Raw genomic sequence first — 72,089 nt, 5'->3', positions numbered from 1 at the left:
GAAAACATCTCCTTCAAAGGCAGTCTTAGACTTGAAAAAGATCCCAGTGTGTTGTTGAAGAGATTTATTTTTGGCAAGAAATTGAGTGTAATTTCTGAGTTCTGGAACATTGGGCAAATATCTGAAACTTTCTCTCTGTTCCTTTACAAAATAGGAATGTTAAAGGGCAGCCATGCACATTAAATACCATGTGAATAACAGATAGCTGAACATCTGGCAGCTAATGTTTGCCTCATATATACAGAGTCTCAACCTTACCTTGAAACCACAGTATTTCACAAGACTGACACATTCTTTCCATGAAGGTATTAGCTTAGAGCTTTTGAATTTCCCTTTTCTTCACCCATTTCCATCCTTCCTTCTCCCTCCCTTCATCCCTCCTCCCTTCCTAACATAAATTCCTTCAACAGAAATTGAAAGAATAATTCTTTCCATACTCAACCTCACATGTGAACCCACAACAGGTCTCATCTGATGAAATACTCTCTCTCAACCACAGTGAAGACCATGGCATCCAAGCTCCGCCTAAAGGCTCAGGAAAAGAGTTCTTCTCTTCCCTTTGGGCTTACAAGTCTGAAGGCATGTGCAGGCAGACAGTGGCCACATCATGGGGAAACTGCATCTGGGAGTGGAATCAGTATAGACTAAAGCTGTCCCAAAGGTAAAGAAAGCCAGATTATATCATTTTTATTTATATCAGTGTATATAAAATCTGCTTATAGAACTAAAAGGTTCCTGGATTTCCCAGGTTTCTGAGCTCAACTGTGCCTTGTAGTAGTTAAGGTCATGCTAACTTGGTTAGCAACAATTCAGAAATGGAGAAATGGGTTATTCAGATCTACCCTTCTTTTTTTTTTTCCTTCCTATCATTCACTTGGAAGGTTTGGATTGTGTTTTTATTTTTTCTGGAAATAGAAGGGTTTCCATAAAAAGACACACACCTAAAAGGCAGCAGACTATTGTAACCATTTACATTGATTGTCAACTTGACAAGTCTAGATTCACTTTGGAAACAGGAGTTTCTAGATTTGGTTAATTTGGGGTTTTAAGAAGCAGTTCAATGATTTTCATTAATAAACCTCAGTAACAATAAGACCTTAAAAATGAGGCCCATTTGAGGACTGTCTCAAAGACCCAGAGAATGTAGTTGATTAAGGCTTGATTCTAAGAGGCTTGTTTTCATTGGTTAGCTTAGTGGTGGTTAGAAAAGATCATGAACAGCATTCATGGACAGCAGGTGCTCAGTGCTGTCCACATAGTGTGTTGCTCTGCCAAGGATGTTACAGGCACCAGCCAAAGATGGACTGTAAAGGCCATCATGAGAAAGCCCATAAGGACGTAGTCTTCACATAGGATGCAGTGTTGGCAGGGGCAAATCCAGGGAATCTGCATGTCTGAATGTCCTGTGTTCATGCTTTGTTCATTTGTTTCATTTCAAGTGTGTTTGGTTGAGTTGTATTTTGAATGTGTTGTCTTGTTTATATTTAAATAACAGACCTGATTTTATAGGAGCTCTAAAAGAGTATGTAGTTTTACTCTTTTTTTATTTAAATTTTTTTTTTCATTTTACATACCAACCCCTGTTCCCTCTCCTCCCCTTTTCTTGCTTCCCTCAACCCCCGCATCCCACCCCATCCCCTCCTCATAGGGGGTAAGGCCTCCCATGGGAAGTCAACACAGGCTGGCATACCAAGTTGGGACAGGACCTAGCCCTTCCCACCTGTATCATGACTGAGTAAGGCATCTCACCATAGGGAATGGGCTCTAAAAAGCCAGTTCCTGTATCTGGGATAAATCCTGGTCCCATTGCTAGGGGACCCACAAACACATCAAGCCATGCAACTTTTACCCACATTCAGAGGGCCTAGTGCAGTCCCATGCAGGTTCCCCAGCTGTCAGTCCGGAGTCCATGAGCTCCCATTAGCTTGGGTCAGCTATTTCTGTGGTTTTTTCCATCATGATCCTGACCCTCCTTGCTCCTATAATCCTTCCTTCCTCTCTCAAACTGAACTCCAGGAGCTTAGCCAAGTGCTTGGCTGTGGGACTCTGCCTCGACTTCCATCAGTCACTGGTTGTAGATTCTATGATGACAATTAGGGTAGTCACTGATCTGAGTGCAGGGGAAAGCTAGTTCAAGCACCCTCTCCACCATTGCTGAGTCTTAGCTGGGGACATACTTTTGAGTTCCTGGGGATTTCCCTAGCTCCAGATTTCTCCCTAACCCCGTAATGGTTCACTCTGTCAAGGTATCTCTCCCATTGCTCTCCCGCTCCATCCTCCCTTCCCCAACTCAGTTATCTTGAACCCTCATGTTCCCCCCACACACCATTCCTTTCTCTCTCCTCTCCTCTCCCAGTTTACCCAGGAGATCTTAACCCTTTCCTCTTCCTAGGGCAATCCATGCGTGTCTCCCTAGGATCCTCCTCTTTACCCAGCTTCTCTGGGTTGTGGAATTGCAGCCTGGTTCTCCTTTGCTTTGCGTCTAATATCTACTTATGAGTGAGTACATACCCTGCTTGTCTTTCTGGGTCTGGGTTACCTCACTCAGGATGATTTTTTTTCTAGTTCCATCAATTTGCCTACAAATTTTATGGTGACTTTTTTTTTTTTTTTTAACCACTGTGAAATACTCCATTGTGTATATGTACCACATTTTCTTTATCCATTCTTCAGTTGAGGGACATCTAGGTTATTTCCAGGTTCTGACTATTATGAATAATGCTGCTATGAACATAGTTGAGCAAATGTCCTTGTGGTGTGGTTGAGCATCTTTTAGGTATATGCCCAAGAGTGGTATTGCTGGGTCTTGAGGTAGGTTGATCCCCAATTTTCTGAGATACCACCATACTGATATCCAGAGAGGCTGTACAAGATTGCATTCCCACCAGCAGTGGAGGAGGTGTAGTCTTACTCTTATGTTTAATATACATTATCATCAAAATTGGAATCTAGATCAAAACTGGAGACAGAAATAGTGCTTACTTCATGTGAAGTAGTTTTTAAAAAAATTCTGGGGCCTGGAGAGATGACTCAGCGGTTAAGAACACTGGAAGACCTGGGCTTGATTCCTAACACCCACATGGCAGCTCACAACTATCTGTAACTCCAGTGTCAGGGTATCAGACAACCTCTTCTAGTCTCCACAGGTACCAGGCACATAGCAGGGCATACTTGATATACAAATACACATGCAAACAAAATACCCATACACATAAAATAAGTACATACATCCATATGAGAATGTGCCCAACTTTCTGTGTCTACTTGTCAGTTTATAATGAAGATGTAGAAAGAAGCATATTAAAAGACATGGCTGTATGTGGCAAACTGTAGGGTTTTTTTTTTTAACAGATTAAAAAAAATGTAAAAAAGAAGTAGGCAGTGGATAATTGCAAACTTTTAAAAATGTAAGAAACATAGCAACCTTACATTTGGGTTTTACATTAAAAATTAAACATGAATTGAGAAAATAAAGTATAAGAAAATGAAGTATCTGGATAATAAATTAACCATAAAATTAATGATTCTAGGGATTATTGCTTTCAACATCCTTGCTTGATGTAATATTACTCTTTGGTTATGTTAAAAAAAAGGCTGCTGTTGCCTTTTGGGAGTATACATTGGAATATTTACAGATGATAAGAAATTTAGACTATCCTTAGGACAGCATTTAGAAAAGTAAATCTAACTATATTGTAATAAGAGGAAAAAATGTAAGACCTGGTTATACTATTCCTTCTAGGTTATATTATTGGGAAATGTGGACATTGGGTTATGTAAGATAAATATGATTTTCTTATCAGCTAAGAACATTAGAGGAAATTTCATTTTCTCTCCAAGCGCCCAATGTCTAGGCTGTTGTCAGAACAGGGACACAAATGTCAGGTTTAATTAATGACAACTGAAAACCTTGGAGAATATAAAGCCTTTTAATTTTTTTTAGATAAATCATTTTTTAAAAGCCAAAGACAAGATATCACTTTGTTCCAGTTGGGAGAACCCTGGTTTAGCTAATGTAGGCTAAATGGCTAATTCTTCCTAGATCAAGTGCCTCAGATGAAAGCTTGTTCCACCATCTGTTTTGGTATGGCCTAGCACTTAGAAATTTTTTTTTTTTCACTTTTAAATACTGAAAAAAATCTAAGGGGACAATAAAGTTTGTGACATTTGAAAATTGTAAGAAATACTAATTTTATTGTCTAAAATGCAGTTTTCCTGGCATTCTTTTGAACAAATTTATTTACTGTTTTTCCAAATAAAATTTTATAGGAGTCCTTCCAATTTGTCTATTGTCTATGTCTACTCAGTCTAGGATGGGAATGAGAAATCATGGCCAAGGTTGTGTGGCTTGCAAAAGTTACCCAAAGTCATTCTCTGACTCTTTTTTTTTCTTTTTTATTGAAAATAGGTTCTTTTCTCATACAATATATCCTGATTATAGTTTCCCCTCCCTTCGCTCCTCCTGGTTCCCTCTCTCTCCTCCTCTCCCGTCAAGATTTACTCCCTTTCTGTCTCTCATTAGAGAAAAACAGGCTTCTGAGATATAACAACCAAATACAACAAAATAACATATAATAAGATGAAGCAAAAATTATCGTATTGAAGTTGGACATGGCAACCCAACAGGAGGAAGAGAGTTCCAAGAGCAGGCACATGAGTCAGAGACCCACTTATTCTCACAGTCAAGAGGCCCATTAAAAAATACTAAGATAATAGCTATACTATATATGCAGAGGACCTGGTGTTGACCCATGAAATCCCTGTGCTTCCTGCTTCAGTCTCTTTTAGGTCATATGTACCTTGCTTAGTTGATTCAGAGGGCCTTGTTCTCCTGTGTCTTCCATCCCCTCTGGTTCTTACATTCTTTCTACCTCCTCTTCTGTGGGATTCTGTGAGCTCTGCGGGGAGGGATTTAATGGAGGCCTCCAATTTAGACTTTCTCTTTACAAAATGTCTGGCTGTGGGTCTCTGAATTTGTTCCTATCTGCTGCTGGAAGAAGCCTCTCTGATAATGACTGGACAAGGCACTGATCTATGAGTATAGCAGAATATCACCATTAGGAATTACTTTACTGATTTTTTTTTTTTGGTTTTTTTGAGACAGGGTTTCTCTGTGTAGTTTTGCGCCTTTCCTGGGACTCACTTGGTAGCCCAGGCTGGCCTCGAACTCACAGAGATCCACCTGGCTCTGCCTCCTGAGTGCTGGGATTAAAGGCGTGTGCCACCACCACCTGGCTTTTTTTTTTTTTCTGATTTTTTATTGTTGTTGTTTGGACCAGTAGTGTTTGGTTTTACCCTTGGTCTCTGGGATATCTAATCTCTGGTTCTCAGTTGCCCAAGCAATGTTAGGCATGGATTCCATCTCATGAAGTCAAATCAGACACTGGTTGGCTATTCCCACAAGTTCTGGGCCACCATTGCCCTAACATATTTTGCAGGCAGGACAGATTGTGGTCAAAGATTTTGTGGCTGGGTTGGTGTCCACGATTCTCTTTGAGTAGCCTGCAGAGGACCTGCCTTTGCCGAAGAGACTAGAATGTAGGAGTGAAGGCTACCACGTAGGCACCGGCTCAACTCCTCCATGCTCAGCGAGTGGGTATTGTCCTCGGAAGTGGGGCTCCACTGTCAGTTTGGGGAGAGCAACTCATTGTCTTAGCAAGAGCTTGAGTAGTTCAGGGATTTCCATGGGACCCCCTTGGCTAAGAATTCAATTAAATGCAACCCCAGTCTGGAAGCCTTACCTGGCTACAGAAATGGTCAGTTGACACTCAGTATCCCCCATTACTAGGAGTTCTCATTAAGATCACTTTTATAGATCCCAGGAAGTTTCTGCTGCATTAGGTTTCCACACCTCCTAAATGCCCCCCAATTCTAGCCATTTCTCTCCACATTCTCTTCCTCCACCCCATCTCCTCTCCCCAACTTGGTCTCCATGCTCCCGTCCCTACCTGCCCCCAGTTGGCCTATAAAATCTACCCTATTTCCCCACTTCCAGGGAGATCCATGTGTCCCCCTAGACCCCTCCTCTTCACCTAACCTCTCTATGTCTACCGATTGTGGCTTGGTTAATATTTACTTAATAGCTAATATCTACTTATAAGTGAATACATACCACATTTATCTTTCCGGGTCTGGGTTACCTCACTCAGGATGATTTTTTTCTAGTTCTATCCATTTGCCTGCAAATTTCATGGTGTCATTTTTTTAAACACCTGAGTAATACTTCATTGTGTGAATGCATAACATTTACTTTATCCATTCTTCTGTTGAGGGGGCATCTAAGTTGTTTTCAGTTTCTGGTTATTATACATAAAGTCTCAATGAACATAGTTGAGCAAGTGTCCTTGTGGTAGGATGGGAAGAATGTCCTTTGGGTATATATGGAATGGTATAGCTGGATCTTGAAGTAGATTGATTCCCAATTTTCTGAAGAACTGCCATATTGATCACCATGGTGGCTGTACAAGTTTGCACTCCCACCAGTAATAGAGGAGTGTTCTCCTTGCTCCACATCCTTGTTGGCATGAACTGTCACTTGTGTTATTGATCTTAGCCATTCTGACAGGTGTAAGATAGAATATCAAAAGTAGTTTTGATTTGCATTTCCCTGATGGCTAAGGATGCTGAACATTTTTTTTATTCATTCAATGTATTCATTCACTGACTCTTTACAGCAAATTTGCTGGCCTAGTCAAGCAAACTAGGGCATGGAGCTATGAAGTGTCTGATTTACACTCACATAGGTGTGTGTGTGTGTGTGTGTGTGTGTGTGTGTGTGTGTGCATTATTAGTTTTTTTGTTCCAATGATCATAAATATTCATAGCTCCTGTGTTAAATATTTATTTACTATTCCTTGGTTTAGTCTTAGTGAGTGTATATCCTTTAATCTTTGCCTTTTAAAAGTGGCTTTAATGTGTTTTTTTCTTGGACGATTGCATACATGTATATAGTACATTCTGATTACTCTCCATTCCTCTCCACTTCTCCACCAACCTGTTATCAGCTCCCCCCCCCCCCAATGTCTTTCCTACATTCATGTATTTTTGTCTTGTTTGTTTGTGATCTATTAAGTTTAATCAGGGCCATCCATGTGACTATGGGTTTGGAGCCCAGAGGCCTCATCAGTGGGGACAAAGTGGCCACTCCTCCCCCAGAACCCATCACAGCCTTTTGCCTTTTATATCCCCCTTTTTATCATTGTTAGTTTTTCTTCTCTTAAAAGTACTTTTATTAGTTCTTTGAGAATTCCATACAATATCAATACATTTTGATCATACTATTCCCAATTCTTTTCTCTAATTTCTCACAGATCTGCCACACCTCCCATGTCCCCCTTCCAACTTCATTCTCTCTCTCTCTCTCTCTCTCTCTCTCTCTCTCTCTCTCTCTCACACACACACACACACACACACACACACACACACACACAAACATGTTTCACTATGAAGCCCACTGTCCTGAAACTCACTATGTAGACCAGGGTGGCTTCAAACTCACAGAGCTCCCTGCCTGCCACTCTCTGCCTCCCAAGTGCTGAGACTAAAGGTGTGTGCCACCTTGTGAAGTTTCTTCCTCTCTTTTAAAATGACATATTGAGTTCAGTTTGTGCTGTCCATTTGTTACTGGGTTTGGGGATCATCTACTGGAGCATGGTTGACCTGCCAAGGGTCGCACCCTTGAAGAGAATGTCTCCCTTCACCAGTAGCCATCAGTTGTCCATAGCTCCTTAGTTAGGAGTCCCACACTAGACTGTTGGCTGATTTGATCTTTACAAGTCTTGGTCAGGCCATCACAGCTGCTTTGAGTTCATGAGTGCACTGGTCTCATCATTTCCCGAAGACACTGTTTTGCTCCTGTCTTCCTAAACCTCTTGCTCTTGAAATTTTTCTCTCCCTACATTCTGGATGGTTCCTAAGCTTGTGTGTGTGTGTGTGTGTGTGTGTGTGTGTGTGTGTGTTATAGATGTATCATTTGTTTCTGTTACTCTTACAGTCTTTCTGACCTCTCTTCTACAGTGCTCCCTGAGCCTAAAAATGGTAGTATTAATGTCCTTCTTATGAATTTTTTCAACATTTTTTTTGTCTCCTTAAAATAATAACTTCTAATTAGGATAATTTTTATTGTATTTCTGGCATTATTGTATATACTTATATTAACTCTAATCTTTTGTTTTTTTTTTTGAGACAGGGTTTCTCTGTGTAGTTTTGGTGCCTGTCCTGGATCTTGCTCTGTAGCCCAGGCTGGCCTTGAACTCACAGAGATCTGCCTGCCTCTGCCTCCCGAGTGCTGGGATTAAAGGCGTGCACCACTACTGCCCGGCTTAACTCTAATCTTAATAATGATAAATTATCCCCCACTTTGTACCTGGGGAAACTGAAGCATAGATTATTTGATTGATTTAACTGAAGCTCTAAGGGAAGAGCCAGACCAGGACCTAGACAGCCAGGTTGCTAGAGTCTTATATATTATATGTTACTTTCTTATGTATTGTATGTTAGATTCCTTTGTATTGTGTGTTAGATTCTTATGTATTGTATGTTAGATTCTTATGTATTGTGTGTTGGCTCTGTCTTCAGTGAGAAACATAGGGAGTGAATGTTGGTGGTTGGGGCTGGGTTCCAATGAAGCTTTATTTACACAGATAGAAGCCTGGGCTGGACTCATAGGCTACAGCTTTTCACTTCCCATCTTAATTCCCCCAAGTTAGAACACTTAGTGGATAGAAAAACATCATTTTCTAGTAAGATTTGTGAAGGAGAAACCACTGGGTAGTTTAGTGGTTCTCATCCTTCATTCTAACCTTGAGCCTCCAGAAAACAACCATCTAAAGTTGATCATCCTACTAACTTAAACCCCAAGTCAACTTGGATTAGTGAAATCAGTTCTTAGTCTCCCTCAAAATGAAAGATGGTGACATGATAGGATCAGAAATTCTTACATCAAAAATCTGTAGTCTGGAGGGTGATGCTCAGTGGTTAAGACCATGTTTGTACAAATGACCCAGGTTTGGTTCCCAGCACCTATGTGGCAGCTCACAACTGCCTGTAATTCTAGTTCCAGGAGATCTGATGCCTCTTCTGACATACAAGGGCTCCTCCACACATGTGGTGCACATATATACACTCAGGCACACACACACACACACACACACACACACACACACACACACTACAATACAATTTAAAGAGTCTATGCAATTTTTGTACGTTATTAAAAAAGATAAAAGCAAAGCTAACTGGGCAATGTCTTGCATTTGCTCTTGAACCTTGAAGTTTTTGTTTTGAATTTTCACTGTGTTACTGTGCCAAACCAGAAAGAAGCAGGAAGAGGCTCTAGGGACTTTGACTGTGGGGAGGAGCAGGAGGAGAGGCTGGTCTGCAGATGACCTTAGCAGTTGTGACTGTGCCTCCTGAGCAACCAAGCAAGTTCAGGAATGCTTGTTTTATATTGAGAGATTTATATCATGAAATTATGACAATAGTCTATACTACAAGCCTATCCTAAGTCATAATTCAGAAGCAAGCTCATATATGAAATTTCTATGATTACTGCCCACCCCCCACCTTTGAGACAGAGTCTCACTATACAGTTCTGGCTGGTCTGGAACATACCTTGTAGACCAGACCAGCCTTGAGCTCACAGGGATCCTCCTGTTTCTGCCTTCTAAGTGCTAAAATTAAAGGCGTGCACACTATGCCCAGCCAAAAGTATCTTTATTAAAAATAACTTCCCATATAACAATGCTCTAGGTTGAGCCTAGAATGTTTCCAAAGATCCTTATGCTCTGGACTTGATCCTCAGCTGGGGCACTTAGGAGACTGTTGAATTTTCTTCCTTTGCTTCCTTCCATGAGGGAGAACACAATCTCCACAAAATAAGCCTGCAAAGATGTTCTGTTCTTCTACAGGCTCCAATCAATGGGCCCAAGTGACCATGGATGGAAGCCCCTGAAACAGACAAAATAATCCCTTCCTCTTTTAACTTGATTTATCTCAAGTATTTTGTCATGGATATGGAAAGTTGACTAACACAAACAGTGAAATACTTACTGTTGAAAAGAATAAAACAAAAATTTTGGGTAATGGTACCATTCAGAAACATACTGTTACTGTGTTAATAGTTTTATGTACACATATATCCTTTCTGGATTGAATTTCTATATTTTTTGCATTCCTAAAGTGCCACGTGGTTCTTTTGGGTTTCAGTTGTGGAAATGGATTTCACTTGTGTTTCCTATTTGTTATTGTCTTGAGTGTGTTTTGAGTAACAAGTCCAGAAATGCACCATCATTCATAAGACAACAGAAGAGTTAGTAGGTATGGCTGGGAAAGGTTCATCTTATGTTATCAGGTTCAGGCAGAACATATTTAGAGTCTTTAGACACTTTATTCCTTACTTATTGTTGTCAAATTATCCTTTATTGAAGTCTTTCCTCCATGGCATCTGCCCCACCTTGCTGTGGATATTGCTCTATATAAATAAAATGCTGATTGGCCAGTAGCCAGGCAGGAAGTATAGGTGGGACAAGCAGAGAAGAGAATTCTGGGAACAGGAAGGCTGAGGCAGAGAGATGCTGCCAGCCACCGCCATGAGCACCAACATGTAAGATACTTTATAGAAATGGGTTGATTTAAGATAGAAGAACCAGACAGCAAGGAGCCTGCCACAGCCATACAGTTTGTAAGCAATATAAGTCTCTGTGTGTTTACTGGGTTCAGTCTGAGTGGCTGTGGGACTGGTGGGTGAGAGAGATTTGTCCTGACCGTGGGCCAGGCAGGACTGGAGAAAACTTCAGCTACACCACCTCTCTCTTGAAGTCATCTTTGACGTCTAGAAGATGGAGCCATTGGCATTACAGCCCATGCTCTCTGAAGCCTCCAGGATTACTTTTGTGACTCTGGGACAGAGAGATGATGCATCTGTCAGGTACTATTTACATGATCATGGAAGGAGATGATTTCCATGTATTTAATGTGAACTATCACTTTAAGGAAGATGCTATCTCAGTCTGTTTTTTCCCATCCCTAACTGTCAGCCTCACTGGAATCCAGAGGTTAGCAGTTACTGATAACATTAGCAACATCAGTGTCACCAGCAGCCTTTCTAGAGGCAGACCTAGGGAGCTGGTGTGGGAATCAATAAAGATATGGTATTGCATTAGTTTTCATTGTTTTGGCAAAGGAGTTAAGAAAGTCAGCTTATAAAACTGAAAGATTAATTTGGTCTCATGGTTTCAGAGGTGGTAACCCATACTGACTTGGTCCTGTTGCCTTCGGGACTGCGGAGAGGCAATTTATCATGAAGCATGTGATGCAGAAAACTTCTCACATTACTATATATAGGAGGCAAAGAGAGAGAAGAGGAGGGGTTGGAACACTGATAATCTCCTTTAAGGGCACACCTCTGTCACCTAAAGTCTTCATTGAGACCCCACCCCTGAAAGTTTCCACTACCTATCCAAGTCATACTGTGGGTAGCAGAGCAAGCCTTCAATGCATGGACCTTTGGATGACATTTAAAATTCAAGACACAACAACTATTCACTTCCCAGTGCATAAAAGATGGACCACTTCTATTCCTGAGACTAAATGTGTGCATCATGATAATTACAATCTAATGTCATGTGAACCTGGAATGCTGGACCATTAAACAGCCTGTGATTGAAGGATTACATGGTAAGAATATATTTAGTTTAGTAAGAAATCATCAAATTGCATTCCAAAGTTCCTTTACCATTTTGTATTCCCACTAGAAGTGAAGAAGTATCATTCTTCTACATAAGTACTTTACCATTTGTTTTGGGATGTGGACCATGGGGATAGATGCACAGTGATGCACCATTGTTGAAGTCTGCGGCTCTCTAATGACATAAGAGATGATCATCTTTCATAGGTTTACTTGTTTACCTTTGCTGATGATACATCTGTTCAGAACTCTTGTCTTCCCTTTCTGGACTTGGTTGTTTTCCTATTGTTCAGTTTTAAGATTTCCTTGAATACTTTGAATTCCCATGTGCATTTTGTAAATATTTTCTTTCAGTTTGTGGCTTGCCTTGCATTCTGTTAATATTATTTGTATTTAACTATCTAACCTTAACATCATGGTTCAGTTATTTTTAAATACCCAAGACATCCAAATTTACAATTGTAAAAAAAAAAGTTTGAAGGATCGTCATGTTCCCTGTTCACCATTGACCCCTGTTGTGAATGTCTGCATTTGTAGAATGGATCAAGTCATCAAGCTCAGGCCCGGCTCAACCTCAAACCTCGCCTTCTTAATGGGATCATCACAACTACGATCCAAGAGTCAGCTAGTGGCCTGTCCAAATTGGCTGGGTCTAGCTGAGCTGACATTTTTGCTGACTAGAGTCATGCTATCTTTGCCAGTTTGCTGGAATAGACACAGACACGGATTGGGTCACCACGAAGACATTCCTGTCTTGTGAAGCAAGTCTGTTTATTTTAGGTTTGCCAGGACTAATGAATTAAAACATTTGGACTCTCTACAACTCGCTGTTTATCAATGCTTCTGACAGGAGGAGGGTTTTTCTTTTGCTCTTGCTTTTTCTAGAAACATGACAACATCCTGGCTGTTGGAGTGGCGAGGGAAGGAGAGAGGGGCTGTGCAAGGAAGCGGAACAGGGAGGTCCCGTGGGCTGGGACGCCGGGGTCTGGGGCAGAGCAGGTAGTAGTATGTAGCGTGGACAGCTGTCTCTGCGCCTCAGAGTGTCAGCGGCTGCTATGCAGCAGGTGCAGACTGGTCTCTCGCTGAGTCTTGACTCCACACGCGCAACAACTGGCCAAGGCAGTGGCTGGCCCTGGATTACACAAGCGCGCAGCCTCTCAACCCACTGAGGTAAGGGCAGCAGGTGTGAGACTCAACTGACCGCTCTGAGCACCGGCAACTTCACTAAGGCTCTGTCACAGTGGCCAGGAGAAGGGACCAGCAGCCCGTTTCCCCGGGGAGGTGTGATGAAAAGGCAAGTTCTTAGACGCAGTTATCGACAGGACCTCAGCATCATTCTTTCTGCAGGAGACAGATATTTCCTGTTGTGCTGTCGTCGTCCTTAGCTGTGGCGTTCATCGATTTTATTCCACCAGCTTAAAAGCAGAGCAGAGGTCCGTTGAGTAAACCCCAGGGGTAGATTTCCACCTCACGCGCTTCATTTCTTGACGCAGGAAAGTGTGAAGGGATGCACCTGAAGAGGAGAGAGCTTCCCATCCCTAGAAGTCACGCTCAGGTGGACTGGGTGCTGTAGGATGTCCAGAAGAAAGACTTCTCCTTTCAGCTACAACTTTGGGGGCTTTGGTTGGTTTTATTCAGTTTGAGACGATCTGTGCTATTTCTTCAGAAACAGGTGGCTAAGAGAATAAACTTGATACTAAGCAGAGGAATCTGCACAGAAGTATGCCGGAGGGTTGTTTTTGTAAAAGCAGAAGTCCTGTGTTAAGTCATGGCAAATTCAGGATACCATCCTTCTGTAACTTATAATTCCATGCCATGGTGTGTAGAATGTCTGGTGCTCATAGCTATTTGTAGGGTTAACTTCATGGGCTTAACAGAATTTTAAGTGCCTCATAAATGGTCACTGTGTTTTTAAGCTTCACTGGATGGTTAATATAAGCCTTTTCTCTTTAATATAAGCATATGGTGCCTAGAATGGTTCAAAACGTATGTCTATCTGAATGCACTTGTACAAATGTATGCCTTGAACTTGCCCACATAAGTAATTGTAAAAACAACACTCAGTGTTCTGGAGACTGTTTTTAGACACAGAAAAGCCATGGGAAAGAGTAAAAAAACCTGACCATGAGAAAATGTTCTGCTACAGCGGTTCCCAGGATCCTGCCAAGGATGGCTAAAGACATTATTTATGTTTTGCCATTTTTGGAGACATTTTCCTTAAAATATCATGCAGGTTTTTTGCTTTTCTGCCAACATGAGATGGAGAGGAGAGAGTTTAGGAGAGGCATGACCAAAAATAGAAATGTTAAATATATGTATTTAAATAATAACCATATCATGGGTTTATTATAACATGTTTTTCTAGTCCCACTGAACATGAAATTATCAAATACCTTCCTCAAAGTATAATTGTATTAAATTTTCTTAAGAACAGTTTTTGCTCTTCCATCTTATGCAAAGGATGTTTTCCACTAATTATCTCTAAGTTTACTAACTAGGTAATAATTTAATAGGTAGAGCTAAACACTCATAGGATGTTTTGGGGTTTTTTTGTTTTGTTTTAAAGACAGGGCTTCATGTAGCCCAAGTGGTTTCAAACTCACTATTTAGTAAATATTGCCTTGGATCAGCTGATCCTCCCTCCTCACGCCCCAAGTGTTGGTGATTCTAGGTGTGTGCCCCGTAGACAAGTTTTGTTTTGGTTGTAGCCTGCTGTTAAGAGGTGAAACCTTAGGCATAAATGTTTGATAGATTTCTAGGTCATTAGATAGTTAAGAATGCCATGTTTATACTACAATTGTAAGACGGTTAAAAATGGTTTGGGGCTTACTTTAAATGATTCCATCATATTGATCCTTTACTACTTCCCAAACAAAGCATTGTATTTAATTTAGGCATTATGTGTATGTGTGTTGTGTGTCTACACAGGTGTGCAGGTGTACACATGCATGTAGAAGTCACAGGTCAACCTTTGGAGTCGTTCCTCAGGATCTGTCTTCCTTGTTCTGTGAGATCTGGTCTCTCACTAGTACATGGGGCTTGCAGGCTAGTGGCCCTGGGGGCCCCGAGATCTGCTTGTCTCTGTCTCTCCGTTACTGAGGTCGCCAGTGTGTACCACCATGCCTCTCCGTTTTATACAAGGATTGAAATCTGGTCCTTCTGCTTGCGTGGTAGGCACTTCACCAGTGGATTCATCTCCCCATCCCCTAACTCAACTTTTAAGCATGGAAAAGTAGCTAAGTCTGAAGCTATCTGAAAGTCTATTAAAACTGTATCTTTTTTTTAAAAAAAAGTATTTATTTTTATTTTATGCACATTGGTGTTTTGCTATGGGTGTTGGGTCCCCTGGCACTGGAATTACACACAGTTGTGAGCTGCCATATGGGTGCTAGGAATTGAACCCAGGTCCTCTGGAAGAGCAGTCAGTACTCTTAATCCCTGAGCCATCTTTCCAGCCCCCAACACTGTATCTTTTTTATATTGTCCTCATTAAAAAAAAAAAAAAAAGCAATATAGGTGACCCTCAAAGCCAGGATTAAACTGATCAATGGGAAGGGATATTGAAAAATACCAAGCAGAGATTTTTAAAACCATATTTCATTCATCCTCAATGACTATTACCAAAGTAATTTTTGTAGAAGCCAGAAAAAAAAATTAAAAACGGACTAGGTATTTACAACATGGGAAAAGGCAACTTACTAGCTTTCCCTTCTAATTACTGAGGGTCTCTGGGGTGTGGAAGTACGATGCCGGGTAAAGTGACAATGGCTGTCTCTTGTCCTTACAGCTGGAAGACCCAGGAGAAGGCCGGGCCTCAGGTGCCCACATGATCAGCACAGCCAGGGTGCCTGCAGATAAGCCGGTGCGCATCGCGTTCAGCCTCAGTGATGCCCCAGGTACACTTGGCTTCAGAGGAAAGAAGGGCTGCTTCCCACACTTGCAGAACCTTCACTGTGTTTCGTGATTCCCGCGGAGAGTGTTTCCAATTGCATGTTTGCACGACCCGATGATGAGAAGCGTAGGCTATTCCACCACACACGGTTAGACTGCAGCTTCCAGAAACGCCTCTGGCAGTTCCCCCCACCACTTCGGTTGGGTTGCTTTAACTTCTCCTTCCCCGTTTTAGCTTTCTTTTAGGATAAGAACCATAGAGATGGAACCGTTTCTAAGGATAGAAAACGGCGTCATGGTCAAAATGGCAGGAGGAAATGGTTATTAAGAGCTGGCAGTTGGTTAGATAATATAAAAATATCACTGTCCCCATTCCAGCCAGTGTGTGTGTGTGTGTGTGTGTGTGTGTGTGTGTGTGTGTGTGTGTGTGTGTGATGTTAGCTTCTCACTGGTGTTCCCACACTTCCGGCTAAATAAACAGGCTTCACCAGGAATGATGAATGGGACAGGTGAGGAGGGGCCTCTCTAAATAGCAAGGTCTGAGGTGAGCCTGCCGTATTTAGAGCCTTTCCTCATGGCTCCCCTCAGTGACCTCTTAACACACATATGGAATTGCACCACCCTTGAACAAGGGGCTCAAGCGGTGGGAGGTCACGATGGCTGCGGGAGGAAGGTCTGGTTTAGAGCATCAGCGTTGCTCAAGCTTAGTGCCATCTGTTAAAATCACCTGCTCAGACATTACCATGTCAACTTCAGGTCTTTTGAGAACCAAGTCTTGTTTTTCTTTCTCTCTCTGTAATGTCCACAGAGGAGTGATGTTTTAAAAATGAGCGTTTCAGGGCTGGGGTGAGGGCTCAGCCAGTAAAGTGCTTGCCATGTAAACATAAGGAGTCCAGTTCCCTAGAAGCCTTGTGAGCAGGCTGGGCATGGTGGTGCACATTTGGTGCACACTTGTCAATCCAGCACTTGGGCGGTAGAAACAGAAGCATCCCTGGGCTCTCCGGCCCAGCCTCGTCAGTGAGTTCCAGCTCGTAAAGTGAGTTCCAGGATAGTAAGAGACCTGCGAAAAGAACAAGGTGGGTGGTATTTGAACAATGTTGTCCTCTGGCCTGGACACACACACACACACACACACACACACACACACAATTTATGTGTGAAAAGGGGCAGAATCATTCTAAAATAATGTAAAGTAAGAAATTTGGCTCTGGAAATTCTGGCCTGACACAGCCATATGCTGGGTGATTATATAGCTATTCATCACCCTAAACTTTCCCATCCTGTGGTCACCAATGGAGCATGTATTAGAGTATGAAGAGATGAAACCTTGACTCTTTATTGTGTGTTTTTCTGACAGTCTCCCATGACCTGTTTTCATGTACTGTCTCTCCCACTCAAGGGTTATTCCGTAAGACACTGGTCAGGAGAAACCTTCACAAGAGGAAGATCCACTCCAACATAGAAATAAACACTGCATTCTGATTCTATTTGCACTAGGAACTAACTGATCTTGGTTATTTGTGTTAATTTAAACAATCATACAATGTAGCTGTGGGGCGTTTACCCACCACCCCCACAGCTTCCCAGAGTTTTCTTGAGTGCGAGCAGCAGGAAATATTAGATAGAAGATTATAGCGGAGAATCTTGCGAGATAAACAGATAGAAAATAAAGATAGCTCTAGAGGCTGAACCTATTCCAACGGCCCGACTGTCTCTGCCAGGTTTATAAGACGCCAAGGGTGAGCAAAAGACCTCCCCCAGCACAGCAAGTGCAGACCATCTCAACACCTGCATCAGCCGTGCCTGATCATCCTCTATTCGAACCTGCTGGTAAAGCCACGAGGAACCCCAGAACGGGCTCCCACATGTAGCCATGAGCATTCTGTATCTACAGGGTGGAATTCTGAGGCCTCAAGACCACATTGTTAGTTAAATAATGGAGTTATGGTCCAAATACAAGTCCTTAGACTTACAAGTCTAAGTCCCTTCATTACGTCTTGTTACTTCTCGAAAAAGTACAAGAAAATTCCTTCCAGTTTTTAATGCTCTTCATAGCTCCAAATTTCAAGAAATGGCCTGTATACAGTGAGTAGTCGTCAAGACACACACATGCAATTTTATAATCCAAGAAGAAAGGAAGTGTCTAATTTCCCTTTTACTTATGTACAACAGAATATGTCCCATTATAATAAAAAGATTTACAAAGAAATTTTCAGTCCATAAATCTTGCTTTGCCAAGTAAAATGTACCATACCAGAAATGAGCCACAGAGAGGTGAGTCTCATCCTTGGGCTGAGTGAATAAACTCTTCTTTGAAGTCCGAAATGGTAACTTGAGATTTGTTTGGCATTGTCTTTGAGTGCTCTTGATCTTAGCTGAGAGTTCTTGAACATTTTTAATCAATACATTTAAATTTACATTTTCAGTCTCTTTTTTAATTTTAAATGTTTTCAAAATGTCCATTTTTGAAATTCATGTTTCTTAATAGAGCTCTTTTACACTTTAAGTAATTCTTACCTTCTACTTCCACAAAAAGATGCTTAGGAAGGCTTATATGAGGCAGAGGCAGAGGCAGAGGCAGAGGCAGAGGCAGAGGCAGAGAGCAGAGGCAGAGGCAGAGGCAGAGGCAGAGGCAGAGGCAGAGGCAGAGGCAGAGGCAGAGAGCCAGAGCAGGCAGAGGCAGAGAGGCAGAGGCAGAGGCAGAGGCAGAGGCAGAGGCAGAGGCAGAGGCAGAGGCAGAGGCAGAGGCAGAGGCAGAGGCAGAGGCAGGAGGATCTCTAAGTTCAAGGCCAGCCTGATCTAAAGAGAGAGTTCCAGGATAGCCAGGGCTACACAGATAAACCCTGTCTTGGAAAAACAAAACAAAACAATAAGAAAAGAATCTACCATGATTTATTATTTTAGCCTTATGACCAATGTGTTTCAATTTGTCTAGGAAGGATGACTGACTATTGATTCTAAGGCAGAGGGTAGTTCTGTGTTTCTCAACCTTGTCTGATTATATCACTTGAGAGCATCCATCAAGAACACATGCCTAGAAAAACCAAAACCAAAACAGAAAGACATGAAATTGTGAGGGAGATTGGTTGGGGGCACTAGGAGGACTTGGAGGGAAGTAATATTGGATGGGTGTGCTCAAGATACATTGTATACATGTGTGAAATCATGAAAGAATAAATAAAAATATCAAGGAAAAAGAACACACGTATAAAGGTACTGCTCCTAGTATGCTGTTCTTAGAGACTCGCTACTTCTCTGTAAGGAAGAAGAAAGTCCTCTTATCTGTTTATACACACCAGACATGCAACATTTCAAGAGTCACTCAGAGGCCAAGGACTTGGGACTTTTCCATGCATACCAAGTTGTCAGTTCACCAAAGGATGCTTTGCAGCTATTTGGGACACTCCCTCTGAATTCTCGAATAAGGAGTGTGTGGAGTGTCCCACAGGCACACAGTAACATTTGCCATCATGCAAGCTACACATGCCTTTTGAATTCCAGTGTGTGTATTCTGTGGGCCACATATTTAGGAAGGAAAAAAAAAAGCAAAGGGAAATATCCTACTCTTTAATAGCAAATGGGGGAAGGAAGCTGGCCTTTGGAGGAGCGATTCCTCACTGTTGGATTTACTATTGATGAACAAGCAGAGGCAAAGGGAACGGGAGACATCGTCACTTGTGAATAGTGATATTTGTTTCTCTTCTCGAAGATCCTTTATTCTTTGACAATCTTATACTTGTATACAATGTATCTTGATCACATCCACTCATTTCTTTTACTTATGTGTGTGTGTATGTGCCGCACTGAGACGAGAAGTGGGCACTGGGTCTCTTACAGCCAGAACCACAGACATTTTCAGGACCCAGCGTGGGGGTGGGGGTGATGGGATGAGAGCTCTGGTCCTCATGACTGCACAGCAGGTGCTCAAAACAGTGCTCCATCCCTTGGGCCCCCAAGAAGTCACTTCTTGTGGGACGAATATCGTTAGGACTTCATTAATTTTAGAATTTTCAGCATGAAAATTTAACATAGAAGTCTAGTTTTGAAGCTAGAGAAGGTTGACCTGGGGCTCATCTTCATCATTATTAGCACGGTCTGGGATAAGCTACCTATTCAGCCTTGTCGGAATTCAGTTTTCCCTCAGTGGCATAGGAAGGTAAGAGTGAAATGCCACCTTATAGGAAAAGTTTTTAGCAAAGTGCTTGACACAAATGAAATATTCAAGTTGTCCCCATCATTACGGTAACTGATTGTGGAATAGTAAGACAAATATAAACTGCTAGAGATCGTGTGCTCCATGGACGTTCCACACTGCTCCCTGATGCCAAGATATACTTCACAGTGTAGCTGCCTGCTGTTGTTTGGGGGATTAGTAATCCAGTGAGTGGCTTGTGCTATATTGTTTGAGTACAGAAGCAGGATTTCGGGAGAAATATGTGGAGTCAATCACCTCTTCCAGGCCACTGTCAGAGCCCTTCCCTAAATGATACTTAGATAATTGCCCTGGAGGCAGCTATCTCTGCCTTCAATAAGCTCAATATTATATCCAAACCAGGAAGTCCAAAATGTTAACTTCCTAAATGAGGCCCTCCACTGAAATAGTTTTCACAATAGCAAATGTGCCGAAAAGAAATATGAAACCTCCTTCTTGAGTTGTTGTGAGAATCACAGGCTCCTTTCTAATGGGGGAGAACTTAGAATGGGACAGATGTTAGGATTTCCTTTAATTACAGAGTTTTCTTTATCTTTAGCTGAGTTAACAAGGGTGGCATACTCCCATATATATTTAGACTTTCCATCCCACTCTCTCTCTCCAAGGATACTGGCATCAGCCTAGACTAGGAGCTGTTAATATTTTGTTTAAAAAGGTTAGGTTGTTAGAATTTTCACACAAGACTTATTTTTACCAAACCCAGGATCCACTATATCAGAGTCACTAAAAGTATGTGTTTTCATCTCAAAAATCCAATGTTTCGTCTAGCGGAGGGAATTCCACAGACTAGCTGAAGCAGCTGTCGCCATAGGCACTCTGTCATAGGGCAGTGGCTCTCCTGGTCAGGCGCACTTGACTGTCAGACGGACTGTTTCAGATGTCCCTGCCATTATCTCCTCCCACCAACCTTTCCTACTTTGGATAATACATCTTTCTCTCTCCTTAGGGCCCAGATGTTTCTAGTACTTTCTCTTCTCCTCACTCTAATCCCTTTTCTCCAGGAAGACTAACCACAGTGAACATTGAGACTTATTTTTTAATCACGAGTCTGTTCATCAATTGTTTTACCTAGTCACTTAATAGAGAGCAAGAGGAAAGTTCTGCTAGAATTCTGGATGCTTGGTAAACCCAGGAAGGACAGAGGCACCAAGACAATCATTTTTAACGTTAGAGACCCCGCATTTATGAAATCAATAATACAATATCTATAGCCGCTTGGAGTTCATTATTATCAATGAAAATACTTTGAGATGCAATCAGATTTTATTTATTTTGGTTAGAATCTGTTGCTTAAGTTTTCAAAGAAAGGCTATAAAGGAAGTGGATGTTTATGGAGTACATTATTGTTTGTTTTTTGGGGGCCCGCCACCCAGTTCCCAAATCACACACCGAGGCTTATTCTTACTTATAAATGCTCTGCCTTAGTTTGGCTTGTTTCTTAGAAGTTTTTCTTTTTGCTTTCCTTTGTGGACCTGGAGTTACAGACACTTGTGAACTGCCATGTGGGTGCTGGGAATTGAACCCAGGTCCTCTGGAAGAACAGCCACTGCTCTTAACCACTGAGCCATCTCTCTGGCCCTGAAATTCTTCTTCTTTTTTTGTTTTGTTTTTTATTTCTTTTTTCTGAGATGCGGTTTTCTTTGTGTAGCCCTGGAGCTACTTCTGTAGACTAGAGCTGGCCTTGAACTCACAGAGATCTGCCTGTCTCTGCTTCCTGAGTGCTGGGATTAAAACATTCACCTCCACCACCCCTTTGCCAGTTTTTCTTAACTTAAACTTAACCTGCCGGTCTTTGCCTCTGGGCTTTTCTATTCTCCTACTTCTGTAAATCTTACTCTTACTCCATAGCTTGCTGTGTAGCTGGGTGGCCGGCCCCTGGTGTCCTCCTCCTTCTCTGGCTACTTCCTTCCTTCTTATATTTTTGGTTGTGAGCCTAGCCGTTAACGCCCAAGCCATTTCTCCAGCCCTCCTTCCTTCTTTCGTCTCAGATTTCTCCTTCTATATAGTCTCTCTGCCTGCCAGCCCTGCCTATCCTTTCTCCTGCCTCGCTATTGGCTGTTCAACTCTTTATTAGACCATCAGGTGTTTTAGACAGGCACAGTAACACAGCTTCACAGAGTTAAACAAGTGCAACATAAACAAAAGTAACACACCTTAAAATAATATTCTGCAACAGTATGTAAAATCTGTACTTGTTTCATACCATTAACAAGGCCTCAGGAGACTTTGTAACCGTTTGTACCAATGCTGCCTAAAGGAACCCAGCCAGCAATTAATAAATAGGGTGCTTCAAAGCCAGGTCCTGGGTGTTTTTGTATCACTCCCCAGTCAGAAGTAGGCACATACAATGAGAGGAACTCATGAGCTGCTGCATGGTTGTGCAGACCTACAGAACTCAAGAGACAGAAGCAGGAAGATTTCCACAAGTTCCAGGAAAGCTCAAGTTATATAATAAAGACCCTGTCTTTTTTAAATGCATGAATGTTCCTGCCAGCAAATAGCTCCCCAGTAGTCACAGGGAGAAGGGAGGAGGATATTTCTGGTATGCTGTTGGAAGTAGGAGGAAAAAGAGAAGTGAAAATGTATTTGGTGGGATACTGAGTAATAAGTGTCCTCTTCTGGAAGTTTCTGAGGTCCTTGATTCCAGACCCCTGAAAACACCAAATTCTGCAGATGCTCAAGCCTTTTACAGAAAGTGGTATAGTGTTTACATGGCCTATGCGCATCTTCCCATATTTCATTTCTGGATAACTTTACCGAATACAGTGTGGAGGCTGTGTAAATACCTGCCATCTTTGATTATTACTTAGGAAATAGCAACTTGTCAATGCAGACATAATTCTTTTTCTCCCATATTTTCAGTCTGTGACTGGCTGAACTTACAGGTATGGAACTTACACATACACACACACACATATATATGTATGTATATATATACATACACATACACACATATATATGTATACACACACACACACATATATAGCGGGCCAGCTGTGTGTAACACTTGATGCTTGACGCCTTTGGATACCTGAATACCAACCATCTGAGTAAGATCATGTTTTGATTATCATCAGAACATTCTGAGAGAAAAAGGAAAAATGGGGGAATTAGGAAAATGTCAGAGATAATAATAGGGAATAGAGGAATGCTTCTAAGAAACAGAAAATTTGCTGTAAGCTGCATCAAGTCCTTCTCTGCAAAGAAACAGCATTGGTTTATTCATGTGCGGTGGCAGAGGTGATAGGGTGCTTGTTAATGATAAAGAACCAACAGGGACTGGATGTGCTACCAGCTTTCTCTCTTTACCAGGTCATTATTCTCACCCTATCCATCTCTCTGGTGGTGCTTTTAGTCCCATGGCTCTGAAAATCCAGCACACATTACAGAATTCACATAGAACGTTTACTAATCAGGAAGCAAAATTTTCAAAAGTATTTTGAGGTAGCTTAAAACTGTGGTGCTCTTATAAGAGCTGGGGTATCTATTTTTAAAAAGGTTTTGTTGCTGTTGATGGTGATGATGTATTAGAAATATGTGGGCCATCTTCATTTTAAATAAAACAACTTAAAGAACTTTTCCATGCGAGTTCAGCTTTTCAGATAACATTTCATGAAAGAAGTGTTTGCTTTGGGGGGGGGAGGATGAAGGAGAGATACTTCTTCAATTCAAGTTTAGATGAAGAAAGTAAATCATAAGAGCCGAGGTGCTGGCTACACCTGGGAAGTCCCCTCAACTGTCAGGGGAAAAGTAAGTAAGCCAAGACAGTGACCTTGGCCCACATACATTCTCTTTTGCTTTAGATGAGAACGTCCTCAACCCTACATATGTGCACGGACACCTGTGCACACATACATCTGCCCCATTTCCACACCTTGGTTGGGTTTATAAAGGGAAGGAATGGAAAAGAAAATCAATTATATCAAGAACTCATCCTTGTTAATGATTATTTCCTATATGTGAAGCTTCAGGCTAAGTGATTGACATGTGTATTTCTTCATTAATAACAAGTCTCTGAAACAAATTACTCTGCCCATTTGCAGAAAGAAAACCATCTCTCAAAGAAATCATACCAGCTATTCACATCCCAACCAATATTCACGATCACACAGACTATTCACCTCATACCCATTATTCATCTTCACACAGACTATTCACATCACACCCATTATTTACATCACACCCACTATTCACCTTCACCCGCTAAGGTAGACCTGCAGTTCACATACAGACCCCCACTATTCACCTTCCCCCGCTAAGGTAGACCTGCAGTTCACATACAGACCCCACTATTCACCTTCCCCAGCTAATGTGGACTTACAGTTCACATACAGACCTGTGCTGTTGTGTTCCCTGGTCGTATGCTAGGCAGTTAGGAGCTCTTATAGGCAAACAGTTTTCAGGAAAATTTGGGCATGACCTTCAGACCTGAAGCCATTGTCTAGGTTACTTGCCCCTTGAGTATCACCTTATCCTTGCTGGCCTGCAGAACAGCCTCCAGGTCACCAGCATTCGGAAGTTATTCTGCAGGTCATACCAGCTGCACCCTGCCTAGGTGTGTAGCACAAGACAAAAATGTGGGACGCATTACTCAAATACTCTCAAGAAAAATCAAGACACCACGGGAAAAATGATAAAACAAATGCAGCTCATCTGGTCTTATGACTCTTAGTGGCTGCACAGATCATAGCTATATGAAGCCATTCTGACTGACAAAAATAGTATTTATTTATTTGTATATATTTTTTTTAATTTTTGAGACAGAGCCCTTTTATGTCTTTGGCTATCCTGGAACTCATTATATAGACTAGGCTGGCATCAAAGTAACAGAAATCAAGCTGCCTCTTTGTGCCACCACACCCAGAATTTTTTTATATTTTATATTTTTATTTATTTTATGTATATAGATATTTTGCCTGCATATATATATCTGTGCATCATGTGTATTCCGAGTGCCAGGGAAGCGCAGAAGAGGGCTCTGGGTCTCCTGGCACTAGAATTGTTCCTGGAACTAGCGTTATAGGTGTCTGAGAACCACCATGTAGGTACTGGGAACTGAATTCAGGTCCTCTGCAAAAGCAGCCAGTGCTCTTAACTACTGAGCCATCTCCTTAGTCCCAGTCTTTTCTTTTTGGTGTATACGTATGGTATGGTATGAGTGCTGTGTTGTTGTTTTGTGTGTGTGTGTGTGTGTGTATGTGTGTGGTGTATAAATGCTAATTCAGGTGTGTGCAGATATGCACTTGGGCGTACATGTATGCATGTGTGAGTGCAGAGGACAGCTATAGATACCAAGTATTTCTCTCTACTGCTTTCCACATTTATTTATTTAGTTACTCATTTATTTATTTACTTATTTACTTATTTACTTTGGTGTTTGACAGGGCTTTTCTGTGTAGCACTGGAACTCACTCTGTAGACCATGCTGGCCTTGACCTTGGAGATCCACCTGGCTCTGCCTCCCTAGAGCTGGCATTAAAGGCATTCACCACCACCACCTGGTCTACCTTTATTCTTTTAGGCAGGGTTTCTCATTGAACCTGAAATTCATTAATTCCCAGATACCCAGGTTACAGGCACGGAGCCATACTGCCTAGCCCTTCACATGAGTTCTGGAGATCAAACTTAGACTCTTGTGCCTGTACAACTAGTAATGTACCAGCTGTGCTATCTCCTTAGCCCACAAAGTAGAGTTCTTCAGAGGACTGAGAACAGGACAACTTGTTGTCGTCTATATGGGGTGTGGGATGGGCTTTGGAGTGTCTTCTCAATGTGGATCTTCTTCTTCTGGGCTCCCTGTATGAAAACCTAAGGTCTTTATAACAAGTCTTCTAGTCTACACTACAGTTATGTCTATGATGAAAACAGTGTCTGTGAGGGAATAATTGACCCCAAAGTCCAATAAAAATATTGCCCAATCAAGAGAGTGTTTAGGATAGCAATTTTCAAATGTTGGTTTGCAGAATGGTTTGATAGACATTTCACCTCTCATTTGAAACAAAATAGAAACAGATGTAATGATGAGGATTTAGAGTACACTGCTTTAGCATACAAAACTAAAATTTACCAAATACAATGGCCACCATTTTCTTCTAAGTTTCATATAATTTTTATATTAAGACTTTCTCTCTGATGCACAGAGAAACTAAGAATGTACAGTAATCGTTTCTGAATCATCTTCACAAGCTAAATAAAAACTTGCATGCGATCTAAGGTATGGTTTCCAATATTTCGGGAGAATTTGTTCTGGTTTATGAAATGCAAGTCTGGGAATTCATTGGCCAGAAGGGGAACAGCAGAGCAGTGCCGGAGAAAGAATCCCGGGCCAGGAGACACCTCATCGCACAAGGTCACTGGTCATGGCGTTTTAGAGAGCTCCTCCTCCTTCTTCTCAGGACGCGTTCCTTACTCTTTTCTCAGTGGACTGGGACAGATGCTCACTCAGCCCCTTCAGTTCAGCATTCTGTCATAACTCAGATGGAGTAACAAATTCCTAGATACCAGTGAAGCTTTAGCTTACAGACTCAGTGAATCTCCTTTATCTGTCTCATGGAAAAACATAGATCAAATGGTTTAAGGGAATCTGGAAGGAGAACACCCTTGAAAACCAACCAACAGCTGCTCAATAGATGCTGAAATGAGCCCATCATAAAATGGGCCATGGTGTGTCAGTGTGGCTAGAATACCAACACGAAAGTTCTATCTTGGGGATCGTGTTGGCTTAGTCATGTCACAACTGCCAAGCAGGCAGTGAACATCTGTTTATTAAAATTTTTTTTCTCTCTCCTTTCCAACTCATTCATTTGTGTATTTTATCTTTGCTGGAGAGAGAGAGTTCAGTGGTTAAGAGCACTACCTGCTCTTCCAGAGGACCTTGGTTCAATTCCCAGAACCCACATGTGGTTCACAACTGTCTGTAATGGCAGTCTTGGTGGATCAGGCGCCCTCTTCTGGATTCTGCAGGCAACAGGCATGCATACCGTATAGAGACATACATGCAGGTAAAACACCCACACACAGAACAGACAAAAGTGTTTAAAATATTTTTTAAAAAGAAATGACTTTAGATTTTTGGTTGGTCGTTCTGTTAGGTTATAGGCTCTTGTGTACGTTAGATGAATATTCTACCACTGGCGTTCACCCCTGTCTTAATCTGGTCTATGAAGTCCACATTGCTTTGATATTGTTTTCTCAATGCATTATAAAATAGGATAAAACGATTTTCCAATTCAGCATGGAGTCTGATTCCTTATTGTACACACGATGGACAGTAAATATCTGGCAGTTAAATAATAATAAAAATGCAGTTATTCTGGAATTTTGTCCCATTATAAATATATCTAGTAAATGTTCCTTTTCTTTCTATTAGAAAAAAAAAAAACAACAATTAAATATGCCCAGGGGTCTTTTGGTGCTGCTACCGTGCGGTCTGCTGTGTGCTTCTGGGATTGTCATAGTAAACTTGCGCACTCTCGGGGACTCTGAACCATCATCACGGTGGAAATGTTTTACCACAGTTTGGCCAAATGTTTGTGCGACAGCTGTGTGACTAGCCTTCCTGAGTCACTCCCCTTCTTTCCCTTTGGCCCAATCCTGTGATTCATCGTTCTGCTTTTAGAATATTTGCCTATTTTTAAAACCAGTCAAAGAAGGCAGCCACTGTTTAAAAGTAAACACCCCTCACACCAACATGGGGTAGCTTTGTAAGCAGCTTCTCAAACCCTGAAATTTCTGGCAGGCGAGGCTGCCAGCTAAAGCAGATGGCATGGAGCAGGAGATGCCGGTTGGCTTTCAGAGCTGGTAGACTCCTCGCATCTGTCTTTGGTTTTTCTTGTTTCCGCTGCTATTTCCTGCTTGGGTTAATCCAGCTTGATCCATTCTGAAGCAAAAGTCTTGCTTCCATTCTGCTTGTCTGTAAAACATCCACCATGTTGATTAGATTTTCCTTTCAGTCGAAGAGGTCCAATTGCAAACCTCCATTTAGCCGCAAATTAACTTCATAGCCACATGTACCCCAGCGTGGGGTGGCTGTGTGTAAAGACATGGATTTCTACATTGCTTCATTCATCCTGGGTCACCTCAGGTACTGGCTGTTTACAATATGGCAGCTAAGTGAATGAATAACTACCCTCCACTCCCCCCACCTTTTCTTTTATAATGAAGCAAGAAAGAGTGTGACTGTACAGTGCGCACAATGGCTTAAACGTTAGGAAGTCCTGAGCACCTTGCCTCACTATCTTCTAGAATTCTAGCATGCCCTGTCTGTTTGTATTTTATGGAGGTGGTTTCTCCTTCCCATTGCCTCCTCATCTGTGGTTATCAGGGTTGGGATGCCAAAGTTTAATATGCTTCTCTTTACTGTGCCAAATCACTCTGGTCCTGGACCTGATGAGCTTAAATAATCATGATGTCTAGGCTTTTGAAACTGTACTGAAGTAAATTAAGTGCACCAAGGACCCAAATTGGTCTTCTAAACTTTGTAATGGAAGACTTCTCTACAATGTGTCGGATAGTGATAATTTCATCTGGTTTCTTTGACAATGATGATGTGGATTGAGAAAGCCACAGGAACTGGCTGGAATTTGCTGTTCCTATTCTGACAGGAAGGGGCGCAGGCTTTACCCTTCTCCAGAGCCCGTGTTTAGGAGTATCAGTGAATCCGAGGCATCCGTTGACCAACACAACTGCAGTTTCAAAGAGAGGTTCATGTTGGTGATGTATTGCCATTATTTTAGGCCACTTTTAAGTGGGAGTATTTATTTCAGTACTCTTGACCAAAATATACCAACTGCTATTGAGTGACTAGACCCTTGAGGTGTTTGGTAGAGGTTAATACTATCCTTGTTTAAATCATCTCTCTGGTGATTGTCTTCCATGCCTTCAAAGAGCTGTAGTGCCACAGAAGTCACAAATACCCTGTGTATTTACTACACTTTATTTTGGACCATGTTCTCAGTGAATTGGGAGAGATATAGTTGGCTCTGTATGTTTTTGAGGTTCTGTATCTGGATTCAACCAAGGATAGGGAAAACTTAAAGCCATGTATGTACTGAACTGTTATAGGCTTCTTCTTGTTATTGCTTAATCTTTCTAGTACAACTATTTCCACAGCAATCACATTGTATTGTTTTAGGAGTTACTAAGAAATGAAAGTATGTATGAGGATACATTTAAGTTATGTATAAACACTCCATTTCATGTAAAGGATTTGAATTGAGCATCCTCAGACTTTTATTCATGAGGGGTCATGGAAATAAGTCTTCATGGATACCAACCATGACTGTCCTTGTCTTTTTGTTGTATATGATCTACATAATTAAAAATTAATATTAATTAGTTTTATCAGTGAATTTGATTATGTTATTGAGAATATAAAAACTAATATATTTCCTTGCTTTATTTTGACTTGAAATGGCTTTGGTTGTGTGTGTGTGTGTGTGTGTGTGTGTGTGTGTGTGTGTTGTATTCTCAGGCATGTACTGGGGGAAAGGTTTAGAAATGATTAGTCAATGTTCCTGTGGAGCCAAAGTTCAGAGAGACAGATCCTGTTTAACGAAGCACCAAGGCTGGATTAGCAGCCTGTTCTTGAAGAAATTTGGGGTAACTTGAATATCTGAGGCAACATTTCTGCCAGGTTTCCTTCCAGTCTTCCAAGAACGTCTGCATCTTTTGAAGGAACAAGAGCTGTGTATGGTTCATCAAGCTGCTTCTGTGTCTGTTTGAGGGAATGTTCAGGCCACTGAGGACAGAGTTTCCACCATTGTGTGGGCTGCTCAGGCTCGTCTGGAAACACAGCTGTGGAGTCTGCTCCAGGTTGGCAGTGTTGTCCAGCACTATGGGGAGAGATTCCCTGTTGAGCTGCTGGCTGTTACCCAGTAACTCGGGTGATTTCTGGAGAGCTGCTTGTAAATTGTGGTTTGTGATAAGAGTAAAGGGCAACACTATCTCGGTGAGGCTCCTGTTTTTCACACATGTCCTTCTGCCCCATTGAAGTTCTCAGGCCATCCCATTAGCACCTTGTTAAAGCACTTACATGCATATCATATTTTTTGGTTTGGGCTAATGTGACAGTATTAAGTAGCCCTTTTAAATTGGAGAGCTATTAGAGTAGACATTTGAGGACACACACACACACACTTAAAAAATTTGTGTCAGACCAACTAAGTTCTCTGTGCCTCCATATGCAAAGAAAATGAAGGGCGATGCACATGAGATACAGGACATGCTGAGTAATGGTTGTATTTTTCTGTTTTAGATGATACACCGTCTGAAGATGCCATTCCTTTGGTCTTTCCAGAGTTAGAGCAGCAACTCCAGGTAAGGATTCTAAAAACATATGCCTGCTTTTCTGAAGTTCCACAAATATAGTGATCCAAGAAGTGGCTAAGTGGGGAAGATGGATTGATACACACGGTAGAGGACTTTTAAGTCATAAACATTTGTGTTTCAGAGCTCCAAGGTCAGAGAGAAGCAGTTATAGAATGCCCCTGGTTATCATAACACTTGGACTTCAGACGCTGAGAGTAAAGTAGCTACAGCTGAGAATATGCCTGGCCCCGCTTTCCTTTGCTATGATGTCTCTGGGCCATTGGATTTTAGCTCCATTTTGGGTTAATGATTTAGTATTAAACCCTGCAGAGAAATCTGTCATATTGCCAAGTCTTTGGAATAATAATTTTTTTTTCCCTGCGACCTGCTTCTTTCCCAGTTCTCTGACAACGTCTAGTACAGTGATTCTCAACCTGTGGGCCACAACCCCTTTGGGCTCACATATCAGATTCTATTATGATTGATAACAATAGCAAAATTACAGTTATGGAGTAGCAATGAATTAATTTTATGGTTGGAGATCACCACAGCATGAGGAACTGTATTGGGGGGTCACAGCATTAGGAAGGTAGAGAAGCACTGTTCTAGTGGAATGTGGAAGTGGGAGTTGAGACCTTCAGAAAATTGTTGGTTCAGCCTATGAGAAAATAGTTTCTAGATGACCTATGAAAAGGTCATCCCAGTAGACCACATCAGTAGAATGCATCAGAATGGTTTTTGTTGTTGGTTTTTGCTTGTTTGTTTTTAATTTTTTTTTTTTCTAGTCAGGATTTCTCTGTGTAGCCTTGGCTGTCCTGGAACTTGCTCTGTAGAGCAGGCTGGCCTCGAATTCACAAAGATCTACCTACCTCTGCTTCTCATGTTGTGGGATTAAAAGTGTGTGTCACCCTCGCCTGGCCAGAATTTTTTTGTTTTTTAAAGATGCTCATTTATTTACTTTTTAATTTTTTTAGATGGTACATTCGGGCATTAGGCAAAGGAGGATTTAGATTTACATTTTTATGTGAGCAGGCTTCAGCCTCCTTGTCTGTCTGTGTACTACCCTTGAGCCCGGCATTGTAAGGTCCCGAGGAACTGCAGTTACAGATGGTTCAGAGCCACCACGTGGTTGAGTTGAGCCTGGGTCCTCTAGAAGAGCAGTCGGTTCTCTTAGCTGCCCGGGTAGCACCTCAGCACCAACTAAAGCAGCTCGGATGTGGAGGTCTCATCACTTCCTTCCAGTAGCCAGCCTGTTGAACAGATCGTGATCACTTATGCAGTCTCACTCAACATTGCCTAGCCGGTGGGCGGGCTATATGATTACCACACAGCTATTATGAGATGGTGTTGTAGTCCCAAAGATGTGCTCCCCAGCTATCAGTTCTATCTTCTGTTCCTCTGTGCTCCACACAGGCTCTTCAGCCTGGCGCTCTGGCTGCTGACATCTAGTCCCACTCCCCTTCCTCCCGCTCTGGTTCAGCATCTTTTCAGCATGGAGAACTGTTCAGCGCTCCTCTCCCAGGCTCCTTTTCTTTCTGTTACTCTCATCCTACACATCACATGCCCTCAGTGCCGTCCTCCAGGGCTTGTCTCTGAATGTACCACTGGTAATAGAGCAGGGATTGTAAACGTAACCCTCCTTTATCATACTGTCACTTCAAAGCTGTTTTGTCATCATGGACGTCGTGGAAATGGGGTTCACATGTTTTGAAAATAGATGAGGGAGTCAATTCATGAAGGTATGGATAATGAATTCTAAGGGTTTTGTTTTGGTTGTTGTTTTTCCTTGTGGACAGTGTTGGAAAAATCATTTTCCTCTTACTTGGAATATCAGTAGTCTTCCTTAGCCTGTGGTCCAGTCTGTAGATAATCACCCCTGGTGATTATCCAGATAATTTTCTGTTAGAGCATCACAAAGTCCATTTGAATTTTATTGCTTTAATTCTATTTGACATATCTTAGAAATTAAATATATGTGATTATTTTATTCTAGTGAGAAATTTCTGTCTTGATTGGTCTTTGATAGGGTAGGCATCTGGGTGCATGGTTTCTGCCTTCGGGGTTTTGATTATCTCCTTCAGTGTGGTTATGACATCACCTCTTCCTGGGGTGAGAGGTGAGATGGGATTGGGTTTGTTAGTAACATTTACCAGTTGTCGAGACTTTTGGTTAGGACAGCCCCTGTCTAGAACTGTTGCTTATAATCTTTATTCTCCAGGGCATGAGTGAAAAAAAAAAAAAAGCAAGACAGTGAGGACTGAGGAGGGAGAGAACACAGTTCTGTTCCCATGCTTAGCAGAAGCACGCACATTGGAAGCCATTCTACCTCAGGAAGTCCTGTATTAACAGCATTGAAAATGCTTTATGTACAAAAGGAATTGTCTTTGGTTTTTTTTTTGTTTTTTGTTTTTGTTTTTAACATGGAACAAGTCTTCTTTACAGTTAGACTTGAGTTCTTCATTCTTGTAATTTTATTTATTTATTTATCGACTGTCATAGCCCACTATGGGAAAATAAACACCAGTTAGAAAGAAGAACCTTGTGGATATCACTTATACAGGAGACTCAAAACCTCACCAAGCAGAGAGCAACCAATGCCAGACATTACTACCAGCCCTCCCTGCACACCCAGGAAGGAGGTCCCACCACTGCACATTGACTCTGGAGCAGGCAAGGGCCATTTTCCTACATGTGATCTCATTTGGTTCTTGAAATAATTATAGAAGCTAACTCTTCCGTCTCCACTTTCTACATGAGAAACTTGAGGTCAAATTTTGGTCTAAATCAATTTGCTGATCTTTCTCTTCGTACTTTTTGTGGGGCACATCGGCTGTCTAAATTAGTTTGATAAGTTGAGATTTGTTTTGTTTCTGGTTGGCAAGGTTACCGTGATGTAGTTCGAGAACCGCCTTGTAAAACTTGCTGGGACTTTCTGATAGGCTTTACACATTCCTTGGTGATTTATAAAGTGTAGCTATAAAATATCTATTTGGTAGATGCTCTAACATCAATTTGACCCCCGCGATTTTTCCGTTGCTTTGCCAAGAATGTGGACGTGTTTGAACATGTAATTCATGATGCTTCTATTTTAACAGAAGCCAAAAAAAGCCCTGGGCAAGAATAGCAATGACAAACCTTTCTCTTGATGTCTCTATTAATGCAAAATTCTGGGTCAGAGACCTCAGGGTAAGGTGGAATTAAATGAACATTACAATGTTCATTTCTAGGCCCTGAGCCTCTTCTGAAGGGCAGGTGGAGGCTAATTTTACATTCTTTTCTTGGGACTAAGTTTCCAAATCTCTTGTGGGCATCAGGAGCAATATTTGGTATATAGCAGGTTTAGATTATATGAAGGGGAAAAAGGATGGTATTTTTTGTTCACTTTGAGAGCGGATGGAATTTATTACTTTTCTTTAGGGAAAAGTGGTTTTCTATTTGGAGCAGTGTTGATGGACTTCTTGACTTTTCTCTACCTGGGAAGATGATGAAATTCTTTCACAGTCCAGTGCAAGACCAAGTCCATCCTACAGTCCAAGTAGAAGAGTTATGTTTTAGTCACTATGATTTAACTCAAAACTTTCTCTCTCCAAGGCTTACTCCTCTCATCAGCCCGTACCTGGAGTCAATAAAAGCTGTCTCACACTGTGGTGGGAATGAAGTGTGGTACTGAGGAGGCCTAATGAAGTACTTGAAAAAAATTGCTCAATCAACATAAATAGTCCTTGGTGAAATTCTTAATTGGACAAAATAATTTAAGATTAAGTGATTTATTTCTATATGTATAAAACAAAACCAAACATGCACACCACTGAATTTCTTTGGATGTTCTCTTCATCAGGCCCAGGTACTTGGAAAACAATGATCTTTAAAAACAAAACAAAACAAAAACCAAACTAAATTGAGCAATAGCTTCAAAGCCTTAGTCCTCTCATCAGATGGGATGGCAGTGACAGATGATGCCATGGTACATAGTGAACTTGCCTTTTCTCAGACAGGATCCAGTAAGTCCACACTCTGATGTCACTTCTACAAATAGACAATTTCAGGTTCCCTTGAGTATCATAATATACTGTTATCCAGGCAGCCTCTCCAGAAACTTTCTTTTAGTATTGCCTCAGTATATCATTTGACACCTGGGAAACGAAAATGTTGAAAGATGAAGTAAGCCCAGCATCCCATCATGTCCTCAACCCCCTCCTGGAACCATGGACGGTAAAGGCTGGGGTGGGGACAACTGGAGACAGCCAGCATTTTCTCTCTTGTCCACACATTGATGAGTGTCTTAGAGTTATCCTTTGGATTCTGTGGACATTCAGAGAACATATATAGATATTTTGGAACTTTGCCAAAGTAACTTTTTGAAAGCCCGGTCAGTGGTTGTTAGGGTTTACCTTGTGGGAAAGGTCTGAGAATTCTTGAGTTCCTTTGCTCTTTTATGTTCCTTGGATCAACAGAAGGGATATAAATGTGTTTTACTCCAAGCTGTATATTGTGTAAGTTGCAGGGTATAAATTCCAGCACTTACTTAGGAGTGTACTGTATATATTGTAGAAGTGTCAGTGACTATAATATTTTTTCAAATCCTTAAAGTCTTAAAATAAAAAAATTTGAGTGATCATAATTGAATGTACTCTAGATGCTCCTTCTCCAGTCTGGACTGGGTTTTTCCTTTTAGGTACAGCAGACAATGCTTGTTAATTTTGAGAGACATTAAAATGGAGTGTAACCTCTATTCTCCCCCCAAATAGGTAATCCTGAGAATCAAGGAATAAATACAAACTCCACTCAACTACTGTAGAATGTTTGGCTTTCTAAATATATCTTCTGTGTGGGAAGCTAGGGTAGGAAGAGTCAGTTCTTGCATTTTTGAAGCGGACACGGCCAGTAGTTTCTGAAGTATCCAAGCAGCAAACGGAAACGCTTAAGCCGGCTTTGCCCCTTGCTGAGGGATGCTTGGCCACATGCTTTCTCACAGGCTCATTTCCAAAGGATGGAGTACACTTCTGGAGGCTGTGAACCGATGGCTGAAATGGTGTGGTGTGGTTCAAGCCGCATTCTTGGAACAGGAGCCTGCGGTTTGGTTTCTCTCTTACTTCATCGTGTTAAATTAGTCCTGGTGATTGGGCTGGGTACCAGAGCTTGCGACGGCTCCCCCGACTCTGCGGTGAAATTCAAAGCCTTCGCAAGCTCAGTTCTGTCAGGAAAGGGGGTGAAGAGGAAGTGACCGCCTGGAGCTCTGACCTCATCTCAGTCCCAATCTGTGCCTTGGGAACCTATGTTTCAAAGTTGTCTTGAAGCGAGGCTGGGAGAACATCTTGATTTTACCCACTTCAGCCTCCAGTAAGAGACCTCCACGCGGAGTGAGATCGAAAAGCAGTTTCTGTGATAACACAGACGCTGTTGTAGAATCTTAAACAATTGGTTTTGGTGATGCGGGTGGGTGGGTGAGGTTGAGGGGCGTGCTACCAGAGGTTGAAACCAGGACCTCCCGATGCTAGGCATGGGCTCTGCCACTGTCTGCTTCCCAGGCTGCTCTAGGATCTTTTTATTGTTCAGTATTTTGGGATTCCTTTGGAGTACAGCCTCATTCGTTTGACAGGAGTGTGGACCAAGGGGTCAAAATGTAGGACGTGCAGCATAATAATGAGAGCATAGCAAGAGCAGTGTCTCCTCTTGATGGAAGAGGAGAACACAGACATGAAGTTGACTAACTGCTCCAGCACCCACACCCAGCATGGGATTTCAATGAAAATCTCTCCAATGGAAGTAGTTTAAATCAAATGTTGGGAATGAAAACAGCATTATTTTTTTTATTGTTGTTTTGCTTTTTTTTTTTTTTTTTTTTGAATAGTCTTATGGAGCAGTTTTGTGCTGAACTCAGTAAGTAGCCAAGGTTGACTTTGAACTTTTGGTTCTCTGACCTTCAAGTACTGGGATTGCAGGTGCACTCCATGTCTGGCAGAAACTGTTACTTTTATTCCCCAAAGTTAATGTTTTCTGTCTAGCTATTCCAGGAATTCTTGTAGATTATACTTAATTTTTTTTTTCAGAGCTGATGACCGAACCCAGGGCCTTGTACTTGCTAGGCAAGCACTCTACCACTGAGCTAAATCCCCAACCCATACTTAAGTTTTAAATTTGAACATATGTTAAGCGGGATCAAAAACCAAATAAATCATACATGCCTGGGTTTAAATGTTCCATTACTTAAGCCTATTGGTAGTCCTGTTTTTGTCTTTTAAATTTTATATATTTATTTTTTAAACAAGCTCTGGTAAGTTTTCACTGAAAACTTTCCTAGTTTACATTTCTCCAACCTGTGCTGACATGCTTCTAAAGATATCAGAATCACCTGGATCCATGACAGTCAGTGTGCTCATTCTGTATTATTTTTCACATTCTGTGTTTAGTTCAATATCCTTGCCACTGTAGTGATGGACACCAGTTTGGGCCAACATGGCATCATATTCTATGTCAGAGTTCCTCAAAGCCGGACAGTTGGCAAGGATGGGCAATTTCATTCTCTTCCATCTGCTCATCTTCAGAGTCATGCACTCTCCAGTTTTCATAACAAGTTGGAACTTGGAGTTGATTAACTCCAGAGACTTTTTCATTTTTTTTTTTTCTGAAAACACCGTCTTCCTGCCTTGGTGTGGGATGGCCCTCACCTGAGAATTGGTCACTCTGTTTTTAAACTATACATCGCATATGTATGATTGGATGTTAGGAGTGTGTTTCCTCAGGGGGATTGTAATTTAGTAAACGCTGCTGGTCACACCACCTCCTTTTTTTGAGGAACTCTAAGAAGGCCAGAGAGAGCTGCCATCAATGGGGACATAACAGCAGTACATATCTATCTTACCGCAGTAGAGGGGCTCAGTAGTTGGAGCTCAGTTGGTCCCCTGCTTGCATACCAAAGCCCCAGGTTCAATCCCCCGCACTGTGTACACCAGCCGAGGTGGCACACCAGGTGTGGTGGCACACAAAGGTAGAAGCAGGGAGATGAAATTCAAGGCCATCCACAGCAACATAGTCAGTTCATGGCCAAGTTGATGGCATAAGAGCCTATTTGAAAAAACATGGTAATGAGTATTCAGAGGCACAGAGTAGAACACCATTATTCTAAATTGCATTAGTTCTAAAACTTTCATTGATTGGAATTTCTTCTGGGATGCAAACCGCAGGCACGTAGACAAATTCTTCAATGAATTTTCAGGGCTGGGATAAATGTCTAATGTCTTCACATGACAATGGGTTCTGCTGACCAGAAAACATCTTGATTTGCTCAGCAACATTTGTGGTTAAGTAGTGAATGACTTGAAATTTGAAAGTGGTGAGAAATTTGAAGTTCCCTGGCAAAAGGATCGGGGAAGACAAAAGCTGAGTACAGATGAGGCAAGCTCAGGCAGCAGAGTCCAGAAGGAAGGCATCTTAGATGGAGTGGGAAAGAGAAAAGTCTCATAGAGCACTGTCTTTGCAGCAACTTGGATTATGGTTTAAAATAAAGAAAATAAAGCTTGCTATGGTAGTCAGTTCCCAGTATACAGTCCAGCTGCCTAGCTAGTTCCACATGCCCTTAGTATATGACCAAACTGCCTAGGCAACCAAAAACATCCCTTCAGATACTTTCGAAAGCTGCTATTAGTTGTAAGAACTAGGTTTCTGTGTTATGGCATTTTCATCTCTGCACATAAAGTGCTTCGACTGTATTCACCTCTCCAATTATTCTCACCTCTTCCTCCTCCTGTCTCCCACAGGTCTCATTCCTCCCCCAAAACACAATATCTAATTTCTACAATTAAGAGACGCCAGTTAGCCAGGTGCAGTGGTGTCCATCTGTAATCGCAGCTGCTTGAGGGGCTGAAGCCTGAGGAGACAGGTTTGAGAATCACCTGGGATACAGAGCGAATGAACTCAAGGCTAGTTTGTGCCATTTAGCGAGACACTGTCCAAAAATTAAAAAACCTGAAAGGCCCAGAGATGTCACTCAGTGGCAGCATGCTAAAGTACAAATAAAAACAGAAGTAAAGGGGCCGGAGAAGTGGCTCAGCCCTTGAGAACAGTCACTGCTCTTCGAGAGGATGCGAGTTCTATTTCCATCATCCACACGGCAGCTCAGCACGGTCTGTCACTCGGGTTCCAGGGGATCTGACAGCGTCTGGCTTTTGAGGCACTGTACGCTTGTGGTGCACAGACAGACACTCAAGCAGAGACACTCTGACTCATTAAAATTAAAAAGAGAACAAATCAAAAGTGATGGAGAAAGACGTCCCAGTTCTTTAAAAGAATCGCAAGGTGCCGAGGAAGCGTTCTTGTGATGTTCAGTTTTCTTAAACCGCAGCAGAAAGGACGTTCTGCCGCGACGGCCACCATCTTTAGTCTCTTAGGCGTGCAGAACCTTTTATGGAGAACTTTAGACCGTTTGGGCTATGGTACTAGGCAGCTGCTGAATTTGCAGCTCAGGGACTTGCACGTGGCGAGTGATGTGCTGAATCCCTGCTTGGACAAGTGTGGCTTATGTGGTGTTCATGAGGGCAAGGCGGGATGCGTAATCCCATGGCTGCCAGGAGGCCAGTCCTTTAACAGGGCACAGATGATTTAAAAGCTTGGCTGGGGAGCCCGGGGATGTTGCTTTCATGCCACTCACTGTTACACCTGGTAACTTGCCAGCACAGCAGGTGAAAATTGGTGAGTGTGTTGAGATTTCTGGGACACCAACTGGAGGAGCCAGGATTCTGAATTCCTTTGGCAATGGCTTCATCTCCTGGGGTGAATTAGATTGTCGTGCTACTGTGTTCTGGTTTTCCGTTTATTTCGGTGTTAAAAAGGATAATGGTGACAGCTGGGTTGATGTTGTGAATGTGCTCACAGGGATCCAGGGAAAGAAGCCAGATAAAGTGATTCTTGTTAGACTCCACATGAGGAGTTCACATGCATGTAAACTTTGTCCTAATCAGAATTTGAAAATATTGTAGAACTTCTTATTATTTGATGTATTCATTGTGCATATTAGCAAAGTTCAGTGTGACATGTCAATAATGCATATGTCCATTTAGACTTTTACTTCCTTTGAGTGAGAAGGCTCCTCTTAGCTATCAGCCAGAGCACACACTTGAATTTCTGTTACTTACTGAGGAAATACAACAGCTGAAGAAATCTGTGTGTTTGAAGAATATGGGAGCAAAGAGGAAGCCGTCCACTAGTTCACACTTTACTAGTGTAAGTGAGTGAGAATGGTAACAGATTACCTGCATAGATCATAGCGACAGATAAGACCAAACAACTTGTTCCATCACAAACTTTCATGCTTCTCAGATTTTACATATCTTTTCCATAAGTAATTAGGCGATGATACGAACACTTTAAAAGACAATTAACTACCATTCCAAGCAGTCGTGTTTTAAATCACGCATTGCTGATGTAGAAATAAGAACAAAAACCCATGGCAATTTGAGTTAAAAATGATCTCTGGAGGTAGGAATTTTTTTCATGTTCTATGTAGAAAAGTTTGCCCCGTGGACCTGTTTTCCTCATAGATGGGGGGAAAGAAGAAGCTCAGATCTGTTCACCCTCAGATGCCATGAGCAGGAATTAGGGGTCTGGCCCTCCTTCCCCGCCAGCACCACCCGCAGCCTAGCAGTCTGTCTCTGAGCTGTTTTGTAGGACGGCCCCCCACCCTGTGGGCTTGTGTCTCAGGACCCTGGGCGTAGACAAAATCCGGGAATGGAAACAGACAACTGGAGCATTTCCCCTGATCTTTTCTATGGCAGTTTGCAATTTCCAAGGAGAATCCCAAATCAGTGGGAAACTTAATTTTCATCCACACGTGGCAGGTAGCTGACAGGTAGTAGTAGGTCTCAGTAGCTCTGGCTCAGGGGCGAGACGTCCATGAATTCCCAGGAAAGTCGATGTCCGCAGGATCCCCTCACCCACCTGTGCCGTGTTGATGGACAGCGCCGCTTTCTGTTGCCGTGGACTGACTGCTTCTCCTTGTCTGTGCAGCCTCTGCCGCCGCGTCACGACTCCGTAGAATCCATGCAGGTGTTTAGGCAACACTGCCAGATAGCAGAGGAGTACCATGAGGTCAAAAAAGAGATCGCCTTGCTTGAGGAAAGGAAGTAAGTACTTTCCCGTTGAGTCTCTTCTACTGACCGGAGACTGCGGTAGGTGGGCGGGAAGGGAGGGCATTGTAGGAACAAGCAACAGACTTTCCATCGATCAAGTGCTTCTGCCTATGGACTAGGCAAGAGAGCTGTGGGCAGGCTTCCCCACTCAAAATTTTATTACTTTTTTATTTTTTTATTTTCAAGACAGGGTTTCTCTGTGTCCTGGATCTCACTCTGTAGACCAGGCTGGCCTCATAGACTCCTAGAGATCCACCTGGTTCTGCCTCCAGAGTGCTGGGGTTAAAGGCGTGCGCCACCACTGCCCAGCTAACTTTATTAATTTTTAAATGAGAGATTTTAGAAGAAGATTTTAGATTTAAAATTGTCAAAATACCATCTAGAACCATGCCATATTCTTTCTCTATGTCTGTACCTAGAGGCCTCAGGGCACTTTAGCTTGGGGTGAATTTTAATTGATGTTTTAACAGTAGAAGTCCCACATTAAATGAAAACCCTTCCAGAGTTATGGAAATCTATTAGTTGACTAACTGCATTTTATAGTCGCAGTAAGTTTTTTTTTTTTAATCATGATAGCGTTTATTATCATTACAGGTCTGCTATGGAAAGTTATACAATTCAATTAATTAGAGCACTTTAATTTTACTGACTGTTTCACAAAACCCACTTTAATTGCGCTTGGTTCTGCCAACATCTATCCTCAGTGACTCTTACTTTTTTTTTTTTATTCCTGAAAAGCATCAAATTAAACACCGTGTCTTCATCCACTGCAGTTTGTTCTCACATACTTATTAGGAGATATGGTGGTAGTATTTACACCTCTGACTAGGGAGTAATCCCACCTCTGACTAGGGAGTAATCCCATGAAAATATAGCGAGAGAGCCATTTCCCATTGTTGAGTTCCTGAGGCCTTGCCATTATATACATCTAAATGCTAAACACATTATTGTCAGGACATGAAATAGAACTCACAAGCATGGCTGTTTTTTATTATGTATACAGTATGTATGACTGCAGGCCAGAAGAGGGCACCAGATCTCATTACAGATGGTTGTGAGCCACCATGTGGTTGCTGGGAATTGAACTCAGGACCTCTGGAAGAGCAGTCAGTGCTCTTAACCTCTGAGTCATCTCTCCAGCCCCCAAGCATGGCTGTTTTTTAACCTTGTATTTCTTCATCCCCTTCATCTTACTTCAGTGACACAATATACTTACTACTTAATTTCTAAATGAAAGAAGGTGAAATGTTTTGTTTAAGAAAATCTTAGGGCCCTTGAGACTCAGCAGTATAGCGGCTGGATATCTATACAGTTGTGGATTTGGTAAGCAGACTACTATATTCACCAAATGAACTCAGCCTCTTCTAAATTCCCTGCTTTGCTTCACTTCAAGCACAAAATTTGACTTGGACTTTTGCTTACAAGGGATTAAAAACTATTGAGAAATCAGAAAGCACAACTTTTAAAATCCGAGGCTTCCTTTCTGGTCAGAGAGTCTTGATAAGCTGTCCAAAACATTTGATTGCATTAGCTAGCACAGCGTGGCTTCTGAGAGTGACCAGGGCTGTAGCCACAGGAGGACTTAGCCTGTGAGTGTATTCTCTGTACTGTGTTTACCTGTGCGTGTGCACACATGAGCTGTGATGGCATGATAGGGAAAACCCCACCTATGTAGCTCATCTTTATTGATAAACTCTTCGGTCTGGATCTTCTGGAGGACTTATTTAATTTAACCTCAGATGTGGCATTTTTCTGGCAATGTGAGAATCGCCCACTCTAATAGTTCATATTTTTGTGTGCTGCATTGTAGGCAGAAGTTTCTGTTCTGCCATTAACCCCCAAATACCCAGCAGCCACCTCCCAAATTACCTCACAGAAGCTTATATTAGTTATAACTGCTTGGCCATATTAGCTCAGGCTTATTACTGACTAGCTCTTAAACTTAAATTAACCCATCATTCTTATCTGTGATTAGCACCGAGGCTTGGTATCTTTTCTCAGTTTGGCATTCTTATCTTGCTTCCTCTGTATCTGGCTAGTGACTCCTGACTCTGCCCTTCCTTTTCCCAGCATTTTTTCTAGTCTGCCATCTCACCTATACTTTCTGCCTGGCTATTGGCCAATCAGCATTTTATTAAACCAATTTGAGTGACAAATCTTTACAGTGTACAAGAGCGTTAACCCACAGCACTGCATTTTGAAACATGACAGGACAATAATATAAGAATGACTAATGTCAGGGCTCTGAAACTTGTTCTTGCTGCTTGTGTTGAGAAAAATGATAAGTTGTGGGTATCACGGCAGCATCAAAGTAAGGAAGAGTTAAGTTAGTCTTAGAAAGAAGCAGCTAGCTGGTTAGGGGAGAAATGTTATATTCTCCTCCAGGATCTCAAAGAAGTAAGGAGCAACCCCTGCCCCCTGCTGGGATTTATAAGGTCATATGTGTTTCTGTAGAAGTCATCTTATTCCTTTATCAATTGTATCTGAATTCTCTAAATAATTGGCTTCATATAGGGCAAGGACAAATCTTTTACTTTTTTTTTCTCTTTCATATAGTTTCTCAAGTTCCTTTTTCTCCATTCCCAGTTCTTCTATTTGGGTTTAAGATGTTCTGCTTCAAATCTTTTTTTTTTTTTTTTTTTTTTTTTTTTTTTTTTCGAGACAGTTTCTTGTGTAGTTTGCGCTTCTGAGCTACTTGTAGCAGACTTCAAATCTCGGTTGGCTGCATGATGCTATTAAGTTCTCTCTTCTCTCTCTCTCTCTCTTCTTCTCTCTCTCTCTCTCTCTCTCTCTCTCTCTCTGTCTCTCTTTCTCTCTCTCTCTCTTTTCTCTGTTTTCCTTTAAAAATTAGTGGCAGCTTCTGCCTCTTCCTCTCCTTCTCCCTTGCTCCTTCTCTCTCTGGAGACAGTCTCATGGATCCAGGCTGGCATCAAACTTACTATGTACCCAAGAATGACCTAATTCCTGATCATTCTGCTTTGACCTTCCTAATGGTTCAATCATAGGCGTGTGCTGCCACACATGTTTTATGAAGTCCTGGGAGTCAAATTCAGAACCTCCTGCATGCTAGGCAAGCACCCTACAAACTGTCCTACACCTCTAGGCCCCACACCCAATTCTGACCTGGGTTTCACAACCTACTGCAATATGCCTAGGGACCTCTATAGAACTTCCTACCTTGACCCTGCCTCAACTGCATTAGCCAATTACCTTTCCCGGGATGGAGCTCGATTCTGTCTGTGTCTGATCTACATGCAGCAATTCATCAAGGAAGGAAATGCTCTGTCTCTCTTGCAGGCACACACTTTAACGTCTCTTTGTATCCTTATCATCCACCATGGAACTGATCATAGAGGTCAACTATAAGTGAGGTTGATTTAAGGTAGCCCTTATAGGTTGCAGTAATGCTCTCTGCATAAACATATTGTTTGTGTTGCTATGGTCTTGTGTTTAAAATGTGAATTTGATGTCAGTAAGGATTACTAAGATAAAGTGTTAAATCACAAAGTATGGTTGGAGTCATCACCGTACAGAATCCATCCACTAAGGGCTGTTAGCAGCACTGTTTTTCATTATGCTTTACTGAACAGCAGTTCATTTTATCACAGATCTTTTTCTGAACAGTCTTTGTTTTCAAGCAAGATAAATCAAGCCATATGGATTTGACCCAAGCAATTAGCATTCCTTTCCAAAAATGATTCTGATGAGAATTTCTCTCCCAACACTTCATAAAGTGTGGCGGACTTTGATGCCTTTGGCAACTGCCTCATGCAAGTGAGACACAAGGATTTTAGTATTTTAGAAGAGAGATTTTCTTTATTGGAATCGTTTGTCCACAGCCTGATGTTTGAACTTGAGACTGAACTTCTCTCATATCTCCAGAGGAGGTCTCCCTGGATCAAGTTTGAGAGAACTTACAGTGAAGAACTTATCAGGGAAGAGTCATGTCCATTGGGCGATAAAGATAGTCAAACTTTTTCAAGGATTGCAAACTCACTATGGGATAAATCCTATTTATTTAAATTTATTTCTCGCTTATGACCAGTGATGTATACCATCAGTTCCTACTTTAGATGGAACATCTAGATCTTTTTGCATGTGATCATATGCCTTATTGTTGCATATATTGTAGCATGACATATTTCTGATACATCTTATAAGAATTTTCATTCTGTGTACATAGCTTCTTTTGTACATCATAGAGCTTTAGAAATCTAGCACCAATTGCCAGACAGAAATGATTTAAAATATACAACTAAACTACAACCAGCTGTAAAGGGTGCTGAGGTCTAGACATGATCATATCTTGTCTGGTGGAAAAAGCATTTCCTCAATTTATATATGAACCATGCTGAGGAGCTGAACAATATCAGAAAGGGGTAGTTACCAAAGATGAGAAGATACTTCTCACTGAAATGTCCTTTCTGACAGTTCTGAACTCTACAGTGGTTCCAATGGTGTGTGGTTGTTATCATGGTTGTAGGTGATTTTCATCAGCCCAGAAGGAGATCTTGTAGTCTGGAGCAGTCCCTCTTATTGCCCTTCTTTCCTAGCTATTTTAGCAAGCAAACCTGTTTCTGTGTCTATCAGCTTGCTGCTAGACATTTTTAAATGAACGTAATCATGTAACATGCTTCTGCTGTGACTCTCATACTGTCAGATTATAATGCTTCAAGTTCATCCATGTATCACACACCAGTGCTTCCTTCTTTTTATCTGTGGATAATTTTCTATTGTCCACGTCTTATTTGCCTTTCGTTGGTTAATGAACATTTGGGTTGTTCGCACTGTTTAGTATTTTAAATAATGCCACTATCAACATTTGTGGAAACTTCTAATTGTTGCCCATCTCTGCAAGTTCTTGGTCTGTCCTGATGATACCAACACTAGAGGCTGGAAATGATGTGTCACTGTGGTTTTGATTTACATTTCCCAGATGGCTATGATGTTGCACAACTTTTCATGCACTTTTGGGCCATTTCTATGTTTGTTTTTTTTGGAGAAATATTTATTTAGATACATTGCCCAATTTTAAGAGGCTTTTCTTTTTATAATTGAGTAAAAGAGTCATATAACTTTAGTGGGTTCAGGTGAACCATTAGAAGGTTTTTTGTTTTTTTTTTTTTTAAATTGGGAAGCTACAAACATTACAAGACCTGCATGCTTATGTCTAATTAAAATAAAAAGTGATTATCTAGGGGAACATTGCAGTGTGGGAAGGGGTACTTAGGTTACTTGTAAAACTTTAATGTATAAATAGCCCTTTTTTTGTTTGCTTTTGTCGTTCTGAAACTGCCACCAGAGATTTCTGTGTTTACATAGAAGCATTTGTTGCTTTAGATTATTGTCAAAGGCAGAGATTTTTAAGCCAAGTTCTGGGGAAATTCTCTCAAAGTTTGGGAATGGAGAGGATATCAACAGGCCACTGTCATAGAGCAAACAAAGAAAGGCCAGTTTGAATGGCTCCATTCCACTCAGGGCGTGAGGTTTAAAAAAAAGTTTGTGTCGTGTGAGCACATGGAGAACTAAACCTCTCTCTGGCCTCCAAGCACGTGGGTCTTAACACATTTGCTCAGTCTAGAAATGAGGTTTTCACTGTCATAAAAAAAAAAAACAATAAAGAAGTATTTTTCCACAAGTGTTTATAATAGTAGGTAGGCCCATGAAGTAAACATCTATTCTTTCTCTCATGAAGTCTGATGTGTGCACGTTGCCTCCTGGATAAAGTGTGGAATTTGAGTTCATTTCCCAACAGTGAGGGTGTGGTTCCCGAGACCAACCCATGAGCGAGAATAGACACACTGCCTATGTAATACTTGTTGAGCAAGTGACTAGAGGACCATGAAAATTGATTGCTGGAGGCTTTGCTTGAGGAGGCAGAGGAAGGGCAAAAGGACTTTTTTTTTTCATTTAAATAGCTAGTTCTGTGTTAAATACCAATATTCCAGATGTTATCTGGCTGTGAGATAATATTTTTCTTTAAACGATTGGTTCTCTAATACCATCTAACCCGATGCTGTCCAGTTTCTTGACTAGAATTTCATTTCCTCACCCTCTTCCTGAGACCTTGTTAAAAGGGACATGACATTTATATACCCTTAATGAGTATATCTTAGTTATTACTTTTCCCAAGGAGGCAGAGCCAATGCAATTGCCAGAGGAGCAGAAGAAGGAAACATCATCCCTTTTACTTTATCCTCCACCCCAGGATCATCTCAGGGTGACTGATAGACTGAGTCCTGCAGCTTTCTTTATTTAAAGCAGTGTTTCTCACAAGGGGACTGTCCTCCCCCATCTCCAACCCAGGACTTGGCTAATATCGAGAGAAATGTCTGATTTCATGACCAGGAAGTGAGAAAGTTGTATCTAGCATCTAGTGAGTGAAAGCCAAGGATGATGCTAAGCCTCCTGTAATGCCATGGTCTAGGGCAGACTCTTCAGGTCTAATGGTCAATCATACTAAAATTACACAAACCCTTGTTTAGACTCAGTCCACTCCCTGACTCCTCCCCTGCAATGGTACAGTGTTGTCCTTTGGCCACGCTTCTGCCTCCTCATATCTTAATACATGTATGCATTTATGATTCATGAGTCTTTAGCACCATTGGCAGGTTGAGTTTTGGAATCCTCAATTCAACACCATTTGTTATCTCTCCATCATAAGAAAAAAGGAAGGTGAGATCTTCCATCCTCCAATCATCTTGCAGCATCTGCTTTTTCATTCCCATACAAATATGGGCTTCTGAACATACAAGCACCACCAGCTCAAGGATCTGAATGTTTTTAAAATAAAGTTTACCCTATTAGCTCATCAGAGCCAAACTGTCTAGAATTTTAACTTTTTCTCCATAAAAATTCTTCATTAATTTTGCAAGCACCGAGGACCATGATAGTGATCTTTCCACTCTTGTACTTTTGGTTGTGAGCCTAGCCTTTAATGGCTGAGTCATCTCTCCAGCCCCAATTGTGATTCTTCTAGATAAAAAAAAAATATTTGTACCATTAATGAATTAACTTCTTGGAACCTAAAGAATTTCCTCCATTTTGAAATTAATTTCCATATGTTTTTAATCTTTTCTTTACTCACACTTCTATTTCTCTCTTTTTTTCTTTACAAGTAAAACTTTTACAGGTATGTGGCTTAGGATGGGGACACCTGATGATTTGTGGTAGATCCTGTAGCAGGAATCTTAAAGGTACTTATTAATTAAAACAAACCTGGAGCCAGGTATTGGGGTGAAAGCTGGAAGATCACCAAAGCAGAACAAGCCATAGAGCTGCCTCACCTGGCCAGTTCCTCAGCTGATCGTGTTTCCTCAGACTGGAAGCCTTTGAGTCCTTATCCAATTGGATCTCAGCTGAACTGTGCTGCTCAAAACCTAGAAGCTTAACCAGCCAAAAGCTTCTAGTTTCTGGTCCTCATGCCTTATATACCTTTCTGCTTTTCTGCCATCACTCCCTGGGATTAAAGGCTCACTTTCTGGGATTAAAGGCATGAGTCACCATGCTTGGCAGTTTCCAATGTGGCCTTGAACTCACAGAGATCCAGAGGGATTTCTGCCTCTGTAGTGCTAGGATTAAAGGTGTGAGTGCCACCATTTTCTAGCCTCTGTATCTAGTGGCTGTTCTGTTCTCTGACCCCAGATAAGTTTATTAGCATGCACAATATTTTGGGGAACACAATACCACCACAAGATCCTTCAGACTGCTAAGGTCCATCAACGTAGACTGTTCTTAGCATAAAAGCAAGATTCCTATAGCTACAGCCCTCCGCCCCACATCATAAGACGCTGTATGAGTGACAGACATAGTAGCCTGAAAGAAAATCAAAGTCGGGACCATATTTTACCTCATTATAAATAATGAGTTCTTCTTGGAATCATCCGTTTATAAAATAGTTTCAGTACCTTGATGTGCTGAGGCTTATTCACAACTTGCTAATGGACGAACATAAATATGCCTAAATAAATAAGTCCCAAACAGGAGACAGCAGACATCTTGGCAGCTTTTATTGGCTATCAATATAATTACTTACACGAGGCTGATTCAGAAACCTATTAGCTGAGGCTTCTTGATTGTAGTAAAGAAGAAATTATTATTGACATTCTCCAGTGCAGAGAGATGGAGGAGACAGTCTCAACCATTCCTTGCAGTTATAAAGTTAATGATTCTGTGGTTGGTCAACGATAAAATCAAAACAAAAGACAGATAGATGGCATCAGGGAATAACTGAAGTCAAACAAGGAGTTAAGGAAACGCCACAGGTAGACCTGGTACTATACCCCAGATCATGCACTGAAAGCAGAACTCTATTTAGACCTAAATGGTTTATGTGATGTAGGTAATTTAAAGGGGGGTAGGGAACCCCAGGAAGACCAGGGATGACCTGATGGGTGAAGGATTTGCCACAGTTCTCTTTTGCAACCCCATGTAGTTTTTTTTCTCATTAATTTCTTTAAGATCGTTACAAGAGAACTTTTACTAATCAATATTTAATTATCGGCATTTTCTGCTTTAACTGTGCTCAGGGACACAGAGCACTAAGCATTTAGTCAGGACAGCCTTGATTTCTGCCTTTTCTTATTAGCTGTGTGGCTTTTTTAATTAAATGGAACACTTTGAGTTAGGCTTCCTTTCTTTCAAGATATAAATGATCTTTCCCTGAAGTACTTTTTTTTCTTCAATTATTCATTTGTCAAGTATTTATTGGGAGCCTGTTCTATTTTAAACATCTTAGAAGATCCAGAGATCAGCTGGAGCCCAAGAACTTAGTGTACGTGCCCGTGTGTCCCACACCCTCCCCTTCGGTTCTGCTGGGTCCTTCTACAATGCTTGGTTTTGCTCAGCCGATACCAAATTGAGTTACTAAGGGAGTCTATTGGGCATGGGAAGAAAATACTAGAATTTCTATTCTGATTTAACTTTTGCTCCTTCAGAGGTCATTTTGATGGTTTCAAACATACAGAAAACTCCAAAGGAAGTGTTAAAAATGCTCATGTGTCTTTTACTGGATTGACTATTAAAAGTTTCCCTAAATGTGCTTTATTCTTCCTGAGCGATGAGGGATATTTTTTCTTGTATTGTCTAATATTCCCCATGTTTAGATGTAACATGTGCATTTTGTGTTGGGTAGGCGAGAGCACAGATATAATGCACGTTCCTCACAGGCACATGGTACCTGTCTCCTCAGTAGTGACGACAGTGCTGTTGATTTAGCTGAAGCAGTCACCCCATGTTCTCCACTCTCCTACCCTTTGCAGTTTGTAAGATTTTCTGGGAATACACTTTGAAAACGTGTGAATATATTGTTCCTCCAGATTTTCTTTCACCCACTTTTTCTAGCATCCCATGTTACCTCATTACATATCCATATTTATGATGTGCTTTGTAATATACAGAATAAACAAACACATATAATTCATGAATGAGTATATATGTGTTGAAATAGTCTGGATTTGTGTTCAAAAAAACATTTTTTTAAAATGTGTGTGTGTATTTTTTACTTCTTAGTTCTTCTTAGTTCTCTCTCTATGTAACCTAGGCTGACCACCAGTTCCTACCTCAGGCTTTCAAGGGCCAAGATTATAGGCATATGCATCTATCATATCTAATTTTCAATTAATAGTCTTAAATACTCCAATGGCTTAGGAGATACAAATGAACAGGACAGTCATGCCATTTGCTATTTATTGATTACTGGAATATTTCAGATAGAGTTTGGGATCAAAAAAGGTTTTTGCTCTAGTAGCCCTGGACTTATTTCCAATATAAATATCAATATTATTCTTTTTTAGGAATATATTCTTTCCATTCTTCTGTTTATCTTATATAGTATCAGGTCAGTGTAAGAAGAAAAAGAGAAGACTTTCAGGAATGTGGTCCTTCCTGTGCAGGGGTCTACATTCACGATCCAATCAACATCAGGATGCTGTGCAGCTAGGGTGTGTTTCTTCTCCCATTTTTGAAACAGTACAGAACAGCATTTTAATTTTTTTAATGTAGCATGCATGTAGTATTAGGCATTGTAAATTATCTAGAGTTAAATATGCAGAAGGACACGTTCAGGTTACATAAAAATATTATGCTATTTTATTTGAGCATCAGCAAATCCATGGGGGTTCTGGACCCAATGCCTGATGGGTATTAGGGGTCTACTGAATGTGTGTGAGGACTAGAGAAAGACATGGACAATAATATCTTCAGGATCAAACCCCGGGCCTTGAGCATGGCCGGTGAGTGCTCTGCTGCTGAACTCCAGCCCCAACCCCTGATGAAGATTTGTTAAACTGAGATACTTGAAACAAAGGAAACTAAGCACTGAGTTACAAGGACAAAGATCCAGTAAGAGACAAAGTAGCTTCCCCCCCCACAAGACAGTAGGTGGGGCCTTAGTGTGTGCTGCATTAGTAACCGATGGTCTTCTCTTTCCTCTCTAAAGTAATGATTTCAATACCGTGTTGCACTTTTTATAAAAGCTTTGATATCGTCTTTCTCAGAAACAGAAATGCATTGCTTTTCTTTTAAAAGAAAATTTCTTTTCTTTCTGTTTTGTCTTTTAAGCAGTCAACACTTCATTTGTTGTGCTTAACAAAAAAAAAAATCATGTAGCTGGCATTTCCTTTGCTCCAAATAAAGACACAGAGACTTATTATTAATTATGAATGCTGGGCCTTAGCTTAGGCTTGTCCCACTAGCTCTTTTAACTTAATCGGTTTCTACTCATCTATGTTTTGCCTCAAGGCTTTTCACCTTTCTTTCATTGTGTATGTCCTGCTTTCCTGCTTCCTCCCTGTCTGTCGGTCTGGCTCCTGGTGTCTCCTTTCCTTTCCTCCTCAAACTTAAATTCCTCCTCCTCCTTACTCTCCCTGCCCAGAGGTTCCGCCTATACCTCCTCCCTCACTATTGGCCAGTCGGCTTTTTATTAGACCCATCAAGTGCCTTAGGCAGGCAAGATAAGATAGCAACACATCTTTATGTAATTAAATAAATGCCATACATCTTTACATAGTTAAACAAATATTCCCCAACATAAACAAATGCAAGGCATCTTTACGTAGTTAAACAAATGCGACACATCTTTGTCTAGTTAAGCAAATATTCCATAACGAGATCACAGGCCAGTGATATGGCTTAGCAGGTAAAAGCCCTTGCCACGCAAGCTAGACCACCAGAGTTGGATCCCCAGAACCCACAGTGGAAGGAGAGAGCTGATTCTACTGCAGACTGCAGCACATACGCATCTACACACACACACACACACAAATAATAAATAGTTTGAAAGGTCACTAGTTCTGATGATGGAAAGGCCTATGGGTCTTTGGAATATGTTTAGCATATTAGAGGTATCTAGCGGAGGTGCTAAGTAAAAGATTCTAAAACTTATGATTTTGTATAAATTAAAATGAAAAAGAAGACCAATGTGTAGGCATTGTAGTTCACAACTATAATTCCAGCACTTGGGAAGCTGAGGCAGGAAGATTGCTGCACATTCAAGGTCACCTTGGGCTACGTAGTGAGTTCCAGGCCCACTTAGGTCTATAGCATGAGACCCTTTCTCATCCACGGTTGATGTGAGTGTAAATTACTACAGCCACTATGGAAACTAGTAAGAGGCTTTTAAAAAAGCTAAAAATAGAACTAGCCTATGACCTAGTTACCTCTCCTGGACACATACCCAAAGGGCTCTACATCTTGCTATAGAGATACTTGCCTATCCACGTCGATCACGACTCTTTTTACAATAGCCAGGAAAAAGAACCAGTCTAGATGTCATAAACAGGCAAACAGACAGTGAAAGTGTGGTTCATATACACATGGGGTTTATTCAGTTGTAAAGAAAAAGTGAAATTATGAAATTTTTTGGAAAATGGCTGGAACCGGAAAAATAAGAAGAAAAAAAAACAGGTTAGAGGACAAACAGGATGGCTAACTACCCAGGTTCAGATGACAGGAAGCTAATACCAGGTTCAGATGGCACAGTGATGAGGGGGTTGCAGGGGATGCGACAAACGAGTGGGGTATGTGGGGGGGTCCGCTTAAGCTACGGCCAGGTTCAGATTCGACACCAAAAAGATAAAAGGGTGTTATGTGGGTACCTAACTACCCAGGTTCAGATGGACAGTGTATGTCGGCGTCCAACATACCCAGGTTTCAGATGAGCAAAAGACAGTGTCTATGTTGGCGTCCTAATCTTAGCAGCAGGATTCAGAAGGACAAACAGTGTATGTGGGTCCTAACTACCCAGGTTCAGATGGACAGTGATGGGGTCAACTAAAAACAGTGTATGTGGGTCCTAACTACCCAGGTTCAGATGGACAAACAGTGTATGTGGGTCCTAACTACCCAGGTTCAGATGGACAGTGTATGTGGGTCCTAACTACCCAGGTTCAGATGGACAAACAGTGTATGTGGGTCCTAACTACCCAGGTTCAGATGGACAAACAGTGTATGTGGGTCCTAACTACCCAGATACAGATGGTTAACAATGGACAAACAGTGTATGTGGGTCTTAACTACCCAGGTTCAGATGGACAAACAGTGTATGTGGGTCCTAACTACCCAGGTTCAGAAGGACAAAAAAACACTGTATGTGGGTCCTAACTACCCAGGTTCAGAAGGACAAACAGTGTATGTGGGTCCTAACTACCCAGGTTCAGATGGACAAACAGTGTATGTGGGTCCTAACTACCCAGGTTCAGATGGACAAACAGTGTATGTGGGTCCTAACTACCCGGGTTCAGAAGGACAAACACTGTATGTGGGTCCTAACTACCCAGGTTCAGAAGGACAAACAGTGTATGTGGGTCCTAACTACCCAGGTTCAGAAGGACAAACAGTGTCTGTGGGTCCTAACTACCCAGGTTCAGAAGGACAAACAGTGTCTGTGGGTCCTAACTACCCAGGTTCAGAAGGACAAACAGTGTCTGTGGGTCCTAACTACCCAGGTACAGAAGGACAAACACTGTATGTGGGTCCTAACTTCTGATTGTTAAATATACACATCCAGGAGGATGTAAATGCGTAAAGGCCAGGAACCTGGAAAGTGGTCCATGAGAGTGGAAGGAAATGCTTTAAGGGAAATGTGGAGAAGACAATAGAACAAAATGGAAGTGGGGCCCGGGGTCCAAAGGGTACAGTGGGGGACAGAGGGTGGGAGATGAGGGAAGAGTGAGAAAGGTGTGAAAATCCCCTGTGAAAGGAAACCTGTTGCTTTGTAAACTAGTGAAAAAAATAAAGCTACTTAGAGAGAAGGGAAGAGGAAGAAAAGAAGGGGAAAATAAAGGTATGCCATTGGCAGTCAGAAGGGTAAGCACCGAGAGGTGCAGAGTGTGAGTGCGGATTCTGGATATGTTTGCAGTGAAGCCTGTGCTTCTTGCCCTGTGCCCTGCATTTCAGAAAGGAGCTCATTGCCAAGCTGGACCAGGCGGAAAAGCAGAAGCTGGATGCTGCTCAGCTGGTTCGGGAATTTGAGGCTCTGACGGAGGAGAACCGGACGCTGAAGATGGCCCAGTCTCAGTGTGTAGAACAACTGGAAAAACTCAGAATCCAGTATCAGAAGAGGCAAGGGTCCTCCTAACTCTAGCCGATGATGAAATGTGAGCATACAAGGTTGCTGGCTGTTACGCGCTGGCCAGCAAAATTTGTATCTTAAAGGGACAGAGAGTAAAATGTATTGCTTCTCTTTATTACCCACATGGCAAATGTCTAGAATGAGTTTAGTGCTGACTCGCTTCCAGCTTGAGAGAGGGATATTTTATTTTAAGCAAGGTCATTAATGCAAAGCTATCACCAGTATATATCTTCAGAAATCAGAGTTCTTTTCCAAAGATTTATATATATATATATATTTCTTAGTTAAAAAGATATGATCATAGTATACATTAAAGTAAAAAATAGTAAAAGTGGAATATTGACTAGTCCCACTGAAAATCATAAGTCATAAAACAAGCCAGTAGGATGTTCACTGTAGTTTCACAGCTGTGCATTTTAAATTTTTATGCCTTTTCATATTTCAATGCTGCTCGACTATAAACCATAGAAATTTCTTTCCACATAGCTGAAGTTGGTAGAGTCAGATGTAATTCTTCAGTGGTTGATTGTCCTAAGAATAGAAGGTGGGTGGCATTGCCGAAGTGCTTTCTCATGAAAATGTTAGCAGACATTGTGTCCATGCCCAAAGCTCACTGGCCAGTGCTGATTTGCTGTGTAATAAAGACTCAAGGCTGCCCTTCCTTCACTCCGTGTCAACACCCAGTGGCTACATTTGCCTTGGCTGTGTGTGTCTTGGGGCTCTGGGCCTGGGGAAGGTGGGAAGAGGCTGTTCAGACACTCCCTGGTCTGTGTCCGTGGAAGATCAGTGGAATGACATCACTATTGTGGTCTTTGGGGTTTCCGGAAATGTGCTAGGTCCGTAGTAACTGACAGGAACGTGCTTGTGAATTCCATCTTTGTTTTGTGTCTGTTCCTAGTCACGTGACCTCTTTTTCATTAAACATGGATCAAAAGTGCAGCCCCGAGTCTTGTTTCATTCTTAAGCCCTTTGTGCTAGGAGTTGCCCAGGTTAGAATTTATTCTCAGTAGCATGTGCTGAAAAAGAAATGAAGTCTTTTTCCAGGGAAGCAATTAGGTTCTTATCTAAAATACTGAGAGCACTAATACTGGCCATGAGGTACTAAAATATGCAAAGCACTAACACTGGCTATGAGATATTAAAATACTGAGAGCACTAATACTGACCATGAGGCGCTAAAATACTCAGAGCACTAATATTGACTATGAGGCACTAAAATACTAAAAGCACTGATACTGACTATGAGGTACTAAAATACTCAGAGCACCAATACTGACTATGAGGTACCAAAATACTCAGGGCATTAATACTGACCACAAGGGACTAAAATACTCAGAGTACTAACAGTGACCATGGGGCACTAAAATACTCAGAGCACTAATACTATGAGGTACTAAGTTGACCTTAGATGTTGATAATGGTTCCCAATCAGGCATGACGGTCCCCTAGGGGATATTTGACAGTGTCTAGAGACATTTCTGTCTTTTAAAAAATATATTTATTTATTTGTGTGTTTATGTGCCTGCACACGTGTGTGAATGTGTATATGTGTGTGCTATCAAGCCCATGTGATTGTCAGAGGACAGCTTTTGAGTCACTTCTCGTTTTCTACTTTGTACATCTTTGGAATCAAACCTAGGTCTTCAGGCTTGGCAGCAATCACCTGCTGAGCCATCGTGCTGGCCCTTTTCTTTGGTTGCCACAGTTAGGGTAGAGGACAATACTGGTATGGAGGCCAGGGCCCAAGAATGATACCACACTCAGGGCAGCCTTCCCTGAAAAGAGTTATCCCATTCAGTGACATGTCAACAGGACAAAGAGCAATGTTCCCTCATGGTGAACCAATCACTGGGGATCTTGGGCACAGAATGGGTAGCCAGGGGCTCCTTCATATGTGGTTCAGGGGCTGTGAGGCCTCTGTCTTACAGAGATGAAGCTTTTCTGCAGGTCATTATCACTGTGAAGTCTGAACACCTTTTGTTGCTTTAGTATTTGACCCAAAGCAAAAACAAACAAAACAAAACAAAGCCCTTGTGATTCTGGCTAGACCCTATTTTCATTGTTTGTTTTGTAGTAACTGTGAAGCTTGGAAGTACTAACAGGAAAGAGATCTTGCTCACCAAATTTCCACAGTTTAGGGCTCATAGAGCAGCAGCAGAAGAGTGACTCACTAAGCTTCAAACACTGCGTTTGATCTCAGTCGCTGCATGCAGTTGTGACCTCATGCAGAAGATGAAGGAAATAGCTCCCAAGTCCCCGCTCTGGCAGGATGAGGATTAGAGGAGGCAAAGCTGTTGGGATGTGTCTTAGTCAGTGTTCCAGTGCAGTGAAGAGACAGCATGACCACAGCAACTCTTAGAAAAGAAAAGCACTTCATTGGGGCTGGCTCAAAGTTCAGAGGATTAGTCCATCGTCATCATGGCGGGAAGTGTGGTGGCACACAGGCAGACATGGTGCTGGAGAGGAGCTGAGAGTTCTTCATCCAGATTGGCAGGTACAGGAAGAGAGAGAGACTGGGCCTGACTTCAGCACTTGAAACCTCAAAGCCCACCCCCAGTGACATACTTCCTCCAGCAAGGCTACACCTACTCCAGCAAAGCTACACCTCCTAATCTCTGTCAAGTAGCGGGACTCCCTAGTGACCATGCATTGAAATCTATGAGCCTATGGGGGGCATTCCTATTCAAACCACCACAGGATGTCACTGAGGCTATGGCCCAGAATCACTGTATGAATAACACCTGTAACCCTGCTAGTCTCAATGAGAACCTTTATCCAATGTTTCCAAAATATACATATTTGTTCCTCAGAAGCAAACTTTGCCCTGAGTGTATGAATTTTCAGTAGATTCCAGCTTATTAAAATATGAGATATCATCTACTTTATTGCAAGTCTGAGAAGCCTAAAGGCAGAATTTGTCATTCATTTGACAACTTCCCACAAACCTTACTTACCACCACATATTATCTATCTACTACAGTTCACTGAGAATTTGCCATCTTCACATTAGAAAGCCATAGTATAGTACTTGCCAGGCACTGAGTGAGACCCTAGGGCCAATCCCCAGCAACACAAAAAGGAAAAATAGAATGAAAGAATTCCAATATAGCAATATTGTTAATATTACAGAATGTTAAAAATCAACACAGAGGCCTTATTAGTAATAGTGTGAAGGTGCTTGCCTTAGAGCTAGAATTAAAGAACGATGAAAATCTCATTATGTTTTGCAATTGCTCTACTAACAGATCTGCTATTTGTGGGCCATTTAGTTTTTGCAGACATGAAAAGAATGTGATCAAATATGGCTAGCGGCCATATCTATTGGAACTGGCAGAGCTTGTTTCTCTAAGTCACAGAGGGCTTGGGTGTATTATCAATTCAGTACAAACAAGGAACAGAATGGATTTGAAATCCAAGTGCAATTCACCCCTGAGATCTATTATACACTTAACAAATACAGCAGCAAAAGAGACTGCAAAAGCAAATAGTGTAAAGAATTACAGATAACTAGTCTGGTTGTAGTGAGTTGATTGCCGTGGAGAGAAGAGAGAGAGAGAGAGAGAGAGAGAGAGAGAGAGAGAGAGAGAGAGAAGAGAGAGGAGGAGAGAGAGGAGGAGGAGAGGAGAAGAAGAAGAGAAGAAGAAGGAGAAGGAGAAGGAGAAGGAGAAGGAGAAGGAGAAGAAGAAGAAGAAGGAATTGATGGAGGCTCACAGGAATATGCAAGGGTCCTGGAGTGGTAGCCATGGAAATGTATCAATAGATGGGAGGGATGGGAAATACACCAGAAGTGGAATCCACATCAAATAGATGGTATAAGTGATTTAAACACAGAAGGAGAAGAGCAAGATTCAGTGGCCTCTCTCTGTCAGACTCTGACTTTTTTGTTTGTTTATTTTTGAGACATGGTCTTACTATGAGGCTCTGACTGGCCTGGAACTTACTATGAAGACCAGGCTAGCCTTAAATTCACTAAGATCTGCCTGTTTCTGCATCCTTAGGGGTGGGATTAAAGGTGTGTGCCACTATACCTTGCTGTGGGGTGTCTTTCTGTATGCTGTGAATATGTGTGGCTCCCATTGGCTAATAAATAAAGCTGTTTTGGCCTATGGCAAGAAAGCTTATAGCCAGGTGGGAAATCCAAGCAGAGAGACAGTGAGGAGAAGAAGGGCAGAATGGAGAGAGATGCCACCTGCCGCCCAAGGAGCAACAAGATGTCAGCAGACTGGTAATGCCATGGCCACGTGGCAACAAATAGATTAATAGGGATGGGTTAATTTAAGATGTAAGAGCTAGCTAGCAAGAAGCTGAAGCCATAGGCCATACAGTTTGTAGTTAATATAAGCCTCTTTGTAATTATTTTATAAGTGGCTGTGGGACTGCAGTTCCAGGCGGGACTGAGAAACTTCTGGCTACAATACCTGGTGTTCTGCATTGTGTCTTTAAGTACAGGGTGTTATCTAGTTCTTGGAGAATTTTCACAAGTTCGTTATGCTATATATTGCACAACAGAGACACCTTTGAAGTAATTTCAAATTAAACACAAAATACTGAGTTTATTATGATATTTTCATATGAAATAGATAAAGCATTTATTGTACTCTGCTCACATTTACTTCCCTACCCTGCTCCTTCATTCTTCCTACTCTCCTGTGGCTGGCTGGTCCCCTTCCTACCCCCGAATAACCCCTCTTGTGTTTTCATGTCATGAAACACAATACCCCCACACATACACGTACTATGTAGCTGTGAGTATACATAACTAAATCTAGATTCTGTAATTCTGTATTTTCCCCCTCTAACTACTTTCTTTTGCTGTCCCTCTCCTGTAGACACCCTCCCCCTTAGAGTCCCCTTGTGTTTCATGCTATATGCAGAGAAATTATATCTGTCGTATCAGATGCATCATGCCATTTGCATATGTCCCTGCCAAGTAGCTATATTTATACTCATTTACTCAAACTAGAAAATTAAAGTTTCATAGTGTATACAAAACTCTCTAGATCTAGGATTCAATTACATAGATACCACCTCCACTCTCACTCATGTCCTTCCCACATACCCCCATCTCTCTGTCCTTGCCTCCCATCCCTCCCTCTTTCCTTCCATACATATGTACTTTCGGGCTTCAGGCAAAGAACAGTGGGAGTGGTGTGTGTAGGGGTCCTATTCCCAATAAATCCTTAGTCCAGGAAGGAAGACACATGTTCATTTAAGTAATCATTTGGGCAGCTTACAATATTTCTAAAAAATTCCCTCAAGAAGTGGACACCAATTCTCCTTTCTGATGGTATGCATTTGACTTAAAATGTGTTTTGAAGTGTGTATGTAGGGAGGGGCCAGACTGGAAGACACAGCACAGAAGGCATCGGTGTGGCCTCCACATCCTTGTCCTTTCTCCCCAGTGAGTATACTGCTGGGCTGGGAAGAGTCGGGCTGAGAGTGGAGAGGCCCAGGGGTTAGAACTGATGTCCTTGACAATGACCAAATGAGCCAGGCAGAGCCTCCAGCCCTAGACGGGACTTCAGGTGTCCACAGGCTGCCAGAAAGCTCATCAAAGACTGAGCCAGCACAACCCTGGCAAGCTGCTTCCAGCTCCTGGTTCCTGGGAATTTTGAGACAGTAAATACTTGTTGCTTTAAGCCACTAAATTTTGGGGTGATCGTTTAATCGGTAAAAGATAAGGAATATGCCAAATGGGGTGAGAGCCAAACAGGAAAAAAGATATCATTTATGAGTGCATATAAAAAGGGAGTAGGGATGAGATGAGGAATCTTTGATGCTTTGGTAATGAGTAATGAGATAAGATCTGATGGATGAGTAAGAGTTATGGAGGCAGAGAAGGCAGGTGGAGAAGAAGATCTAGACCGCAAAAAAAAAAAAAAAAAAAAAAAAAAGAAAAGAAAAAAAAAAAAGAAAGAAAGAAAGAAAAGAAAAAGAAAAAAAAAAAGAAAAACCAACAAAAAAAGCCAACCAACCAAACAAAAATAACCCTGAACTACTTTAAAGAGTTGATGGTAGGCCAGTGTAGATGAGCCACTACCTGAGAAGCCATTGGTAACTGATGGCTGCTAAAGGTAGGTCAGTTTTCTCCAGAGATGTGTCCCCCAAGAGGCCATCAAGCCCCACACCATGTGTACACAGGCAACACTAAACGGACTCCGTGCTTTGTTTGTTTGAAGTTGGGAGGGAAAAGGAAGAACTGGAGGGATGAAATGGGATGGGGGGTGGATTTGATCAAACCACATTTTCCGAATGCGGCTTTGTTTGCTTTTTTGTTTTGGTCTTAATCCTAACAGCAAAATGGCACTATGCAAGAATTTCAAGTGTGTTATGTTACAAGGGTAACATCATAGTCACTGCTAGGATAGTGGATTTTTAAGGGTTTTCTTTGATAGTTTACCTCATTTTAGGTTACTTAGAAGGCTATGCGGAATTTTTTTGTACTCTATATATTCTGGTGGATAGATGGAGGGGTGGATGACAGACAGAAGACGGAACTGATGTGCATTTTGTAAAGTCGGTTAATGAGTACACTTCTTAGAGAGAATAGACGAGCCTTTAGCAACACCACATTGCCTAGCAGAATAAAGAGTCTTGAGTTTCTGTTGTTTCCATGAGCAATGTTCCATGTGGAGATATCCATAATCCTCCTGTTCCTAAAAACTCCTGCCTCACTTTCCCAAATGCAGGCATTTCCCAAGTGCGGGGATTCCAGCTTGCACCCCCCCCCCCCCCCCACACCCAGCTGTCATCTTTGCTGTTTTTGAAGCATGACAGTTGTCAGAGCTGGGAACACGGACATCGTCACGCACGAGCACAGGAAGCCTGTACAAAAGTGCAAAGGTGGAGGTGAGTTTGAGGTCAGCCTGGGTCAGCGAATGCAAGCCTGCCCGGGCTAAGGAAACAGCACATTGCTGACAGCAGCGTTCCTCCTCCGTTGCTCTGGACCCCTCCCTATTCCAACCTTCTGTCCTTACGAAGTGGGAACATGCTCTTTTATTTCTCATCGTATAGGCAAGTTCTCTCCTTGGGGCAGGGGAGAGGGTTGCTGTGAGAGGTTGGACACATTGTGTTCAGGTCTCTCAAGCATGTCCTGCTCCAGCAGCTCGGAAGGTAGGTAGATAAGAGGTCACTTTTATGAGGGCTGTTTACTGAGTGAGGCTCTGATTGTGCCATGAGGTGATCACCTGAGTCACGCACCCTGGAACACAGAGTTTTTCCCCACAGGAGTCAGACTTTCACGAACTTTCACCAGGTGCTACGGGCAAAGAGGGCCAGGAATGACATCCTAAGTATATGGGACTGAGTCAGGGTGTCCTAGGAGGAACCAAAGTTTCTGTAGCAGAGACAAAATTCCAGGATGGCTGGTGACTACCATGTCACCACACATATCTGGGCAGTGGCTCTTCTCTCGGGTCAGAGTCCTGAGAAGGAAAAGATAAAGGAATTGGGACGAGGTACAATTGCATGTGAAATACCCTCGCCTTCCCCTCCCCATCTTCTTCCCACCCCCAGCACCTTAATTGCCGTTCACGTCTCGTAAATGGATGATTGCTGAACAAGCCGTCTCTTCCCATCATTCCTGTAAATACGGATATGACTCACAGTCCCAGCAATCTCCCAAATGCCACAGATACTATGGTGATTTGATTATTTAAAAATAGCTGGGTTTGGGGCAGAGTGTGGGGGTGAGGGGGAGAGTTTCCCGATGGCTTCTTTTGTTTGTTTCAGTTTTTTCATGTAAGTTGCCTCATGTCTAAGTGTTCTGTGGACAGCTTCACAACCACACCTCAGGGCTTTCTGGGCTTTCTGAAGAGGGACACTGAATTTTTGCTGGTCTGACCTCAGACCCCAGGCATGAGGCAAGGCTCACCCTCCTACCCTGACCCATACCTCCAGCCTGTCAAGCGGTCCACAGGCAAGTATTCTTCTCTGTGGAGATGCTCACTGAATGCACTTAAAAACACTGGTCCTCACCTCCAAGGCGACAGCTACCATTCAATCTAAATGTGGTATTGAGGGTGCTGGTGATAACACTGGCCAGCATCATAACAACATTTGGCATTCAGCCTATGCAGTGGAAAGGGCATTTGTTGGTCTCTGATTCATTCAGAAATGGTGGGGAGGGAGAGGCCTCCTTTGTGGTTATCGAGGTGCTGGTACCTCCTGTGTGTGACTTCACCAGGAGTGAGTTTGCCATTTAGGATTGAGGTTGAGATTGGGAATCGCAGCTGCACATCTGTCACATCAGGAAAGTCAGGGTCCTGAGAGGGAGAGGAGGACAGTCACAAAGGGGTGGTCCAGGACAACCCCAGGGAAGGACTGTTTAGAGAACGGGGCGTAGAGTCAGGGAGATCAGAAGGGCTGTGCAGAGAAAGCTGCTTGGCCTTCAAGGGCGAACAAAGGAGGAAGCTTCCTGAGGGCTGAGCTTGAGCCCTGTCTATGGGAGGGGTTCCCCACCCCACCCTGGCCACTGACCGGCCTCCAGAACGTGACCTTGGGTGGAGCAGAGTTACAGCTTATCAGGGTTTTGCAAAGAGAAAAGGAGAAGATGAATATCTGTCTCACTTCTGCCCTTTGAAATCATTCTCTGGGTGGTTCCCATTGGCCAAGCCCGACCAAGAAGAGCAAGAGGACCAGGAGCCTGGTTGTTAAACCCAAGCAGCTTCTCAGGCAGGCACTGAGCAAGGTAAAGGAGAGAGTTGCAGATGACATGGTGAATCCTAGCACAGACCAACTCCAAGAAGTGGACCGTCTTCAGTGGCAAGGGTACACAACACCAGCCAGCTGCAGCCAGCGGTGCCCATTCTAATCCCAGCACCAGAAGAAGCCGAGTCAGGAGGATGGCCAGGGGAAGCAGACACTTGCAAAAAGCAAACCAAAACAAACAAAAAGGCAGGACACTCAGATTTGTCACTTTTGATCCTGTGACAGTCTTTAGTACTAAAGCATTGTTACACACACAAGTCTGAATGAAGAAGGCAAGCAGCTCTTGGGGCAATCAAAGGCGGGGTTGACAGAGAAAATACAACCTGTTTAGTGAAAACAAAATCCCAGGATTCACATAGACAGTAGCTAATGCCTATCTAATAATTATGTCCACAATGTTGCCTGGGATAAATCTCTACTTTAAGATCTTACTCTTCATTTGAAAACCAATTTTAACTGGCCGGTGTACTATGAAATCAAACAGGAAAATATAACTCTTATGCAGGTTAAGAGTTCTATTTTCGGTCAAAACAGTTAAGAATAAGTCCTTGTTTGTCCTGTGTCATTTGACTCATCTGCACCAGATGTGCTCGATCAAATATTGGAGGGTGGTACTTACGTCAGGATGTACGCTTGCCCTTGATTGGATGTAGGTGGGAGGTATGCAGGCAGGAAGTACATCAGGATATATGCTTGCCCCTGATTGGATGTAGTGGGAAATACCTTGTGGTTTTGCCCTTTTTAAGCCTCTGCAAAAGGTGACTGTGACCATTTCCTGGCCGGAGCCCACCCTTCTGGCCAGCATTTAAGTTTTGTTTTGAGACAGGCTGGACTTGAACTCACTCACAGAAATTCACCTGGTTCTGCCTCCCAAGTGCTGCACCACTGCCACCCAGCATGCCAGCATTTAATTAAAGCTTGCTTCAAATTTGGCTCAAAATTGTGGTAGTTGTCTTATTCTCCATGAGTGGGATTAACAGTACATTTTAATAAACGTAAGCAGTGCTAATTAGGGGCCAGTGTGGAGAAGGTTCAGTCATCATGTCTGTGTCCCTGCACAGCCCTCCTACGCTGGCCTGTGCTTGGTGAGAAGAAACTCCTTTGGAAGTGGGTATGGCAAGGGATTTCTGAAAATGTGTGTTCTCAACATTAGTGTCTAAAATATTGATATGAATATTGAAAAGAAAAAAAAGGAGAAGGAGGAGGAAAGAAAGAAAAAAAGCAAACCCTTTTTATGGTCAAATTAAACCATCACATAAATAAAAGAGTTCTCACAGTGTGAGAAATTCTAGGGCATTTAATATTAACATGAATCAGAGTATCAATAATTGTGTTTAATTTGTTTGAAACCCAAATGCTGGGGCTATCACTCAGTGGTGAGCCAGACCTTGGGTTTGATTCCCAGAACCAAACAGTAACAATAACCACCACAGCAAACAAGTAGCAGGCTTTACCATGTCTTTGTTTTTCTGTGATTATAGGTCTTCATTAAAATACAATGTAAATTGAACATAGTCACTTTGGCGTCCATCATGCTAAAGTAGAATTTTATCTTCATCTTCTAATCTTGCCTTAAGGGCTTATGTACATGCATTAAAGATGCTTTAAAAACTCACCATAAGAGATTCCAAAGTGATAGCCTTCCATTTAATAGGATATTAGATTGTTTGCTTGATACAGAATAGCTTTGTTTATCTTAATATGCAGAATCAATTAAAACCCAATTATTGTCAAAACAGGGACAATCATCAGCACTTCAGAAAGAAAAAAATGAGAATAAAAACACTGAGCTGTGGGAGGGGCAGAGAGAGAGAGAGCAATGAAAGAGATATCTTGATAGAGGGAGACATTATCCAGCAAGAGAGAAACATGGTGCTAGGGAAATTCCCAGGATTCCGCAAGGATGACCCCTGCTAAGACTCTTAGCAACAGTGAACAGGGTGCCTGAACTGGTCTTCCCTATAATCAGATTGATGATCTACCCTAATTGTCATCATAGAACCTACATTTAGTAACTGATGGAAGCAGATGCAGAGACCTACAGCCACGCACTGGGCTGAGCTCCTGGAGTCCAGTTGAAGAGAGGGAGAAGGGATTCTATGAGCAAGGGGTATCAAGATCATGATGGGGAAACCCACAGGAGACAGCTGCCAGAGCGAGTGGAAGCTCACGGACTCTGGACTGACAGCTGGGGAACCTGCATGGGACTGAACTAGGCCCTCTGAGTGTGGGCAATAGTTGTGAGGCTTGATCTGTTTGTGGGGCCCATGGCAGTGGGACCAGGACTTATACCAGGTACATGAACTGGCTTTTTGGAGCCCATTCCTTATGGAGGGATACCTTGCTCAGCCTTGATGCAGGGGGGAGGGGCTAGACCCTGCCTCAACTTGGTATGCCAGACTTTGTTGACTACTCAATGGAGGAGGCCTTACCTTCTCTGAGGAGTGTATGGGGGATGGGAAAGGGGAGAAGTAGGTGGCGTGGGGGAGGGGGAGGAGGGGAAACTGGGGATGGTATGTAAAATGAAAAAAAAATTTTAATTGAAAAAAAAAACAAAACCCACCAGCCAGCTCTTTATAGTCATCTTTGAGACGATATGAAACGATGTGACGGGCTGTGTATGTGTTACTGTGCTGTGTACAGTTGGGATACTTCCTCACTAGACAGTCTTACTTTTTCTCTATATTTGGTCACAATATAGTTGTGATAGTTCTAATTGTCATTTTATGCAACCAAGAACCTGGGAAGAACATCTCATCTTAATGAGGGCTTATCTAAAATCAGGTTGGCCTGAGGGCATGTCTTAGGGGGGACTCTTTTAATTTCCCTAAGACCCAGCCTGAAGTGGGTAGCACACTCCCTGTTTGGGGCCTTGGACTGTGTGACAGAAGAGAGAGCTGAGTACTAAGCATTTGTCTCTGCTCGTGACTGTGGATGTGATGTGACCACCTGTTGCTAGCTCTTGCGGATTTGACTTTCCTGCATTGGTAGACTGTAAACTGGAATTCTAAGCTAAAATAAACCTTTTCTTCCTTGGCTTGCTTGTTTTTAGGATTTTTTTCTTTCACAGCAACAAAAAATGAAACTTGAACAGAGGTATTTCCTCTAGTTTGTTGTCCAGTCTATAATTCTGGTTTGTGGGCAGTGGGAGTCTTGAAAAGGAATGAGAGTTAGCTGTGAAGGGCAGTGTTCTAAACAGATAACACTTCTTGGTTCTCTTATGCAAATAAGAGAGATGTCAAATCTGGGATCAATCTTCAGGTTGTGCTGCATGAAGTCTTCTGGGCTTGAAGTATCTCTGCCTTTAGTGAGGGATGTCTGTCTCTCTTATCATCCCAAATTAGCTGCACATCATCCAGGCCAGAAAAGGAAGATGAAGAAGAATGGGACAGCCATCTTGTCAGCTGCTACAGGATGCCTCCAGTGACAGGGGTTTGATGCTTAATTTGAAATGTCAACTTCACTGAGCTACGATGTACACAAGTTATTTGGTCAAACGACATTCTCTAATGTGTCTCCAAGAGTACAGGGAGTACCCATCCAGAGTTGAATAAAACCAGCGTAGAATCTTATGTGAGTAGGACACTACCTGAAAAGGTATTACAACCTTCTAAAATGGCACCAGTGACTGGAGACCAAGTGTTTGAACAAGAGCCTGTGGGGAACATTCCACTGATAGGTGATGTCGCTCTGCATGCTGTGAATGTATTGCTCTGATTGGTTGATCAATAAAATGCCGATTGGCCAGTAGCCAGGTAGGAAGTATAGGCGGGATAAGCAGACAAGGAGAATTCTGAGAAGAGGAAGGCTGAGTCAGGAGTCACCAGCCAGACACAGAGAAAGCAAGATGACAGGGCAAAATTGAGAAAAGGTACCAAGTCATGTAGCTAAACATAAATAAAAATTATGGGCTAATTTATGTGTAAGAGCTAGTCAGTAATAAGCCTGAGCTAATGGCCAAGCAGTTATAAATAATATTAAGCCTCTGAATGATTTTTTTTATAAGCAGCTGCAGGACTGGGGACAAGACAGATTTGTCTGGACTGTCCGGGGCTGGGCGGGACACAGGAAAACGTCCAACTATAAATGGCACCCAATGGCTCGAGTTTCCACCTGAAACCTGAGAATACTTAAGCGATTCTAAATGGAGCCCAAAACGGGCTCCTGCTTCATGTCTCATGTGGGCCGTGAGACACTGCAGCATTCGGACTTGAGCACAGCGTGGTGGATCCCCACCTAGGTAAACAGTGGCATCTCCAAGCTACATAGAGCGTTGCATGGCAGATTTAGCCTTTGGTAGTACAGGGGAAAAAGAAAGAAAGAGAGAAAGAAATAAAGAGAGAGAGAGAGAAAGAGAGAAAGAAAGAGAGAGAGAGAGAAAGAGAGAGAGAAAGAAAGGAAAAGTTTTTGGGCAACACACTGCTGGATGGAAGCATAGACCCGCTGACTCTGGGAGGCATGGTTCTCCCAGAGCTGGCGATAAATGTAGTTCTACCATGTTGGAAAGCTGAGGTGGGTGGAGCCAGCAGCCAAAGCTGCTATTTTAGTCCTAGTAATGCTGCAGTTTCATAATTAATATAGTCCTCTGTGTGTTTACTTGGGGGATGAGAGTGAGAGAGATTTGTCCCAACCACCAGCTGTCTGGGACACAGGAAAACTTCCAGCTGTAGTCCACATTCAAACTTCAACTCCTTCCCTCCATGTGTATGCCTGTGCCCTTTTTCTTTGAAGGCAGCTTAACAGGCAGAGACTAAATGGCTTCTGTTGTGCAATGGAACAGCATCTGAAAGCTCACACCTCTCGATAGCAGACTGACATTTAATAGAGGGATGTGGAGAAGAAGGGGATGTTGAGATGAAGCCATATATACACAGCCAAGAAGAATGGACAGCTTATTAAAAAACTGTCAACAATTTCCAGAATTTAAAATCCTGAATCATGACAGGATACTAGTGGAATTCAGGTGTTTCTGGTACGTGGACTGCTCTCACCCAATGTGAGGTTGAACTGTTGACCTTGTGTACATCCTACTTCACAAATGAGTCTGTCAGATACACTAAGCCTATAGGCTGAAGATGATGCCCCAACACTGCGGAGAAACCTCAGGTGACTGCCCAGGCAGCTGGCTGTTTCTGTCAACTCACAAATTTTTTGGAAGTTGCTTGCATGCACTTCCTGTTTTTATTTTTGTTAGCTAATAATATTCCCTTCTTGGGTCTCTGAGGGAGTTGAAGATTAGTTAGTTATAGTTGAAAATTAATTAGGATAGAAAATGCATTAGATACATCTTGGATTTACCAAAATAGGATGGATAATGGAATTATTTTCTCTGATTTGTCAAAAATACCTGTTTAGGTATTTATTACTTGTATATATTGTATATAGTTATTGTACTTTTGTATATAGTTTTTCTTTTGTTAGTTATAACCTTTTGCTTTTTTTTCTTTTTATTAAAATAGAAAAGGGGAAATGTGGTGGTATTCTAATTGTACTGAAATGTGATTTTGATTGTATGTTAATAAATAAAGTTACCCGGGGGTCTGAGCTATTAGAGCCATAGCAAAAGTGTGGCGGTGGTGGCACACGCCTTTAATCCCATAGATCTCTGTGTGTTCAGGGATACAGCCAGCATTGGAGACATATGCCTTTAAGACCTGGGGGGCTGTACATACAGACAGTGACGAGGCAGTCACGTGTTTGGGTTTACAACCAATGAGAAGGCAGAACAAAATACTATAAAAAGATGGACGGACAGGATATAGCTCTCTTTCGGGAAGCTGGGACACTGCAGGAGGAAGGGTGAGATTTTAGCTCTGAGTTCTGACCTCTTGGCTTTCTCTTTTACATTGGTTCTGTGTTTCTTATTTAATAAGACTGTTGGATACATCTACATGCCTGTGTGGTGTGTATGTGTGCGATGAGTAGATTTCACACCCTTCAGAGTAGCTATGAGTAGTCAGCTGAGATACTCGAATATTCTCTTACTTTAAGGAGACGGTTGAGTCTGTCACCTTAGAAGTCTGAGCTTCTACATATCATATCAGGTAGCAGCGTTGCCTTCTGATCCACCATCAAAGTTCATAAAGTCATCATTTAGACCTAGACTCCCTCATTTTTACTGTACATAAAGGTACTTAAAATAACGAACATCTCTACAAAGTAAAATACTGTCCCTGGCTCACTGATATAATTGTGTAGCATGGAAATAGGCTATTTGATCTGCCTTCAGCCTGGTGTGGAATTAAAAGTGATTGCCCCTGAATATCAAGTAACACACACACACACACACACACACACACACACACACACACACATATGGACCAAATTTTTTACTCCTTTTATTGTTGCTAGAAGTTTGTCAGAGGTGAGGAATGACAAAGTGACAAAGGAAGGCTTGGATATTATTGCCAAATCACTCAGTTTCTAGACTGGGGACTTGGAAGGCATTTCACTAACTAGTGGCAGATGATGTCACTCCTTGGTTTTTGGAAACAGCCCTCTACACTCTTGTAAAAAGGGGGAATAGGTACTCCAATTCTTCTCATGTCTGCACAAGGCTAACTGGACATAGCTCCTGTTGGTGACTTCTCATGGCTGGCTGGCTGTTCCTCCTACTGTGGAGAGAATGAGGAGACTGTGAGACCTCAATTTGCTTTACAATTAGTATGCTATCAAACTCACTGTGAGATGGAAAGCTGAATGAACTTCCAGGGCACAGTGCAACAAAGAAAAATTAGGTCATGTGTTTAAAATGTTATTCAGCACCCTAGCACAGTGGCAGAGTTTTTGGCCCATTCAGGACCCATCTGACTATAGTGCATCTATAAAGTGATGCTGTTCAGTGAAATGCATTTAGCACCCAGATCCCATTGAAGACCTTACTCAGCACTCCCCTCATTCCTCCCATTGAGTTCTCAGTTCTTCATCTTTTCAAAAACTTTACTTCTGCAAAACAAACAAATATACAAAAAAAATTATCATGGACTGTGAGGTCTAATGAGAAAGTCTCAATTAGCTTTACCCAGATTTTTTCTTTAGATTTTTGAATATCAGAACTCACAGATATTGTCCTGTCTTTTGACTCCTTCAAATACAACTCTGTCCCTTAGCCTACTTTGAAGTCTTAGGTATACATGTGGTAAATATTTATTTGCCTATTGTTAGGGGATTGCTAAGGATTAAATTAATTAGAAATATTCTTCCAAAGTCCTTGACATTGAATATGGAAATAAAAATGACTCATTGAAATGAAGTCATCTGCATTTGGTGTAGGTGAACACTGGGAGAAGCCAAGAGAGATAGGCTTATCAGAATAAAATAGGCTTTGTCAGTCAAATTAAAGACCAGTTTTCTAATTAAAGTGGCTTCTTATTGCTTTGCTTTCAGCAAGATTGCATAAGGGTTCTCCAGAAATAAAACCAATAGGGTGTATGTGTATGTGTAAAGCTACAATATCTATCCATCCATTATCTATTTATCTATCTATCTATCTATCTATCTATCTATCTATCTATCTATCTATCTACCTACCTTTCTTTCTCTCTCTCTCTCTCTCTCTCTCTCTCTCTCTCTCTCTCTCTCTCTTTCTTTCTTTTCTCCTCCTCCTCCTCCTCCTTCTTCTTCATCTATGTGGTGGTTTGAAAGAAAATGGTCCCTAAAGCGAGTGGCACTATTAGGATGTGTGGTCTTGTTGGAGGAAGTGTGTCACTGTAGAGCCAGTCTTTGAAGACTCATTTATGTTCAAGCCACCCACAGTGTCTCAGATCACTTCCAATGCTGTGGGGTGGTCTTTCTGTACACTGTGAATATGTATTGCTCTCATTGGTTGACAAATAAAGCTGATTTGACCTATAGCCAGGCAGAATATAGCTAGGTGGGAAAACCAAACTGAATAGAGGGAGAAAGAAAGGCAAAGTCAAGAGACCAGAGCCAGCTGCCCAAGAAGCAAGATGCCAGCAGATCGGTAATGCCATGGCCATATGGCAATATATAGATTAATCTGTTTACAACTTCCTATTGCCTTCAGATCAAGATGTAGGGACTCCCAGCTCCAGCACCGTGTCTGCCTGCATGCTGCCTTGCTTCCTACCATGTAAGTGAGTCACCTAATTAAATGTTTTCCTTTATAAGAATTGCTGTGGTCATAGTGTCTTTTCACAGCAATTGAAACTTTAACTAAGACTATCATCTATCTATCTATCTATCTATCTATCTATCTATCTATCTATCTACTATCTATCTATCTACCATCTATGTGCCTTATATACATAAATTTGTAAAAAGGATTTAGCTTATAGATATTAAAGTGCTCAAGCCCTGCTGTGTGTAGAGTTGTCAGCAAGCTTGAGACTGGGAAGTGCCAGAGGCATCATCCTGTCTGTAGACCAGGAGGCTTAAGACTCAGGGGATACCCATGGCTTCTATGAAGGCAGCAAGGAGGAAGTTTTTATATACACAGAGAACAGTTAGCATTTTTGTTTTGAACAAAGTCTACCACCCAAGACAGGGGACCCTGCTTTCCTCAGCCTATTTAAATACCAGCAATTTCATGTAAAAACACTCCCCGCCTAGAAACATCTAGAATATTGTTTGACCATCAAGCTAACATGTGAAATTAACCACCATAGACACCCTCTTCTCACAAATTCTTCAGAGCACTTAACATTCCTGGCTCCCCATGTTAAAATGAAAGTACCTTAGACTAATTACATTTAGCACGCCAAAACAAAAATCAACTGATTCACAAATTGGGCAGCAGCTGCGACAGTCACAGCAGGTTTCAGGAACTCTCCCAACAATGTGATCGGATAGCATTTATGGGAAAACAGAAGCATGTCACAGAAAAATAACTTAATTGGTCCCAGCTTAGTCAGCCAATCACACAATTGATTACAGCCTAACTGTTAATTATTTATAGCTTCATTAGTTAATTGGCAACAGGCCCTCCAGAAGCCAAAGAGAGTCTAGTTGCTGTGATTAGATTCTAAATTGATCAGCTTTACCGGGCCCTGTGTAAGACCTCAGTTCAAACTCTGTAAAATTTTGCTCAACACATAGTATACAGAAAGCAGTTCGTTATTTGTTTAATTCTATCACTTGGCCATCACTGAACATTAATTATATCAACAACTTAATTAGGACTGAAGATTTAATTACATGTAAATTCTTGCATCGGCAGCTTCGCGGGTGCTGTTTTTGTGCTGGGCACAGACAGGTCAGTACTGAACAAGTAAGAAAGGACAGCTAGCTGGCTCCTCCCAAGGCCACGGCCTAGGAAGTGCCATTTAACAGGTTTACCTGAGAACTTCCTCTGGTATGTTGTGTGCCTCTCGTTAGAGAAGTGCTTTACTTTCTCTTGTGACTACAGTTTTAGAGTTGGAACCTACAAAGGGCATTGTCCACCACTGTTGAGATGTGAAGTTTTTTGATGCAGGAAATGCAGAATGAAAGGTGGACAGTGCTGCTCAAAAGATCAAAAGGCAGCACAAGAATCAGCTTCAACTAGGCCACGGGAGGTGGAGGGAGTAAAGGAAAACAAGAATCCAGGATAGAGCAGTGAGGAGAAGATGGATGGAGAGAGGCAAGGCC

General features: G+C 41.9%; 1 protein-coding gene across 2 annotated transcripts; it reads left to right on the top strand.

The window, feature by feature from the left end:
- Positions 1-12,540: 12,540 nt before the first annotated feature.
- Positions 12,541-54,725, top strand: Map3k7cl (MAP3K7 C-terminal like). 2 transcript variants are annotated; one of them, XM_028875947.2, is made up of 5 exons: positions 12,541-12,856; positions 15,474-15,582; positions 30,046-30,107; positions 40,101-40,216; positions 53,618-54,725. In XM_028875947.2, exons 2-5 carry the CDS (start codon positions 15,513-15,515, stop codon positions 53,796-53,798), a joined length of 429 nt encoding a protein of 142 aa, XP_028731780.1. In that variant the 5' UTR covers positions 12,541-12,856; positions 15,474-15,512; the 3' UTR covers positions 53,799-54,725. The 2 variants fall into 2 exon arrangements, with proteins under 2 accessions (XP_028731780.1, XP_037065547.1); XM_037209652.1 differs by lacking the exons at positions 12,541-12,856; positions 15,474-15,582 and adding an exon at positions 29,322-29,390.
- The last annotated feature ends 17,364 nt before the right edge of the window (positions 54,726-72,089 follow it).

Source organism: Peromyscus leucopus, chromosome 12, assembly GCF_004664715.2.
Source record: "Peromyscus leucopus breed LL Stock chromosome 12, UCI_PerLeu_2.1, whole genome shotgun sequence".
Taxonomy (NCBI): domain Eukaryota; kingdom Metazoa; phylum Chordata; class Mammalia; order Rodentia; family Cricetidae; genus Peromyscus; species Peromyscus leucopus.
Note: the sequence above shows the minus strand (reverse complement) of the source record. Positions and strands in the feature narration are given on the sequence as shown.

Bases quoted from the DNA above. Each gene is read 5' to 3' on its own strand.
- Map3k7cl (XM_028875947.2), top strand. From the start codon at position 15,513: ATGATCAGCACAGCCAGGGTGCCTGCAGATAAGCCGGTGCGCATCGCG. The intron at 30,108-40,100 runs GTAAGGATTCTA...TTGTCTGTGCAG, and splicing joins AGTTAGAGCAGCAACTCCAG to CCTCTGCCGCCGCGTCACGA. The intron at 40,217-53,617 runs GTAAGTACTTTC...CCTGCATTTCAG, and splicing joins GCCTTGCTTGAGGAAAGGAA to AAAGGAGCTCATTGCCAAGC.